This window comes from Gracilinanus agilis, chromosome 6 (assembly GCF_016433145.1).
Source record: "Gracilinanus agilis isolate LMUSP501 chromosome 6, AgileGrace, whole genome shotgun sequence".
Classification (NCBI taxonomy): domain Eukaryota; kingdom Metazoa; phylum Chordata; class Mammalia; order Didelphimorphia; family Didelphidae; genus Gracilinanus; species Gracilinanus agilis.
In genome coordinates, this window is record NC_058135.1 from 221,528,872 (window position 1) to 221,599,763 (window position 70,892).

A 70,892-nucleotide genomic window follows, 5' to 3' on the forward strand; every position below is an offset into this window, starting at 1 on the left:
GGGCATGTAATGTGTCCGCCACCCGCCTGGAGGCATTCTTCTGAGGGAGGGGCTCCTGAAGGCCCTCCAGAAACCAAAGCTGCGGTTGTTGATTCAGAAGGGGGCGGGCAGCCGGGGAGGCTGGACTCGAGTCATTTCTCAAGACCATTGAATGAGCCCAGATAAGCCGGGCCCTTCTGCAGCCCGGAGATAACTGAGGTGATCATCCTATTTCCGGACTGCGTCATGGTGACTTTGACCCTCCTCCCCCTGCTTTAGGTTTCTGTTTTCAGAAAAGGGGTGGAGGGAAGGCCCAGAGCAGGACAGCCCCAGGGCAGCCCCAGGGAGCGCCAGAAGGCAGATGCCCAGCCGGGGTGTGTGTGTGTGGGGGGGGGGGGGTGGCTGCGGCCTGGCCTGGACTCTTCATCCTCACCTCGATTGTTGTCGCGTTTCTGCAGTCTCAGCTACGTGCCGGACGCTGTGCTGAATGTTCGTTCCCTCACTCAGCCCTGGGAGAGGGGCTCTTGGCATCCCCATTTTATGATGGAGGAAACTGAGGCCAACAGAGGGTTAGTGGCTTCCCCAGAGCCTCAGCTAGGAAATATCAGGCTGAATTTGAAGCCTGACTCTGGGCCCAGTGCCCTAGCCACTGAGCCACCTTGCTGCCTCCCAGGATGTCCTCGCTAGAAGGGCCTTTACATATCCTCCGGTTCAGCCCCTGGTTATGGCCCAGGAAACTGAGGCTCTGAGAAAGAGGAGGGACTTTTCCAAGGTCTCGTGGATTCTACTTCCAAGCCTACGTGACTGAACCATTGCTTAGAGCCCCCGGCACCCCTTCAAGTATAAGAGAAAGGGCAGCAGCCTGCTGTGGAGGGCCCACAGCTTCGAGGCCCGGCCCGGCCCCTGTGCCAGAGGCCCTCGCCCTCAGCCCACCCTCATTTTAGGAGCAGACGGGAGCCCGGCTCCTCGGGTCCTGGTCGGTCCTGGGGCCAGAAGGGATCCCGGCAAGCTGCTCGCTCCAGCCAGCATCCTACAGAGGAGCGAGAAGCCTTTGTGGAGATGCGCCCACTGGGTGCTACGCCGGCCCCGGGAGCTCCGAGCCGGGGTCAGCCCTCTGTCCACGCTTGGCCCTAGGAATTGGGAGAGCCGCATGCCTGTCCCCCGAGCGGGCTCCAGGGGCCCTCTTTGGGCCTCAGTTTCCCTCTTGTGATCCATCCCTTCCAGCTCCTCCTTTAAACAGCGCTGCCTCCTTTTCCTCCGTACTTCTTCAGGAAGGAGAAACGAGGGTCTGGGCTATGAGTGGGCTTGGCCCAGGGAGGAGTCGAATTCCCGAGAAAATCGCCGCCATTGTCCCACAATGCCCCTCTCATTTCCTGTTGACCTCCTGAAATTCTTGGTCACCTTCAGCACCCAGCTCCAGCCTCACCTCCTCAGTGCAGGAGCGCTCAGAATGCTTTCTGTGTGGCCTGTTCATTGTGCGCGGCAGCCGGAGGATAGGCAGGGCCGGGATGGGCGAGGGCTCCTCTCCTGCGGCGCTTCTCCGGGACCCGGGAGCGAGGGAGCACGAGGCTCCGTGGGGCAGAGGAGACAGCGCTGGGCGGCAGAGTGGGACTCGCAACGGCTTTCTGCCTCCCGGCGTCTCTCGCGCCCACAAGTGCTCCATAAAGGCCGAGGGTTGGGTGTCTGAGGGGGAAGGAGGACGGCAAAGTGGACACGAGAGCAGGCCCCGTCTCCGCTCCTGTTCCTCCTAGTCTCCGCTCAGGCCTTCCTTGGCTCCCAGGAAAACAGAAAGGGGACATTCCTGCGGATTGGCTTCCTGGAGGAAGTAGGATCTGAGTGGGTCCCTGAAGGCCAGGACAACCTTGGAAAGGAGGCATGTCAGGCAGGAGAAGGGCAAAGGAAGCCAGTGGGATGGAGCCCGATGCTTGTAGGGCCAGAGGAGACCCCGCAGGGAGGTGTGGAGGGATGGCCGGAGTGTGTGCTCTACCACAGAACCCCAGGAGGAAAGCCAGGTGCAGAGGCGGGCCTCGTGAAGGGCCTCGCGTGTTAGGCCCCAGAGTTTGGGTTTTTGTGATTAGAAGCCATGATGGTAGCAAGCGTGGATGAGGTACCTGTTGTGTACGGAGGCCACTCCTGGCCTCAAGGAGGCCCTTTCATTGGAGGTTCAGACAGACACGTGCTCAGATCTTGTTCTTGTAAGGACTGTGAGAGAAGTGTGGCAGGAGGAGAAAACCAAGTGTTCGGTGAGGTCACTCGGGGCCAGGGCCAGGGAAGGGGGCGTCGTGGGAGACGGGCTGCCCACGTCCTGGCCGTCCCTTCCCCGTGCCCTGGAGGCCAAGTTAGCACTGCTCCAGGTCCCACAAGATGAGGGATGGCTACTCTCAATCCTAGTGTGATTCAGTCGTCTTTACGTCTCGGGGTGGCAGTACCATAGTGCTCGTGTTACTGCTAGAGCCCTTGAAAGTTTTTCAGTCAATGCCAGCAGTCTGATACGTGCTCTTCTCTCCGGAGCCCTGGGCTGGACTAGGGCAATATAAATACCCCGAGCAGATCAGTTGTCACTCGCAGAGAAGGCGCCTCCCTCGGCTCCTAGTCCTTAGAAGGGCCCTTTGAGGCCGTCGTTCTAACCCTGTCATTTTACAGATGAGGAAACTGAGGCCCTGTGTCTAAGGTCACACAGGGAGTAAGGAACAGATAGGATTTGAACTCACATCTTTTGACCCGGGTACTAATGTTCTTTTTACTCTCCTCTGACTGTGAGGGAGAAGAGTATAAGCATCACCACTGCCATTTGGTAGGTGGGGAGGCCATGTCCTGCCCCAAGAACAGTGCTGGGGGAAAGGGGGGCGCTGGGGCTCCAGGAGCTCGGCCACGTGACCCGTATGGGATTTTGAGCTGGGTTCAGGATCCCTTCCTGCCAGCATGAAAGCTGACTTCCACTGGGAGGCAGACGGGTGTGCAGCTGCTCCGCTCCCTCCCTCTGCCCCCTCTGGAGGGCACCCGGGCCTTCTCCCACCACCCCCACATGCTGAGACACACTGTGGGTTTGTTGACGGTTCTCCACCGAGCAGGGGACTCACTTCTCCCTTTTGTTTGTTTTTCTCTGGACAGGTCTTCACACAACGAGCTAGAAAAGCATAGGTAAGTGCCCCAAAGTTATTTTTTTTTTATTGTGCTCTAGAATGGCTTTCCTCTCCCCAGATTTCTCTGTCTGTGTGTCCTGATGTCAGGGGAGGGGAGGGGGAGTTGGCTCGGTGGGTCCGTCCCAATGCCTTCCATCCTGCCTCTGGGCCAGCCTGGCTCCGGAGGAGGCTGTCCTGTGATGTTTCTCCTTCCACCGAGCCTGGGCAGAGCCCTCTTTCCCATCTTGGCAACCCTCCCTCAATGGCTGCTGCTTTTTTTTAAGGCCGTGTCTGTATAAATGTTTGTAGGGAAGTCAGGCTTTTTTTGGAGGGGGGGGAGAGGCCGTGGGCAAGGGACCGCTTCCGCAGAGAGAACAGAGGTGCCTGGGGCTCTGTGCTGGGATGGGCTGATGGGTTACCCAGGGTTCGAGAGAGGAGAGGAGCCGGGCTGGATGGGCCTGAGGGTCCAGCTGGTCCAGGGGCACCCCCCAGGGGGACTTGGGCTCTGCCGGGTCCCTAGCAACCTGGAAAGGCTCCAGGCGGGCAGTTGCCAGAGACCTATGAAGCAGCAACTGTGAGTCAGGCGTGTGCTGAGAGCTGGGGTACCACGATAGAAATGCAGGGCCCCTAGAAGCTTCCATTCTTCTTGAGGAAGACAACATGGATCCGTCCAAGATGGGGTCTGTTACATTCGAGCATCTCAATGGCTTCATCAGCAGAGGGAGCCTTTCTAGGAGGGACTTCAGCCAAAGGAGAGCCCTTGGTGATTTAGAGGTCTAAAGAAGGGCCTGGGTGGGCTGAGGAGTTCTGGATTTGCATAGGTGGGACTTGAACTCATATCTTTCTGCCTCACCTGTAATTTCATACACCATGTAGGGTAAAGGACACGCACACCAGGCAGTTTTGGGAGGGAGACCCCTTCAGCCAGTGCCATCCAGAAGGGCCTTCCTAAGGAGGGATTCCAGGAGACAGCTGTGGCCACAGCTGTGGGGCTGCCACGAGACGTCTCACAGCAGCCCTACAAGGGAGGTTCCATGCAAGTTTTGTTATATCTCCATTTCAGATGAGGAGATGGAGTCCCAGAGAATTGAAATACCTTTCCCAGGATTACACAGCCAATGAGTACAGAGGCTGGGATTTGAACCCAGGGAGGCCTCCTGACTCCCAACCCTGAATGGTACTTCTTGTCTCCCATCTTAGGGTTTAGAGCTGGGTGGGAGCTTGGAGATCATTCGCTTCAGTCTTTTTCTCCCCGCCATCTTGGAGATGGGAAAATGGAGGTCCAGGCCCCCTAGGCTATAAAGGTGCCCAGATCTCGGTTATGCCACAGCCCCAGACTGTGCCAGGTACGCATTTATGCAAGGCGGACTTGTTTATTGGAATGGCAGTTCATGAAACCCTCTACTAAGGCTTGGAGGAGAAACTGTTCTATCTTTGACCCACTCAAGAAATTCATAATCTTTGAGGTTTCTTCTCCATAACCCCTGTGAGGTAGGACGAGTATTAACCCTCACCTTTAAATGAGGACATAGGCTCAGAAGTTAAATCAAAAAGTTAAATGACTTGTCCAAGGTCACATAGGAGGAGCCACAGAGCCAGGCCCCAAACCCAGTTTTTTTGGCCTCTAATCTAGGGCTTCTTCAGTTTCACATCGATTCCTGATTGGGGGTGCGTCGCTGCCCATCATTCGTTTGGTTAGCATCCGGAACAGAAAACCCTGCTAGGCATGTGGGCTGATCTGAGGGTGCTGACCACCTCCCTCATCTTGGACTCTGAGCCTCTCTTTTGCCCAAGACCGTTAGCCTTTTTGTCTGCCTCATCCCGTTGAACTCGAGATGCGCTCAAAAGCCCCGTCCTTGGAAAGCAAGTGGCTTGCTGGCCCTGCTCCCCCCGCCGTATTTATTCTCATAAAGCTGGGGTTTTTTAACCCATTTAAGACTTTGCATTGATTGCTGTTACTAGATTCTTAGTGGATTTAGCTCGGCCAGTCTTTTTGAATTCCTGGCTTTATTGCCTGGCCAGATTATAGCCCGTCCTCCGAGCTTGATGTCTTGTCTCTTCGTGTTGAGGAGCACAACAGCAGCCACAGATCTCTGGAGCTCGTCGCTAAACGCTTCCTTTGAGCCATGAATGATGACTCGGGAGACTGGCCATCGGGTCCTTGTGAGTCTGCCCAAACTCGCTGGCCCACCTCTCTCCACCTTCCTCCAGAAGGAAGGCTTTTGTCAAAAGCTTTGCTCAGGGGGTCCAGTCAAACATACCTGCAGCTCTTTTCCTCCACTGGGCTGGTGACTGGCAGAAAAAGGAAATGGGGTCTGCCTGGCATGGCTCGTGCTCCATGAAGCTGTACCAGTTCTTTTTTTTAATCACCACGTCCATTTCTAGATATTTACTCATTGCTCCTTTGCTAATAGGTTCTAGAATTTTACCAGAAGTCCAAAATCAAATTATGGACCTCTAGTTTGCAGAGTCTACACCCTCTTCCCTCTTTAGTCATCTTCTTTTTGAAACAAGAAGAAATCTCTTAATGGTCTCTGAGATTCCTTGTAGCTCCAAGATTCTTTTCTTTGTCCCTCTCCACCAACTCTGTTGAGAAATGATCTCCTCTTCCCTCCACGGGCTAATACACAATATTGTACTTTCTTGTATTCTTATTCCTCTTTTCCAGAGGGAGGGGTTACTGAGGACAGGTGCCATATCCTATTGATGTGACCCCAGGAACTAGAAGTGGAGGGACCTTAGAGACCATCTAGTTCCATCCTGTCGTTTTACAGATGAATAGACTGAGGCCCGGCGTCACGTAGGTAGAAGTAATAGCTGCAAACGCAGGTCTTTGGATGCCTCTCTGTGTTTCTAGCAGAAAACGGCGACCCTGGGTGAAGAAGATGGACGCCCAGTAAAAGAGAGTAGGGAAAGAGAGAGCCGTGCGTGACCTGCCGAGACGAGTTCTCTCGTGGCTGGGCAGAAAAGGGCAGAATGGGGCGTCATCATTGGAAGGATCCCAGGGTGGAATGAAGGGCTCTAGTCGTTCATGACTGTCCCATTGATGGAGGCATTGAAGTGGTGCCTCGACAGTGACTCGTAGAGGGTGCCTGCTCGGGGGGAGCGGGGGGACTCCATCCCTCCCAGGGGCCTTCCAGCTCTGAGAGTACGGCATTCTGGGATTTATTCCCTTGAAACTTCGGGTAGACTCCGACTCTCCCTCAATGCCTACGTTGGGAATGATTTGACTTTTAATAGTGAGCATCCCTCTTGGACATTTAAACCGAAATCCAGTGACTGACAGCTTGCCCAGAAACTTCCCTAATGGGAGTTTCCCCTTTTGGGGGGCTTCTTTAGTCCTGAAGTCTGGGGGGAGGGAGGGAGGATGGTGGAAATGAAAGATGGCTTGTCTCGGTGCTTGGGGGGTGCTGTTAGTGCAGCCCTGAAAGGGAGAAGCAGAGTGACGAGTACTCGTGCCCTGAGAGCTAGGAGGCCTCGCTTTGCCACTGACGGGCTCTGGGGCCTCAGGAACAGGACCGGCCCTTTCCTCATTGTCAGATTTCCTCAGCTCACCAATGGGCATTATCTCCGTATCTGTGGTAAGGGTCAAGGATTGAACCGACCGCTCTGGGACGGCCCTCCCTCCCTCCCTCGGAGCTGGGACGTTCTAGGCTTTCATGAAAGGGGAGTGCTTGAGGGGCTCTCCAGGGCATAAAGCAGGCTCCAACCTGCTTTGGGGAAGGCAAGCTATGTCCTGTAAGGGGAAGAGGAATGGTGGGCCTGGAATTGGCGCCTTCGGGGAGAGCCCCGGCTCTGCCCCTTCTTCCCGAGGGACCCTGGCCAAGCCACTGCCCATCCCGGAGCCTCAGAGTTCTCTTCTGTAAAGTGGAGAGAACAATCCTGGGATTGCTCCCTTCAGGGACTGTCAAGGAAACCAGAAAGCACCCCAGAGAGGTAAGTTCTATCATTTGTGTGTAGAAATGGGAAGATCACTGGCTCCCCTCCCAGCCCACTAGGTGGGACCCCGGGCCTCAGTCTCCTCCTCTTTAAATGAAGGATGAGAACGACATCAGGGGTTCTTCACCTTTTAGTGTGTGGTGAACCTTTCTGGCAGTTTGGCGAAGCCAGTGGAGCCTTCTTAGAACCATGTTGTATAAAACAAAATCCTTAGGATTAGAGTAGAAACCAGTTATATCAAAATAAGATTAAATTTAATTTAAAAAAGAGAGAGAGGTGGAAAGCCCCCACGTTAAGCACTTCTGGACGAGGTGCTCTCGGGGTCCCTTTCCCCTCCAAGTCCTGCGATAGGATGCTGATGGCGGTCAGCGATGATAAGAAAGCGCACCATTTCCCAGCCACCCCCTAAGGCCTGTCCATCCTAGAGCCGTGCTGTCCGTCCCGCTTCCTTGGGAGCCTCGCCCGGGGACGTGAAGCGGACCTCCTCCTCCCCACAGGTGTTTAGTAGCTGTCTGGGGTCAAAGGGACAGCCAGCTGCCGGCCGGCCCTGGCCATTGTAGGCCCTAGGTGGGGCCAGAACACACAGTTCTGGAACTCGTGCTTCCTGGAAGGGGAGGCTCCTGGGAGAGGACCTTGTAGGGAAGAGCGTGAGCCGGGACACAGGGTTCGGGACAGAGGGCCACCTGGGGCGGGGCTAGACGTGCGTGCAGGGCTCTGTGTCCCCCCACCCGTGCTTCTGCCAAGCTCACGCTTCCTCAGGGAGCGTTGTGTGTGCTGCCTCCTCTGACCGTGCCTGCAGCGGGGAGGCCGAGAGGGCAGCAAGGGAGCCCCTTGTTCCCCGGGGGGTCCTGAGCCCAGGGGGCCCAGTGGGACCTCGGGGGAGTGGCCAGCCCTGTCCACGGCCCCTTAGGCTAAATAAGCTTTTTCCTCAAAACAACGCTGAGAGAAGTTATGTAAATCCTATATTCCCATTTTAGGAGGAGGAAACTAAGGCGGGCTTAGCAGGCAAGCCTGGTCCCTGTGGGCCGGGCTCGGCACCGCTTTTGGGGACAGAGTTCCTAGGATGGGAACAGAGAGGGGGACCACCTCGGGGAGGCCTCGGGCTCAGTGATAGTTACGGGCAGTCCGGGGCAGCCCCTCCAGACGAGGGTCCAGGCGGGGGAGCTCAGGCAGGGGCAGAGCAGGGGGGGCATCTTCATGGAGGGGCTTCTGTGTCACGGCGCTCGCTCGAGCTATGGGGGTGACAATATTTCCAGGAGCTGAGGCTTGCCCCACCCCTGAGCGCCTAAGAAATGGCATTCGCGTGAATAAGCCTTTATTGAAACACCTGCTGCGTGCTAGGCACGAGGGACGGGACGGGAAAGGAGGCCGGCGGGTCCCCACGCTGGCGCCGGGGAGAGCAGGAGAAGGAGGTGCTGAGCCGGAGCCGGCTTCCTGCGCTCACTCCCAGCCCCCCAGGACGGCTCCACGACTCCGCAGGCAGTGCCAGCCTTCTCCCAGCCGGCTCGGGCTGGCTGCGGGGCCCCGGAGCCCAGGGCAGAGTGTCCCAGGAAACCTGGGCCTGCCCCCCGGAGAGTGGCAGGACGGCTCCCCTCCTCGCTCGGAGCCTTCTCGGGTCTCTCCCAGCCAGACGTGGCTTGGGGTTCTCCCTCCACCCCTGCATGGAGGGGCAGCTGGAAGCAGAGGATGGCGAGCTCCATCCCCACGGCGGACTCTGCTCTGGGCCCAGGGCTCCCCGGGGTTCTGGCTTCTCGAGCCCGCGGCCTGGGGCCCCAAGAAAGGCCCGCGTTTGCCCAGAGTTCCACAGAAGTCCAGCGTGGGAGGCGGAGTCTTTCCATGGCCTCAGCCCGTCGCCCCAAGGCAGGGGGCCCAGCCCCAAAGGACCTTCAGAATCGCAGGCATCCCAGAACCCCGCGTCAGACCTGGCAGGGAGCCCGAGGCCAGCCCGCCGGACCCCCTCGCTCTACCCCTCTCACAGTGCCGGTGCAGTGCCGGTGCGCCTGCCGTGTCCATCCCCAGAGCAGCGCCCTTGGTTCTCCCTGCTCTTGCCTCCCCCCTCCCTGGCTCCTGTGCACGGGAACGTCTGCCTTTCGAGGTATTTCCTTAGATTGTTGCTGTTCCGGGCCTGACCTCCACCCAGGCCTGGAGGATGGCCGGGGGAGGCTCTCCCTGAGGTCCCAGGCAGCCGGGCCTGGGCTGGGGCAGAGCAGGAAAAGGCCGGGTGCGAGGACGCCACCCTCCGCCCCAGGGAGCAGGGAGTTTGCGTGGCTTATTCTGGGCCAGGAGAGTCAGGAGGCGTGGAGGCCCCGTGGAGGCCCTGTGGAGGCCCCGGCTCTGTGCCTCCGTTTGCTCCTCAGCAGACAGGCACGAGGGCCCTGCTGGCTGCTTCACAGGAGGCTGCTAGGAAAAGTCTGTATCAACCTTCAGGCTAAAGAGAGAAAGGGGAGCCGCCAACCTTCCTAAGCTGCTCTGTGAGCCTGGGCAAGGCCTTCCCCTCTTGGGGCTTCTCTGTTCCCATCACTTACGGTTTCTGCTGTGTATTGTAAGCTTTTGGAAACCGTCCGGGTGCCCACAGGGCCTGGCGCCCTCTCTTCTGGAGGAAGCACTTTCCTTTATCTGCTTCCTAGGCCTGCTGAAGTCAAACCCTGCCTAGGATTTTCCTATGTAGATGACAAAGTGATCAGTCCTGTAACCCTTGATTATCAGGGTTGTGCAAAGGCCCTTGGAGAGGACCCAGTCTGGACTCTCCTTGTATAAGAATCTCTTATAACCTCCTTGACAGAAGCAAATCAAATCATTCAGCCTTCTACTTGAGCGCTTCCAGGGACAGGAGACTCGCCACCTCCACTTAGTCAGGACCAATATCCAGTTGATCAGTTAGTATTTATTAAGCCCCAGGTGTGTACCAGACACGGGCGTTCAGTGCCTCGGTAAAGCTCACCTTTTCCTCATTGAATAGCCCCCCTTTTTTCTGGCTTTTAAGATTTACAGAGTGCTTACAGTCCTGTGAGGAAAATGGTGCAAAGATTATTCTTCTCATTTAATAGATAAGGAGATGGGGACTCTCAGAGAAGCTTCTGAAGCATTTCTAAGCCCTCAGTGTAAGGCACCCTCCCACTCACCCACATTAAAAGAAAACCCAAAGTGCCCAGGCTGCTGCTTGTCCAGCCTCCTCAGCCAAGGAAAAATGCAAACCGTATCCCCAAGGTCACCGAGCCACAAATAAGTGCTTGAACAACCTGGGTCCCCCGACTCCACGCTCGTGGGCTCCTGTGGAGTGGAACCCTAGACCCTGTGGGGCGCCTGCCAATCTCTGCATTCCCTGGGAAGCTCCCCAGATCGGAGCCTATATTCTTTTTGTATTTTTGTACCCTGGTTTGTCCCTGTCCAAAGAAGGGCCCCAGGGAAGGTTGGGGGAGGCAGGACTCTCCTGGGGGTTAGCCTGGGCAACAGTGCCTGAGGGGAGTGGGGAATGCTTCTTTAGGGGCCAAAAGCCCCGATTCATGATTCATTAAAATGATTATAAATAGGAATAATTCAAATTTCTCTAACATTTTAAGGTTTTCAAAGCACTTCCCTCACCCATTTCATGCCCATTTTATAGATGAAGAAACTGAGGTTGAGAAAGGAGAGGTTATTTGCCCAATACTGAACACACTGTGCCTGCCTACCATCCCTCCTTCTGCTGTGGAATTCTGCCTCCTTTGGGGGTATTAAATCCTTCCTGGATTCCCCTTGGCTGGTATGACCTTCTGTTCAGCCCTTTTAGAGCCCTTGAATTGCTCATTTGTGCCGGCACCGTGATGCGGCTGGGAGCTGCTGGGAGACGGGCCTGGCTCTGGGTCTTGGCTTTGGCTTCTCTTCGGTGCCCAGAAGCGATTGTGAGGTTGCCCCTTTGGGAACACGAGCGGACCTGGGCTTGGCCCGACAGGTCATGGCAGCTTCCCCGGAACTCTAGGGAGGTAGTCCTGGGTCAGCACTCTCTTAGGTTTTGTAGATGTGCAAATGGAGGGTGGGGGAGAGGACTCCACTGAGTTTGGGCCGTTTCTGGCGCCGGCGCCTCCCCTGCCCTCCTGGGCGCCGACTCTCTCTGTGGCTCTCTGGGCTGAACGTCCGGGCACAGCTGGAAGAGTTCTTTGGCTCCGATGAGGCCCGTGAACGCTCCTCGGAGGAAGGGCCGTGGGGATGGAGCCGCAGGGCAGAGCGCAGGGCAGCGGGTCCAAGCGGCAGAGAGTTTGGGGGCACGAAGCCTCCTCCCCTTCAAGATGGCCAGAAGCCCCACAGGCTGCCTCATGGAGGAGGGAGGGAGTTCCCCATCCCTGGAGATGCTTGAGTGGAGGCAGGGAGATGCCCTGCAGACTTCCCCACGGATGGAAAGAAGGAAGGATTCCGAGGGCTGCCCCCGCTGTCCGAGTCCAGAAGATGGCGGCGATTCTGGAAGGGATCAGGAGTGACCAAAGGGTGAGCCCAGAGGGCCGCCCAGGTGGGACACTCAGAAGATGCAAAGCTTCCTTGCTCTGGAGGCCCGGCTTCTAGAAGGGAGGCCGGAGGCCACTGACGGAATCTCCTCCCTTGAGTGCCTCGCTGTTCTCTCTCCCCAAAGGAGTCCTTGCCCATCCTCGGCCCTGGACGCTGCCCATGCCCGGCCCCAGGAAGGAAACAGATGGGCCTGCGCTTCCTAAGCCCAGGACACAGTGTTACGTTCCTGGGGCCCACGTGGCTGAGACACAAGTGCTGGTCCTGGGGGCTGGACAGAGGGCTTCCAGAAGCACCGAGATAAGAACGGATTCGAGTTCACGCAGAAAGCCACGGGGAGCTGGGAGGAAGCACCCTGACCTTGCTCCGTTGTTCTGGGTGACGCCATGTGTTCCCTGAGGCCAGCAGGGTTTGGGGAAAGAGCCAACTTGGAAGTCAGAAGACTCCAATTTAAATTCTGGCTCTGCCACTTAACTGTGTGACCTGGAGGAAGCCCTAGCTCTCTACGTGCCTCAGTTTCCTGATCTGTAAAATGGGGAGAATGATCCTTAAACTCTGTCTCCCAGAGAGAGGAGAGAGGAGATTGCTCGTGGTCTTAAATAAGAACCCTAGAGGGGCAGCTGGGTGGCTCAGGGGATAGAGAGCCAGGCTCAGAGATGGGAGGTCCTGGGTTCAAATCTGGCCTCAGACACTTCCTAGCTGGGTGACCCTGGGCAAGTCACTTAACCCCCTTTGCCAACCCTTTGCCCAGCCCTTGTTGTTCTTCTGCCTTGGAACCAATACATGGTATCAGTTCTAAGACAGTAGCTGAAGAGCCACAGAAACTGGCTGCGGGAGGAGACTATGACCTCTAAGGAGGCAAACTAGAATAGAGTTGGGTCAAAGCGGCAGCTTCCGGGGTCTGTGCCGAGGCCCTCTCTGCCACCTTCTGCATCCCCATTTACAGGTTGGGGGTGAGAAGTCGCCCTCGGTGCAGTTCCTCCCACCGCCTGCCTTTTTTCTGAGAGCCCCAGATTTGCCGCCAGGCAGTCTGGATGTGAGCCCAGGCTCCCTATTTTACCGTCCAGGCCTCCCGTGTTCTCATCTGTAAAAGGAGGGCATTGGACTAGCTGCCTTCCAGGCTCGTCCTCCCTCGAGTTCTGAAGGCCCTGGCCCCGGGGGGATTGGGAAGGGGGAACCTGTGGCGGCCCAGGGATTTCCCGGGGATTTCGTGTCCCCGGCCCGATAATCGAGGGTGGTGGTCTGCCTCTCCTGGGTCTCCGAGGCCCCTTCTGTCTTGAACGCTCCACGATGCCAATAGGATGCTCAGGGTCCAGCCTGTGCCCTGCAGGGCCGCCGCGGAGTGCCTCAGAGCGGGGATCCTGGAGCAGAGGGAAGAGCTCTGGGTCAGTGATCCTTAGCCTGCCCCCCTCACAGGCTGGCGATGAAGACTTGTCTAGAATGCAAGACTAGCCATGCTGCTAGGTCCGGAGAAAGAGGAAAGATTCATGAGAAGAGATGATGGATGGGACGAGGGCCCTGTCGCTCCCTTATTCCTGTACTCCAGGCCCTACTCACCTGTCTAGTTTGCTCATACGTCACCATGCTTCCCTTTCTTGAGCTCCGTCATCAGCCAAACTAGCTTTCTCTCGGTTTCTCACATTTAGGGACCCCATTTCTTCTCCCACACTTTTGTGTACCTTGTGCCTGGAGTGTGTTCCCTCCCTCCTACTTCTTAGGATCCTTAGTTCTCAGGTAGCTCCAAAGCTTCCTCCTACACAAGGCCTTTGGGGATTTTCCTCGCAGGTGCTAGGGCCTCTGCCTACTCCAAATTATTCTGTGTTCGTTATAAAAATAGAAGGACATGTGTGCTCGTTATCTCCCCTCGGGAAAATGTAAGCCCTTTGAAGGAAGAGACTTGTTTAATGGTGCTTAATCCGAGCCTCTTGGCTGATTGGTTGGGCATTAGCTCTTTCATGGGCAAAGATCTCTTCATTTTTGTCTCGGCATCAGTGCTTGGTAAACAGTAAATGTTTAATATGTGTTTTAGTTGGATTGAGTTTTATTTAAATCCTTGAAGTGCTTTTTGTGGGATAAAAGGGACAAGTGGGAGGGAACAGGGTCATCACCATTGTGAGGCCACTAGGAAAGAAGGGAAGATGGGTGAGGCAGAGAGCTTCTGTAGCACGGAGGAAGATGAGAAAATTCACATTCGATGGCCTTAATCTTCTAACATCACAGAATGCCAGAGTTAGGACGATTTTAGAAGTCATTCCCTCTGCCCCATCTAAAATACCTCTTCATAATAAGAGAGGAAGTCATCCATCTGTTGAGAGAGATGGGGGAGGAGCTGGAGGATAGAGGTGGTCAAGAGGAATGTCTGTTTACAGATAAAAATTAAACTGTAGGGTGTATATCAAAAATAGATGAAAGGGTTTTCATGCAGACTCTAGCCTCCTGGATCTAGAGCTGGAAGGGACTTCTGGGTCATCTTGGGCCACCTTCCCGTGTTGCAGAGGAGACGGAGGTCCAGACTAGGAAAGGGACTTGATTGGGTTCATTCAGCCCATTAAATGATAAGGCTAGGATTTGAACTCAGGATCCCCGATTCCAGAGCTAGGTCTTTCCCACTGTACTATCAGGCTGTGTGAGTGGGTAGTAGGCCCGTTGAGGGTGACCGTGAGATCCAGGTTGTCCTGTGGCCACTGGCTTCGTCTGGCATCGTGTCCGTGGAGGCTAGAGGGAAGCATAGCTTCGTGTCCTGTTGCCACTGGCCAATCTTGGGTGGGGGCTCCCCGCAGGGACAGCCCAGGAGATAACCCAGAAACCTCTTCTGGGAGAAAGAAGCAAAACGAAGGGGAAAACCACTGGTGCCGGGTGAAGAAAGGGACAACGTCCTGGTGTGCTCGAAGATCCTGCACGTGTGCGTGCTGCTCTCCTTTATGCAAGGGGTGGGCTACCTAGAAAAGCTCCGTCCCCTTCGTTTTAGTGAGCTCACGAGGGGAGTCAATCCATGGGCACAGAACCCTCAGGCCGAGCACGTGGCTTTGAACCGAGGAGTCTCTGCTTGCAGAATGATGGTCCCTCCAGGGCTGGCTCTGGGCTTGGCACGTAGGAGCACCGGAGCCTTCTGCCGGCTGTCTCCTGGGAGCTTCCCGTCCTCTCCTCTACGGCCTCGGCATGTGGGGCAGCTGGCCCACTTTGTGGGCTTGGGGGTCGGGAAGACCCTGCCTTGGTCACCACATGTATGGCTCTGGGCCAGTCATTAGCGGTGGGTTTCTGCTTCTCGTTCCCACTCCACCCGTCCCAATAGGTTTTGTTTCATACTTACTTGAGTAAGTACAGTGGGTGGTCCTTGCGCCCAGAGTACTGATTATGTAGTTTAAAACCCGTGGATGGAGCTCTAGCACAGGGAGGCTCTTAAGTGTTTGTGGAATGGATGAATGAATGAATGAATGAATGAATGAACAAAGGGGAGTGGAGATGGTGAGGAGACTGGCCTGAGAACATTCTTTGTCCACTTTCAGAGCGTCCGCCTCTCCTTGGAGAAGTGAGAGCCCTTAGGAAGGCTTTGGCTGGTCCAGCCGCCATGTGTTAGAGGTGGCTGGGGCCACCAGGGCTTCCAGGCTCTCTGTGAGGTCACTGCTCGGCCCCTTGGCCACTCTTGCCCTCCAGAATCCCAGCCTGAGGGCAGGCAGACCCTGTCCTTAAGGAGGGAAGGAAAGATCTCAATTGGATTCTGTTTTAGGATTGAATTTACAACGAAGCACCCACTTTCCAGCTCCCCAATCCAGAAGCCTTGAGGATGGGTGGCATTAGCCCTCATGGGAGCTGCCATTTCTATGGAACTTCTGGGTTTGTTAGCTTGCTTCATCCTCACAGCACCCTTGGGAGATGGACATTCCAAGTGTTATTGGCATCCCCATTTTCAGAAGAAGAGAAAACTAAGCGCAGAGGAAGCCAGGGAACTCGTCGGAGAAGGCCCAGCCGTTAAGTAGGGAGCAGAGCCAGAACGTGGACCAGTACAACCAGTGCACAGCCGTGTGCAGGGAGCACGGGGTGCTCTGTGCGTGAGTGCCTAGAGCAGGGGCTCACTGGACATGTCTGTGGGGTGGCCAGAGGGGCAGAGACCAGGAGGTGATGGGAGCAAGAGAAGATAATGCTGAAAAAGATTGTGGAGGGCAAAGGCCTGTGTGAGCATGGCACAGCGGATAGGACACCGGCTTGGCATCTCTGGCCTTCTCCTTTTGCTTTCTTCCCCTTTCCCTGCCTGTGTGGCCAGAGAGAATCTCTGTAGCCTTCTCTTGCCAAGCTAGAGACCCGGCGATCCAGAGTATCCTTTATATATATCCTGATGAGGGAGGGCGGAATGCTTGGTTCATCGCCCACCTGACCCATGGTCTGGGCAGTACCACAGTGTGGGGGACCCTCAGCGGCACAGACCCAAGAGGGATTGATGTCGCCCAAGAGGCCAGGAGAGTCTCTGACGTGACTGGTCGGCTGACCGATGAAGGGCAGAACCACAGCCCGAGTGGCAGAATGAAATGGTGGGCATCCGGCTTCTCTGTCCAGTCTGGTAGGACGCACTGTACTTGGCCTTCGCCAAGCTTTAAATTTAGGACTCTGGGCAGAAATTTCTGGCAGACTGTGAGGGAGGACTGTGCCCCTACCTTCCAGTGGCCTTTTCCCCTTCCTTTTCCACCCCACTCTGGTCCAATTTAGGCCCTAATGAAGTGTTAATAACTACAGCCTGATTGCTGCCCGTGATGATCCTTCCAGAGTTAGCATTCTCCTAGGAGAGCCTGACAGACAGAAAAAGCCTCCAGAGCCCTGGAGCATAGCCATTGGGCCATGTGGTCAGAGGAAGCCTCTGTGGGGCCCCTCGGACCCCACACACAGATGCCTGAAGATTCTGCCTGTTGATAGGCCACTCCTGGGCATAGGAACCCCTGACTCCAGAAACAACATACCTTGCAGGGTCAGAAGGGCTTCCTCCTTACTGGATAGGCTTGGATACTTCTGACTTGACTGTCTCCTTCAGATTCCTTTTGCCCCTCTTGTACCTCTTAGGGCTGAGATCCATCAAATGTAAGAATAATAGAAGCTTTAAAATGATAGACTCTGAACATCCCCGAGTCTGGAGTCACAGACCTTTCTTAGAATCATAGAACGTAGGGGCAGCTGGGTAGCTCAGTGGATTGAGAGGCCTAGAGATGGGAGGTCCTGGGTTCAAATCCAGCCTCAGATACTTCCCAGCTGTGTGACCCTGGGCAAGTCACTTGACCCCCATTGCCTACCCTTACCACTCTTCCACCAAGGAGCCAATACACAGAAGTTAAGGGTAAAAAAAAAAAAAAGAATCATAGAACGTAGACCTTCCGAGCAGGAAGGAGCGCCTCACCGAAGACCATTGCAGCCCGCCAGTGGAGCCCAACGTGCTTCTTGTTCTCTTCCTTCGTGCTGCCTTGGGACGGTGGGGAAGGATGGCAGTGGTGACTCCCTCCAGACCTGGGGGCCCCAGCATCTGGCACAGGGCACTGCCCGTGGCAGGTGCTTGGTGAGAGCCGCCCAGTGGAATGGAAACGGGAGGCTCGGTGAAGGCCTTTCTTCAGCATTCTGCCCCCATGATCCCCCTACCCTGGGGGAGACAGCATTTTGAACAGACTGTGTATGTGTGCCTGCCTTGGTGGCCTTTACAGTCTAACCAGGGGAAGAGAGAAGCCTCCCGTTTCCTTCTAGTCGGATGTGGGCTGGTAAATGAGCTCGTTGTTGCCTTTCTGCTCTCAGCCTGGTCCACAGTGTACCCTTAAACCCTTGTTAAATTGGATTGCCGGCATCAGAGAGGTGAGGCACCGGCCTCCTGGAGGTCTGAGGGTCAGAGGCATGCCTGGGAATGGACATGGAGAGAGAATGGAAGGGGAAGTTCTTCCAACTGGGAAGGACCCAGAGTCTGATGGGCTTGCACCATCTCTGGAGGGTCAGGGAGCCCTTCCAAGTGGGTGTTTGCCTCCTTCCCGCAAAGTTTAATGATTCTTTTGGGTGGCTCACTGGGGATGGTGGAAAGAAGGCTCCCTCCGGGACTGACAGCGAAGCTTGACGTTATTGGAAAGAATATTGTTCCGAGTCTTGGGTTAGAATCCTGGACTTTGTCTGTTATCACTAGTGCAGCATTAGGTAGAACATGTCCCATCTTTGGACTTTAGTCTCCTTTTTTGTCCTATTCCTGCTGCCTCAGGGCTTCCATCTTGCCATATTGATACTGCTACCGCCTGGTGGACCGTGTCCAGGTCAGAAGGAAGGGTGGAAGCCTTCCCTGTCACCGCCGGACTGTTGCTTCCTTGGATCAAAGTTCAGGCTGCAGCCACGGCTCTCCCTGCCCCAACCTCCCTTCTACCTTTGCTAAGACGTGCCCATCGTACCCAAGGCCCTGGCCCCCTTCTCTCCCTGCCGCTGCCAGCCCCGCTGCAAGCCCTGGTGCCTTCGGGCCTGCCGATAGGGCTGCCCGCCTCCAGGCTCTCCCCATCCCACCCTGGCCTCCAGTCAGCTGCCAGTGGTCCTCCCCTGCAGGTCCAGCCTCCATGCAGGAAGGCCCTGTTATTTCCAGGATCAAATAGGATCTTTTCTACTGGACTTGATGACCTCGTCCCTCCTCCTTTTCCAGTCATCCCAGATCTTACTCGCACATAGTCTAAGATCCCGTGGCCTGGGCCTCCCCTCTGTTTCTCCCAAAGCAGCCCATCTCCCAGCCTGCATTGGCCCCGGGCAGCCCCCTGGCCTGAATTCTCTCCCTCCTCATTCCTGGGTTCCTTCGAGTCTCAGCCAAAATCTCACCTTCTTCAGGAAGCTTTTCCCGTTCCTCTGGAACACTATGGCCTTCCCTCTGGTGGTTATTTCTGATTTTCCCCATCTATAACATGCTTCTACATAGCTGTTCACCTGTTGTCTTTGTATGTCCACAGCATGGAGAGCTTAGCCCAGTGCTTGGCACGTGGTAGGCTCTAATTAAATGTTTGTTCACTGTCCTGGCAAATTCCAGATGAGCTTAGATCTTATTCTCCAGCGTCTTTGTTCAACTTCTCAAGCTCCATCCTAGCTTTGAACATCCTGTGTCCTCTGTCCTTAAGGCCTTCCCAGCTCTAGTATTCTCTAATTCTTTGTTGCTTCCCAGAGAACTTGGAAGGATTGATAGGAAGACCATCTAGTCCTGAGGACCCTGGAAATCACCAAAACCCAATCTGAAGCCCTCCTTTTCTTCCCTCCTTGAACTAGTTGCTGTTAATCTCTACAGTTTTGCTCTTTGCCCAGCTATTCTTTAGGCATTATCTGGCCCAGCCTCCTGCCTTCAGACAGGTTAAATAGCATCATCCCCATTTTGCAGATGAGCCCAGAAAAGTTAAGTCCCTTGCCCAAAGTAGAAGAGATTCATGTTACTGGAGTTCTAGTTGCTACTTAATTACCTTTGATATTTTCTGCTTCGGGTGGTGTTTTTCTGTTTTTTTCTGCACAGAAGGCGTTTCATAGGTGGGTAGGTGGTGGTGGTTTGGGTCTCATTTGGCCCACATATCCCACTGGCACTTGACCTTTCCAGAGGTGGTGTGATATAGCAGAAAAGAGTTGAGTGGAATCCCCACATTTGAATTTTGATCGGGACCAAGTTTCTGTGCCTCTGTTTCCCACTCTGTAAGATGAGGGGGGTGGGAGTGGCTGTTCTTTGAACTCTCTTCTGGCTCCAAATCCTACAATTCTGAGGGTGGGAATGGATCCTGTAGCTCTTGGAGGTGGGGCAGGATCCAGTCAAACAAGGCTTATATAACCATTTATGTAACCAGCACCAGATGTCAGCCCAGAGGGCTCCTGGGGACTCTGGAAGTGTTCTCCAAGGGGTCTTGTCAGAGGAGAGGAAATATTCGGGAGAGAGTCTCCACCCTCCCTCTCGACTAGGGGGAAGAGAATGGATCTGGCTAGATTTCCCTTGTCTAATGGGATTCAGAAAATGCATTTCAAATGTGTTCTAGAGAAATGAAAGTATTTTCTAAAAGGAAGCTATTTCGGACTCCTTTCTGCCTGGGGGTGGGGCTCCAGTCCTCTGGGGTTTCATTCTGCTTGACTGCCTCCGAGAGCCTGGGACAAGTTTTGGAAAGTTGTTTCCCAAAGGAGAGTCCAGGAATAAGGACAAAAGGTCACCTCCATAGCCAAAGGAGCCCAGGGGTTTTCTCTTTGCTCCCTAAATTCTTCCTTCATCATAAACCCTTGATTCGTGGTTTTCAGGGAAATGGGCTCACGTACCTTCTGGGAGTCAGAGACTTGGTTCCTATCTCAGCTCTGGCCCTTGTGAGCCATGTAATTTTAGGTAGTCTCTACCTTGGTTTCCCCAACAATACAATGAGAAACCTGGATTAGAACTCTTGGGACCTTTTGCTTGACGTTCCTCGCTTTTAATCTGAAACCCAAGGAGAGAATGGGGGTGAGGACTGGCTTGGGGAGGTGATGAGGTCCTTGTCTCTGGATATCTTCAAGTGGAAGTTGGACAACAATGAGCAAGAACTGTTCCTGCTTCTGTTCCTCACAAGTATTACCTTCATTTTATAGAGGTATAAACTAAGGCTTAGAAAGGAGGCCAGAGTCGCGTGGTTAGTGAACGTGGGAATTGGGGCTCAAGTAGTTTTGGGGCTTTGAAAGGGCCTGGAGTGGTTGTCTAGCCAAGCCCAGGCCTTCCCATCCTGGGCCCAGGCTCCTTCCCTGAGTCTCCTCTCCAGAGGGCTTCCAGCAAGGGATGACCACGTCCCTCTGCTTCTCCGGGAGCGTTTGGAGGCGACTCCTGCTAGGAGCAGAAGACATAAAAGCTTACCCCGATGGGCCGGCCCTGTCCTCTAGGGGGGTGCCAGGAGCCTGCCTTGTTTACGGAGAAGCAATGGAGACTTGGCGAAATCCTGACTCGCTTCGTTCAGTCTCAGAGCCAGTCGCCAACCCCAGGCCTTCTGACTCCAGAACGGCAACGCCGACCTCCAAAGTCCCTCCGGTTCTGTGGTCTCGGAGGCTAAGGAGGGCAGCCCAGTGTGGCGGGGTGGGGGCCGGGGCCGAGGGCAGGGAGCAGACGCCCCCCTGGTGTGGCGGGACGAGCGCATGAATCGCTTGTTTCTTGGGCGGCGAGCTGGCCAAAATGGTGTGAGCTGATTTCTTCTTCCTCTGTCCGGTTTGTTTCAGACGAGCCAAACTGCGGTTGTATTTGGAACAGCTCAAGCAGCTGGTGCCCCTGGGGCCGGACAGCACCCGCCACACGACCCTCAGCCTTTTGAAAAGAGCCAGGATGCACATCAAGGTACGGAAGCACTTCCGCAGGGGGAGGCAGCGGCCTCTCGCTCTCCGGGGGGCTCTCTGCTTCGCCCTGTCACGTGGACGTCGTTGTCTCTCTTAGGGGGCCTTTGCGGCAGCCAAATGGAAGGTTTTGGGCTCAGCCAGGCGGATCTGCCTGAGCCTGTGTCCTTCAGTGAAAGCCTGACTAGCACCTCCACCTGCAGGCAGCCTCCCCGAGCGCCCGAGCCGAGCTCCCCTTTCCCAGAGCTCCTATTGCACCTCGTTCCAGGCGATGAAAAACGCAACAAAAGCCTACTGCGTGTAGACGTGGGCCTGGGGGCCGGCGGTGTGCTTGTGGCGCACGATAGCAGCAAGAGGGCACTCCGTGGGAAGCCGGGGTTCTCGGCTCCTTTGTGATCGCACACACAGTGTTTCCTGGGCCCTTAGAAAGGTCTCCAGCTCTTTCCTGTGGTTATTTAAGGCCTCGTCACCAGAGGGCTCAGTGCCCAAAGGGAGGATTTGGATACCAGTTGAACCCCAGGAGGGAAGTTTGTATATATTCCAGCTCATTAGGAGCTCCCTTACCAGGGCTTCCTTGTCATTTGAAATGGGCCTTTTCCCTTCCTGCAAGCCCCAACTCAGCTCCATGAGCCTGTCCCAGAGGGCCCAACGCCGCTCTTTCCTCTGGTAGGAATCCTTGCTGGCCTCCCTAGACAGGCTCTCCTTTTTCAAAACACATATTGCATGGATAGTCATTCAGAGTACTGCTCCGAGGATTTTCCCTCGAGGCCTCCCATTCCCCCACCAATGCTTCCTTTTGGGGTGGTGGTGATTCTTCCTTCCCAGAGGCTCCGCTAGGCCCTGCCAAGCTGGAGGGCTTTGCCTACGGGCCCAGCAGTGGCCTTGGACATCTGCCATCCAGGCAAGGACTGGCCTCTAGAAGTGTGGAGAGTCCCATTACCAGAAGGGGGCCCAGCAAGGGATGACCTATTTTTTCCCCCTCTTAATAAAACAAAGACCCAGGCAAGAAGACTACATTGGTAAAGGCAGCCTCCCCACCATCCAGTCACATCGCTTTGAAGTATGGAAATGTGACTTGGGCCCTGGGCTCGGCCCTCTGCCCTCAGGGGGCTCCCAGTGCCCTGCTTAGGTGGAACACAGGCCTGTATTGGTCATCAAGTGGGCAGTCCATAGGAGAAAGCCCACAGGATAGCCCAAGAGGCCTGGGGAGGGAGGACGCCCTCCAGGGCCCCGAGGAAAGGCTGAGCACGGAGATGGCGCCAGACCTGGGCCCTGGGGGAATGAAGGGACAGATTTCAGCCCAGAGAATTGGGAAAGGCCCGGGCAAAGGCAAGAGGGGGCCGGAGGAGGTCAGACAACCCTAAGTAGCCAATGCCATGGACCGAAGCATAGATTGACAGCAAAGAGAGTATCGTGAACTTGGGCTGGCAAGGTTCATCGGAACGAGGCTGTGCAGGGCCTTCGATGCCAGGCCAAACATTTTCTTTGAGAGGCCCCATGGAGGAGGGAGATTTGGGGTAGAGGTGTGACATGATCAGGCTTGTACATGAGGGAGATCCTCTTATTTTAAGGATGAAGGATAGATTAGAGAGGCTGGAAACAAGGAGGCCCGGTGAGAGGGGATGATGGTCATCCTGACAAAGAATGAGCCTGGAGCCCGGGCGGGGGGTCCCTGGGAGAGATACTGAAATGGGAGAAATGACAGGCTGTGGCGACCGAGGGAACCTGGAGATGAGTCATGGGGCAGGCCCTGAGAGACTGTGACGTCATTAGGGATGAGAAACTCGAGGAGCCGGGCAGGTTTAGGCAGAGGTGGGCAGGGGAGGCCGGAGGGAGATGGGGAGTTGCTGGTTACACAACGAGGCGGGGATGTCCAGCAGGCAGCTGCGGTCAGGGTAAATGGGAAATCTGACCCTGGCCTCAAGGAGTAGTTGTCGTGGTTGAATTGTTTCAGCTGTGTCCGATTCTTGGTGACCCCAGTTGGAGTTTTCTTGGCAAAGATACTGGAATGGTTTGCCATTTCCTTCCCCAGATCATTTTGCAGATGAGGAAACTAAGTGACTTGCCCAGGGTTCCACAGCTAGGGAGTGTCTGGATCTGAATTTGAACTCGGGTCTTCCTCATTCCAGGCCACCTAGCTGCCCCCAAAATATTCCCTGGCACAAATACCAGCATAGCCCAAGAATGGTGCGTGGGGATTTTATGTGACTCATTGAGTCTGAATAGAAGCCATAGAAGCCAAGGTGGCCTGTGGCTCCATGGAGAAAACGAGGCCGGGACAAGGGAAGAGAGGGGCCCCCTTCAGGTGGCCCTTCCAGCCTGCCTTTGTACTACGAGGTGCCCTATTTCGGCAGAGATAGTGATCCTTTGGAGAATGCCCAGAGAAAGGAGTGAGCTCGCAGGGCAGAGAGCCTGGAGACCAGGGTACCAGGTGCAGATTTGACCACAGCCCCATGTGAGGGGTGCAAAGGCCCTTGCCTAGATTCGTGCCTGGCCGAGCCTCCCAGAAGCCCATTTAATAGATGAGGAAACAGCGGTGCCAAGGAGGGCAGTGGCTTGTTCAGGTCCCCTGGCTGGCGAGTGCTGGCCGTTCCGAGGCTGCCGGCTCTTCCTGCCACCTGGCCCCAAAGAGAACTCGAAGGGTCATTTTTTGATCTTGGCAAGTGAAAACTCAGGGGAGAGACGCGATAGCTGGTCTGCCGGGATTTGAGTCTGGGACGGAAGGGGGGAGATGAGCGCCGGGGAGTGCCGGCTGGAAATGCAGAATTTATTTCAAGTAAAAACTTCCCAAAAGTTAGAGCTGTTCGAGCGTGGGAACGTGCTGCCTTGGGAGGTAGCAGGGGCTCATCCCGTCCTGGAGTTTGTCCTGGCCTCGGGATGCCCATCCGTTTGGTTCTCCGTCCCTCAGCACGGAGGGGCTGGGATGGGGCAGTAGCAGAGGCCTTCGCCCTTGTTGGCGTCTGAATCTCGTCTCGTCGGGGGCCCTTGCCCGGGTGCGCTTGGGAGGCTGTGGAGAGGAATGAGGGGAGCTTTAGGGCTTACAAAGGGCTCTGAGAGAGGAGCTCGTCTGATACGTGCCGGGTCGGGATGCTGTTATCGTGGCCCCCGTCACCGCTCCTCCCTGCCGCTCCTCGGGGGTTCTGTGGCATCTGGGGGCCGAAGGACTTCGGCTTTGCCTTTCCTGGCAGGATGCTGGCCTGACAGGAACCCCTGGGCCTTGCTGCTCTCCAGCATCTTAATTGCTGTGTGGTTGGTGGGGGAGGTCAGGGAGAGGAGTAGAAAAGCTGACAAGCATCTCTTTGCTTCTCAGAATGGTGGGCTCCGTCCCAAGACTTTGTTTGTCTCTTCAGGGCCTTTGATGCCCTGGCCCGAGTCAGCTGAGGGGCCCCCGGGGTGGGGCGGGAAAGAGAAGAAGAATGGCTCCGGAGGGCAGAGGGTGAGGGCCAGGTCACTGCTTCCCTGCCAATGGGCAGGGCCATGGAGCTCCACTCAGAAGAGCTGCCCCTCTTCCCCTGCCCCAGGGAGCCCAGGGGGAGAACTCAGCAGCTCAGATGTCATGGATCAGAGGTGGCCTCTCCCTGACCCCGCCACCCCGTCCCAAGGAAAGAAGGCGCTCTTTGTACCTGGCAGGTGGGGGGAGGCAGAGAAGAGAGAAAGAGGAAAGAATCTCTGCTTTGGAAGGGACCTTCGAGGCCAGCAGGCCTCCTCCTCTCGTCTCCCCAGGGAGAGGGAATGACCTTTTTCCTGGCCACGGCCAGCTCCCTCATCCGGGCCTTCTGTCCCAACAAGTGGCCATCCTGCCCTCCCTTGACCTCTAGTAGGGGGAACCCCCTACCTACTGAGGCCGCTCACCCCACTTCTGGAGAGCTTTAATCACGGGAATCGGCCGATGGTCACCAAAGCAAAGGCTGGCTAGCGTCTCCGGGTGAGAGATTCTGCTGCGGAGCCCTCGCTACCTGGGTTGGACCTCCGGAGGCCTGGCCAAAGCCCATTCTGACTTCAATCCTGGGACTTAGGATGGCAGGGAAGGCAGAAGGAAGGGGAGAGGGCGGCATGGAGGAGAAAGGCTGATGGGTCCGGGAATGGACTCCTCAGAGGTCTTCCCGCTGAGTTCTCTTTTTACAGAAATGAGGTTCAGGGAGAAGGGATTTTCCCCAGGCCTCCGAGGTCATATGCAGTAGAGCCGGGTTCTTAGGGCTTTCTAATGGTGCCATTCCAGGCAGATAGGAGAAAGAGGAAGGAATGGAGGCAGAGGAGTAAGAGGGAAGGTGAGTCTGGGGGCGCTGGGGGGTGACTGCTCCTTACCCTGGGGAGCTAGCCCTGAATACTCCCAGACGCTGGAGAATCTCATTTTCAGATGAGCGACTGTGCATCAGAACAAATGGATCCACAGTGTGTCTTGGGCACTGCCAGCACTCCATGTTGTGGGATTTGGAATGGCAACTCCAAAATCCTGCTGCTCTAAGGAAGCATCAGAGGGCTGCCCGTACCCAATCTGGGGCCAGAGCTCGAGGCTGACTGGGGTACGGGAGGCCCAGCGCCCTTCACCCTTCTAGCTCTTCTTGGTGGCATTTCAGGCCAAATAGGGACACTCCAGAGCAGAGGACTCAACCCCAGTCCAGCCTCAGGGAAGAAATACCTAGAGCCAAGTATACAGCTTTTATTGGTTAGCTTGAACTTTGGGATTATTTGCACCATGGTTTTCCTTTACCTCATTTGTTTTTTGTTTGTTTGTTTGTTTTTTTAATTTTAAACCCTTAACTTCTGTGTATTGACTTATAGGTGGAAGAATGGTAAGGGTAGGCAATGGGGGTCAAGTGACTTGTCCAGGGTCACATAGCTGCGAAGTATCTGCGGCTGGATTTGAACCCAGGACCTCCTGTCTCTAGGCCTGGTTCTCAATCCACTGAGCTACCCAGTTGCCCCCTCTCATTTGGTTTTACAAAGTAACAGTTATCTTTTACAACCATAGGGCATAGACTATCTGAGTTTATTGGGAATTTATTGTGGTTGTTGTTCAGTTATTTCTGTCATGTCCAATTCTTTGTCACCCCATTTGGGAGGCTCTTGGCAGAGATACTGGAGTGCTTTGCCATTTCCTTTTCCAACTCTTTTACAGATGAGGAAACTGAGTAAAATAGGATTAAATGACTCCTCAGTGTCTGTGGCTAGAGTGGGAATTTAGAGATCACCACTGTCCTGAGAGGAGAGTGTCTTATCCAAACTCTTGTAGCAAGCTAGGGGACTGGAACCCAGATTGCCTGATTTTCAACCCACAGTTTATCTGTTGTGGAATTGAACCAAGGTACTATTCTGGTTCAGATTAGCTTGTGTTGGGTTGCAAGGTTTAGCAGCTAGAAAGGCTTCCCCAATCCAATGGTCTCCATTAGAGATGAGCCCCAGAGAGATCTGAGTGACTTGCCCAAGATCATGCAGAAAGTGATTAGATGAGCATTTGAACCAGTCCTTTGACTCCAAATCTAAGGCATTTTCCATTGCCCGGGGCTGCCCTTGTCTTTAACAAACACCTTGGAGACCCCTCAGGAACCTTGCCCCAGGGATGCTCATAGGCTCTGTGCCCTCGAGGACCAGGCTGGATTCTGATTTGTCCCTTGCCAGTGGTCACAGGCAAAGACACTCAGCAGACCTTTAATATGCACTTAAAAAACAACTCTGGAGCTCTTGTAAGAAGAAGCTGCCTCTTGGGGCTTCCGTCCTCTGCTTCTGCCCCCACCCACTGACCAACATCTTCCTTTCCCCCAAGCCCTTCTGAGGCCTCTGTTTTCTCCTCTGTAAAAGGCATGAGGTAACCTCTTAGGTCCCTTTGAATTCATGCAAGGTCTTAATTATACCAATTTTAAAAGAAATGTAACTGTTGTAAGTAAGTTTGTACAGTAACCAAGTTAAGCTAAAACTGTTGCTTAGTGGAGGTTTTTAGGGGTGGTACCATAATGAGTATGTTGGGAAAGTTTGAGATGAATAGTAGATACATCTGTGCTGGACCAAATGGTAAGAACCCTGGAGAGAAAGAGGACCTGGGTCTGAATCCCAGTCTATTTCTTACCTGTTAGCTATATAACTTTGAACATGCCACTTAATCATTCTAGGCCTCAGTTTCCTGGTCCATGAAATGAGATAGTTAGACCTCTAGATGACACTAATCATCCTCAATCCTGTGATTCCATGAGACTTATCCTGGAGTGCCCATCTAGCCCTGAATCCTTCTCTTAAGTAGGCATTTCTTCTGAAGTCTTCTTTTTACTATTAATTCCTCCTGTGGAATTTAATTTTGTAATAACAACAAATTAACTCATTTCTATAATGCTTGATGGCTTCCAAAATGCTTTCCTCCCAACAGCCCTGGATGTTAAAGAGCTCAAGGATATTTTTCTTTTTAAATCATTTTGATATTTTTTTCTAAAATTAAAAATATAAGTGCGTGTCTAAAAGTATTTATATTTTACATGCATTTTTTAAATTAGTGAAAAGAAATGAAGGTGACATAAAAACAAAAGATAACAGTCAGGTTTTTGAAAGAAAAATATATTTTATTTTTACATGCATTTACAGTCTCACTCCCAGTCCCCTTTTTGGACAACAAATGGAAGGAAGGAAAGGAGGAAGGAATTGTCATCATAAACATGCATAGTCCAGAAAAACAAATTCTCCCTTTGACTCAGCTTGAAAATGTGTCTTACTCTGCATTTTAAGCTTATCATCTCTCTGGCAGGAGGCAAATGGCATGTTTCATCTCAGTCTTCTTTTTTTTTTTTAATTATTTCTTTTACAATTTTAAACCCTTAACTTCTGTGTATTGGCTCCTAGGCGAAGAGTGGTAAGGGTAGGCAATGGGGGTCAAGTGACTTGCCCAGGGTCACACAGCCGGGAAGTGTCTGAGGTCAGATTTGAACCCAGGACCTCCTGTCTCTAGGCCTGACTCTCAATCCACTGAGCTACTCAGCTGCCCCCCTCATCTCAGTCTTCTGAGTTTATTTATTGTTCCATTGATTGAAGTCCAAAGTTCTTTCAAAGTGGTTTTTTTTATACTATTGCTGTCCTCATAGAAAGAGCTCTTCTGGTTCTGCTCACATCACCCTGCGTCAGTTCACAGAGTTCTTCCCACTTTCCCTATGAAATTGGCCATTTTGTCATTTCTTAGGGCACAGTTATATTCCATTATATGCATATACTAAAATTAGGTCAACATTCCATGAGCCTCTACTTTTCGCTACTACAAAAACATGGCTCAAGAGTTATAGCCTCAGGGAGGGCATTAGGATGTAGCAGAAAGAACACCAGATGCCAAATCAGAAGATATGGATTCAGATCCCAGCTCCATACTGTGACCCATGTGACCATCCCTGGCGAAGTCAATTCTCTGGTCCTGGGTTTTCTCACTTCTAAAAGGGAGAATTGGACCCAAGATCCCTTCTAGCCCTAAACCAGTGATCTGAAAGTAAAATAACTTGCTTAGGTCTTATACCAGTAAGTGTCAGAATCTCTTCTCTTGGCCTCATTTCCTAAAGTCTGTCAAATGGGAGTGAATAAACTCTTCCCTTAGTAGCTCTGAGAACTAGTGTGAGGAGTACATCAGAGTGGGCAGAAAAGTACTTTGGTCAGTGCTGTCTATGGCCACGTTAGGGATGGGTCCGTTACAAGGTCGTCTAGGAATCCCAGAACAGCTCTTCCAATAAGGGCCCATCCTCAGACCCAGCCTCCCAAGGAAAGGACGGCAGGACTGATAGGGATGACAGCAGACTGCCTGTCCACTCTCTGTTGGGCCCAAAGTAACTTTAATGTTTGTGAGCTCCCTGTGGGGGCAGGATCACGCCTTATTTTCTCCCTTGGCAGGGGTGAACTTCACACAAGATGCATGAAACAGAAAGCACTTCATGTTTATTAGATTAATTGGGCAGTGTGGTTTAGGGGTGTTCAGAGAAGCCTGGGTTCAAATCAGACTTGATATACTTAAGTCACCCACTGCGTGACCCTGGGCGAGTCACTTAGCTTCTCTAAGACTCAGTTTCCCAAATGAAGGGGTTAGACTAGATGACTGTGATCCTCTAAGCCCACATTACAAAGTCGGGGTCATGCTTACTCAGCAGGCACTTTGCAATAAACAGTAATGAATTTCTTGATTAGGTTTGTGCCTTGAAGCGATTAATCATAGCTCCCATTTCTGTATTAAAGTTTAACCTCACGACAACCCTAGGAGATAGAAGAAGCATCATTATTCCTTTTTTAGAGAGGAGGAAATGGGTTCAGAGAGAGGGGACAGGATCTCGTCTAGAGTTACAGGCAGTAAATAGCAGAACTGGGGAGAGGGAAGAGAGGGCAGAAGAGGGACGCAGGGACAGAGAGATTGACTGGAGAGGAAGGGGAAAGAGAGAGGAGGATGGGGGGGTGCTAGTGAATAGAGGGTTGGCCTCAGAGTCGGTAAGAGCTGGGTTCAGGTTTCACCTCTCTTTGACCCTTGGATATGCATTTGGCTTTTGATTGCCCCTCGAAATCATCTAAGACTTAAATTAGAGGAAGTGCCGTCCTGCTCTGATTGAGGGAGCTGCCTCAGCCTCAACCCAATGCCAGTGAAATCACTCATCTGAGCCCAATAGAACTAGGTCTCTGGACATGTGCATAGAGACAGGTCAATGGAAGAGATGCATCAGGCCTGTACTTGGAATCAGAGTTGCAGATTTAGAACTGGAAAGAACCTCAGAGACCGTGAGTTTGGAGCTGGAAAGGAACATCTTTCAAAAAATGTTGAACAACATTGTCTTGTGATCTTTGAAGGGCTCCACCTGGCCCATGGAAGAGGGGTTCTGCTTATTCTGCTTGGCCTCACAGGCTGGATTCAGAACAATACAAATTGTAAAACAGAAAGGCATATTGTATTAGGTTCAAGGTAAGAAAAAAGTCTCTTAAGAATGAGATGTATACAAAAATGAAATGAGCTTTTCTGGGAAGTAATGAGATCCCTGTCCCTGGAGGTCTTCAAGTGGAGTTTAAAAGGCCACTCATTAAAGCTTTCAGAATGAGAATTTCTGGTCATGTATGGGTTGGCCTGATCTCTAGGGTCCGCCCAAACCCTGAGCTTCTATGAGGAACCCAGGCCCCTGAAAAGACTTTTTGTAGTCCCTGTAAAACTGGGTGTGTGGACAGGAGGGGTAGAACAAGAGGGCCCAGGGAGCCCTCCTTGTGGAAGACCACTGCTGCTCTGGAAGTTCTGCTTTTGTTGGTGGCTCTCCCTCCAGAGCCATATTTGTGTTCTCCTGTGTTATGGAAAGTTTTCTATTTTGGGCTGTGCTGTGTGTGAGCTGTCTGAGTTCTTGGACACCAAAGGTTGAGCCATGATTAATATACATCACAAAATCAGCAGTAGCCATGCCTTTTGACAGTGCCCTCAGAGCCACCCCCATTCTCCTGGCCATGCTTGTGTCGGAAAGTATAACATTAGGCAGCCCCGGATGCCGGGGTTTGGAGTCAGGGCTCCAGACTTGGAGAGGACTGTTGAAAACTGGCAAGGCCCCAGATGAAGAGGAACCAGGCTATGAGGCAAGGCCCCAGGCAGGAACTTGGGTCCAAAGCAGCAAGCCAGGGCCTCCCAGGGCTCAGGCTACCCAAAGTAAGGTGGTAGTTTGGCCAGAAGGAACAGAGCAATGCCTAGTTATTCAGAAGAGGCGCAAAGTCAGGGCTGGGCAGGCTGCCCCAGTGCAACACCCTTGTGCCTTGCTCCAGTCAACATTTTTAGTGACTAGAAAAAGGTTTGCAAATGACTTGAAGCAGAGAGAAAAAGTGAGAGAACGTTCAGCGTGTGACCTTTGGCAAGTCACTTCCTCTGTATCTGTGTTCTCGTTTCCCTATTTGTAAGATATGGTACGAGTGGGGCTATTTTAAATAGTCTCTAAAACATGCAATATTCTATCACGACAGTGTCAAGATGTAAGAAATCTTGACAGGATGGAGCAGTGGCCTGACGCAACTTGATTAGGAATTTGGATTGAGAACTGGTGTTGGGGCTTCTTGTGGCACCAATCACTTGGCCCAGTGGCCTTCCTGATACGTGTGGTACACTCGATTAAACCTCAGCTCCCTGTGGTGCTGGGTGAACATGGGAGATAAGGAGATGGGGCCAACTATGAATTGTTCTTGCTTTTGCTCGTGGGTGGGGAAAGATGGGATCTTGGTGCCAAGCACACTGTGGCAAGGTGTTCTAGATAGTTTTCATCTGAGGAAACCATTAGTTCTCTGTGGAATTTGCCCTGTTCCCCGATTCTGAATTAGCCAGTAGGCTCTCTGTTGTCCTTATAGAAGTCCTGCTTCATTGCTGAACAACCCTAGGCCCACTAGGAAACCCACGTGAGGTGGACGGGGATGTCATGGCCCGGCCTCTGCTTTCAGCTGACCTTTATCCTTCCATTTCTTCCCTCTCCCCACTGCCCCTCACCTCAGAAATTAGAAGAACAGGACCGGAAAGCCCTGAACGTGAAGGAACAGCTGCAGCGTGAGCATCGCTACCTCAAACGCCGCCTGGAGCAGCTCTCAGTGCAGGGCATGGAACGTGTGCGCACGGACAGCACCGGCTCAACCATCTCCACAGACTCAGAGCAAGGTCAGTGTGAGTGTGTGTCTGGGCACACAGTTTAGACTGCAGGCAGAGCCCAGGACCTCGCCTGGCCCAGAGGCCTGTCTTAGGAGAAAAGGCCCATTGCTGAGCTGGACAGGAGGTTCATCTCTGTTATCACTGTTGGGTTTTTCTTCTTCCTCTATCTGATTTCATGAATGTAGTCAGCTAGAGTCCTCTTGGGAGACTTCCTGTACTGCAATAATATTACTAAAAATAAAGGTTTCTAAAATGCTTTGGTTCTAATACAGATCCTATCCCTATTTGGCAGATGAAGGAACTGAGTGTCTCAGAGATAAAGGAATTTGACAAAGGTTATGCAGCCAGTAAGTGGTGGAGCCATAGTTGGAACTTCCCGTGTTTTCTGGTGGATCTTCTCCAATGTACTCCTTTTGGGCCAGCATACTTTCCACCAAGTCCTGGTTCTTACATTTTTTTGGTCTCAGAACCCTTTTATACTCTTAAAAACTATTTAAGACTCCCCCTCCCCCTTTAAGAACTTATGTGTTGTTTTTTTGAATGTAGATTATGTCTGTGGGTATCATCATTATGGAAATTGTTTTGACCTAGCAGACTCCCTGAAAGAGTGTGACCACCCTTTGAGAGCCCTGCTCTAAGCAGTGCCTTCTCTTATGGTGTGGAGAGCCTCAGCCAAGTAAGACAGGGAAAGAGGTATGATGTGGAATGACTCTTGCCTCCACGCTGTCAGGCCTAGCCTAGCCTCTGCCATGTGTATAGAAAGGTCCCTGGGCATAAGGCTGAAGTTGAGGTGAGGATGTGTCAGGGAGGGGAGAAACATCAAACAGGCTTTTCAGTTAGAAATGCCCATTCTTTGGATTGGGGCCTGGACGAGGCAGTGGAAAGAGCTCTGGATTTAGAGTCAGGAGAGCCGAGTCCATCTCAGTGTGGCTTCTTAACTACTTGTTTGACAAGTCACCTCTCCCTTCTTGATCCCAGAGGTCTTCCTCATCTGTAAATCTGGGACTTTTAGATGAGAGGGAGCTCAAAAGTCACTTGTGCTTAGTTCTAAATACTATAATCCAGATGAGCCCAGTGACCTTAGGCCAGTCACTTAACCTTTGATAGAACTTATTTTCCTCATCTGCAAAATAAGAAAATCAGTTGAAATGATCTTGGCAGTTTTTGCATTAAAGCTGGGATTCTATGACTTCTGAGGCCTTCTTTCTGCTTTTTTAAGCCTATGAACATGTGACTCTCGTTCCACTCCCTGACCTTCTTTGTTATTTCCTCCCCACATAGAAGTGGACATTGAAGGAATGGAGTTCACCCCAGGGGAAATGGACAGTGTTGGGAGTGCCAGTGATGCCGATGACCACTACAGTTTGGGCAGCGGCTCCAGCGACAGCAGCTACTCCCACTCCCGCAGACTGTCGGGCCGGCTCTCGTAGGGCCCGAGCGAGCACCCCCGACCCCGTCCACCTCCGGAGCATCCAACTGAAGCACTTAGACCGACGACTGATTCCACCCGTGTCCACTGCGGCTCTCCCAGGAAACTCCAACCACTGGCCTCTGCTGAAGAAGCGGGGGCTTTGAACCCCTGGTTCCCTGCCCTGGGACCACACCAAGTAGCTCTTGTCAACCCCGGTTTTTACTGCAGAGATCCGTGGTTAGGTACAGTTGTGACTTAAAGTTAGCTTGATGTAGCTGTAACTATAATTTTTTTTTAAAGTCATAATCATTCCATTGAAGAAGTATTAAATGTAATTGCTGGAAACACGCATGACGGTGTAAGAAGTTTAATAAGAAACCAAAAGCAAACCAAAAATCAGGAGAATGAAAGAAACCAAGAGAGACCCCTTGGAAATCTTGAAAAGTGACTGGACTTGTTGATGCTGGATTGTGGGCCAGCTCCTCCCTGGGGGAGGAGAAGGTGCCCCGACAGTACCTCCTAGTGTATTAGTATTCTGGAAACTTTGTTTGCCCTTGAGAAATGTTGAATGGGTCATGGCCAATTTAAGACTATGTAGTAGAAACTCTTCCCACAGTTTGAAAGAGGCAGAGCCCCTTCTCCCAAATCCCACCCTACTTAATTCACTCTCCAAAACTAGGTTTGCTCTGAGATCTCTCCCTAATTAACCAATTACCACTGTGCTTCAGACTGGGTGGATGGAAAGCCAAGTTAAAGAATGACTTCATGAGGAATGTTGAGTTGCCTTTGGCTTTGCATGTTCAGCATCTTAATGGCAGCAAAGCTCTTTTTTCGACTGGTCGGCGGGGCAGGGTGGCCTCGTGAGTGAGCTCCCAAGGAGATAGCCAGGGAGCAGCCCCACTTCTTTCTTTCATGGCTCTCGGCTAATCCTCCAGAGCCCAACTACTCCATATTAGTGCCAGCTCTTGGAGACAGGCCATGGGAAGGTGGGTAGGCCCCCTTCTCTTTTCCTTTTTTGCAGCAGCCACTACCTTTGGTGGGAAAGGCCCAGATCCTATTTCCAGTATTCTTTTAGAGGACGAGTAAGTCAGTTTTCTCCTTTTGCACACCATGTAACAGCATTTTTCTCCTCTTAAAAAAAATGCAAAAAAAAAGTTATGCTTTAAAACAACCCAACTTATATAGCATTTGTCCAGCTTTTCTGAACATATTTACCCAAGTCGTAGCAATACTATGAAGATGTATTTTTTAATACAAATTCTGCTTAGTGAAGTCATTAGGGCTTGGCTTGCTGGGTAAGAAAAAATGGACCAGTCTTTGCATTAGTATTAGAGAAGGTCTTTTCAAAAAAAAAAAACACAAAAAAACAAAAACAAAAAAAGAAAGAAAATGGCTATAAACACTTTTAGATAAGTGGTTTTAGCAAGTGTAGTCTATATTTCCTGTAAGAGATTTTGTATTATATTTTCCTAAATGTTCTCATTTCCTTGCATTGGGAGGGAGTGGTACAGACCCAGAGTCCCAGGGACTCTTCACCGTTGTCATATCGTGCCTTGGTGACTGTGTGTGTCCCTCTCTTTGCACTGTTCAAAAGACAGTGAAGCCTGGCCAAGTGAGTAAGTGGTTTCCTCTGTGGTTCTCCATGTGAGGGGTCAGGTCTCCCTCAATCTCTCCCCTTCCAGAAACTAGCCAGAGCTGGGGACTTCTTCCTCTCCTGTGTCCCTTTGGATGGGATTGTGGAACAGCAAGGAGATGAGAGTTCCCTTTCTAGCTCCTTAAGCGCACACACAGCCCTGTTATTGGAGTGGCTTATAAAGCTGGGATCTCTGTGAGACAGAAACTTATTGGCTTCTGAAACAAGAGCACATTACTGTACTGTATCACATCCTAGAACTTGTTACGGTGCTGCCATCTTGGATTTATTTTTTGGTAGTGTTTGAGCAGTCCTCACAATACTGACCCTCAGTCCTCAAACAAAGACCCAGCTGTTCAGTCAGCACCTGATGTACGTGTGCCCCCACTGCTCTTACAGTACAGGATGTAGAAACCTGAAGACGTTTATTTTATGGCAGCTTTTTTTTGGGGGGGGGGGTGCCTTATTGTGCTCTTACTTAACCACAGAGGGGAATCTTGTTAAAAAGGAAAAACATCCCCTTTGAGTTATGTAACCTGACTCACAGGCACCCCTTCCACCAGCTGGGGGAAGGGCTCTGGGTCATCAACTTTGGCAGCTGATTCTGAAAACCATTAACCTTTTCTGTGATGCAGGTTTTGGTATTATGTTCAATATACCTTGCAGATGACTAAAATCCTCATTGTTGGGGAAAAATACACAGCAATAGACTTATATTGTGGGTAGCTGAGAAACAGCAAAACTTTACTAGCTCCTTTGGTGCCTCTATAACTAATTTCCAAATCATGGAAACAAAATCATGAGTTTACTTCAAATAACACACAAGACTGTTAGCAGGCAGGTCATCCACCATGAGGCTTGGATCCACTGTAGCTGTTCATTCGTTCTATAATGAGCATGCTCCTGAATTGTAAAGTGTTTCCTTTCCTGAGCCCTCTTGCACAGAACCTGCTAATAAATGAAAATTTTAAATTAACAGAGGGATGGGTGAGATTTTAAAAAAAATGAATGTGATTGTCACTGAATGCTAATTTGAAATAGTCCCTTCTCTTTGTCCCTTCCACACACATTCCCCCACCTCCCCCAACAGGAGTGTGTAGAGGCTGAATTGGGGAAATCTTGCAAATCTAATTGTCCCAGCTTTATCAGTACTTTCACAAATACTGCCAAGTCCAGAAGACACAGGTGTGTGGGTGTCTCTCCTACTACTACTCGTTGCTTTCTTAATGCCCAACTGGTTCCCAAAGAGAGAGAATTCCAAAGCTATGCAACCCACATCCCAACCTGGAGCCAGCAGGGCACAGCAATGTGGGGCATTCCCTCTTTGGAAGTTGCTTATTGATTTAGGCAACCCCCACCTGATAGTTTGACAACTGGGACTCCACCATTTTCTTTGCTTTTTGAATTTCTAACATCTTTGCTTAGCAGTAGTTTGGGGATGGTAGATCCAGTAATCAGACAATTCAGGAGTAACTAACTCTTCCTTGTGGAGCTTGGGATTTCTACGAATAATTTGAATTGTAAAGGAATACATCAGCCTGGCATTTGGAAATTGAATGTAAACTGGTCACACACCCTCTCCCTTTTCCCTTCCCCATATTTGCAAGTGTTTCCTACCACATGTTATTTGTGTGACTTTAGGAAACTCATTCTGTTTCTAGGATTTAACTGTCTCATCTGTAAGACTGAGGACTTCATGACCTTCAAGGTCCCTCCCAGTTTGAAAACCCTGTGACCCTTTGGCTTGGTGTTGCCTATGGGAAGGGTAGCTTGGCTTCAAATAAAGCAGTTTAATTCCGCCAGGACACTTTCATACCATAGGGTCTATCACTAGCTGGGTTAACCAGTCCAGGAGAGGACACCCTGTTGGCTATAGGGCCTTGGGGTTACACAGTCCAAACCATCACTCAACACTCTGGAAACGAGTGGACTTTTAAAGTTGCCGTTTGCACATATATTAGGAATACATATGGTGGACAGGTGATTATCAGTATAGCCCCAACTTCTCTGAATGATTTTATGTGGCGTGGCTATAAGCTTACTTCAGTGAAATATACAGGTGCTCAGGACACAGAATTTTCAGATTTGATCATGAATCATGACTACATTAAATTTTTTTTTCTTTCTGTTCAGTTTTCACCAAACCCATTTATCTTAAAGAACCAAAATACAAAGCCATGTGTAAGGACACAGAGAGGTTAAGACTCTCCCATGCTCACCTCTCTTACCCACGTAAAAGGAGGCCTGGGTTCACAGTGAACCAGGAGACTGAGCAGACAGCACCCCAGGGCAAGTCTCACTGCCCTCCTCGGCATGGTCTGTGCTTACTCAGAGTGTTCCATTTTCTGGTTTCCTTCATCACCACCTACTGTCATCTTCTTCCAAAATATTTTCTCTGGATAAAACAGAAATTCCTCCAGTCACCCAAGCTGCAATCCAGAGAGCAATTGCCACTGCATGGCCATCTAGATTTCAAACATCAGTGAAGTAAGGGCCTCATAGAGTCTTCTTTAGGGAATCTCTTTCCAAGGTGGATTTTGGTGTTTATCAAGTGTGATAATGTAGGACTTAACCGTTTCTATCTTGTAAGAGCAGGATGAGAAAGAAGAAAGTGAGTTTCACTTAGAACAATGTCTCACTTTTGTGGTTTAAAAGTGGTCCCTTTTGGAAGGAAGTTCATGGTCAGTAAAAATTCTAGTTACACATTATCCTCCTCTCTGGGATTCTTTTCTTGCCACTCTTCTTAAGAAGGGAGCACAGTCCAGGGTCAAAGAAAGTTGGTGGCTGGTGTGGCCCCATCCAGGGTGGATTAGATTAACTCTGAGGGCTCTTCTAGCTCCAAAATCTTGAGTTTCTATGTGAGAGATAAAGAAAATCACCCTCCCAGTCAGGTGCCTAAAAAAAAATGCCAATGGAGACAAGAGGTCTGGGAATAGAAACTCAAGAGAACTCCATTTAACTAGCTTGGTGAGTGGTTTAGCTTTCCCTAAAGGACACCTTGTTGACCCCCCCACCCCATCCCTATGTGAAGGGTTCTGGACTTACATTCCTTCATCCTCCAAAGCTGCACCATCTAATAGGTATAAAGGAGGGCCCAAGAACTCGTCATTGAGGCTTCTGTGAACAGAAGGGTTGTGTTGATCAAGGAGCCACACCAGAGGGGCTGAGTAGAGTGGGAGGAGGGGGAAGGAGATCACCTGACTGGTGATTTCTTCAGGTGCCTGGGCAGGTTCTGTGCCAGAGATATTTTGAATATGTACCTGAAAAGGAACGCTTTGTAGGTGGCAAGATGTATTATATTGTAAAAATTCATTTGTACACACGTTCCTGGTGCTTGCTGCTGCCTGCGGCTCCCACTGAAGGTATTGTGTTGTATCTGTCTTTCATTGTAATATAAATACAAATTTTTATACCTCATACATCTGTGCTGGTTTCCAGTATTTATTTACTCCCTTTGTTTCATTCATTTTATTTCTTCCTAGGTTCATATCTACCTTACCCTGTCTCCCCAGCCATCTTATGCCCAACCTTACTTACATCAAGACCTGCCAGAGATAGTCTAATACTCAAGGGTTCTTCACTATTTTTATATCATGGATACCATTGGCAATTTAGTAAAGCTTTTCTTCTCCAAATAATGTTTTCAAATGCATAAAAAACAGGGTTGTAGAGAAAATCAATTAAATGCAAATATAGTTAACAAATTATTAAAAAAAAAACATTCACAGACTCCCCTAGGTGAAGAGCCCTTTTTCTAGTGGCATTTGGGATGTTCCAGGGTCCTGGGCCTCAAAGGTTGGTCCTCATTATGCTCTAAGACTTTGACAAAAAAATGTAATCCCACTTTCATGTCAAATCAAGTTCCTTAAGAAAACTAGTGGGCAATATCATTTACCTAATTCTAGTTATTCCATTCAACAAATCATTAAGTAGCCAGGACTCTCTGCAAGGTACAGTGTGTTTAGCAATGAGGATACAAAACCAAGAATGAAAAAGTCCTTGTCTAAAGAGAACTTGGAGTCTATACCTAGAACTACTGAGACAGTGATTAGATATGAAGCACATTCAAATTCTGGCTGCTTCTAGAAGTTGGCTCACTCCATAAAATGTTTAAGAGCAGGTGGACTTGGAAATAAATAGACATCCGCCTCACTGTTAAGAACCACACTTAATGTGTGATCCTCCAGATCCCTAGGGTGATGCTATTTATTAATAGTAACAGACACGAGCTTATTTGATTTTCACAGTAACCCTCTACTATACAGAGCAGATATAACTGTGGCATAGTGGATTTTGGAGTCAGTGTAAAATATGTGAACCCTTGTGAAGCTAAAAGTCCAGAACAAAGAGAACTATAATACAGCTGCTTGGAATGCCAGCTATAACCTTGGCCTAAATGGTTTCTAAGGGTCCTACCAGCTTCAAATTCTATGTGGTTCTAGTTTTTGGGTTTTTTAAAACACCTTCTATTTTAGAATCAATACTCTTGTGTTGATTCCAAGGCAGAAGAGTGGTAAGGGCTAAGCAATGGGGGTTAAGTGACTTGCCTAGGATCACACAGCTAGGACATATCTGAGGTTAGATTTGAATCCAGGACCTCCCATCTCCAGTCTGACTCTCAATCCACTGAACCACCTAGCTGCCCCTGTGGTTCCAGTTTTGCAGAGGATGTATACTCAGAAAGGCTGTCCTGATGGCACTTTGATGCAACTTGTCTAAAGAGGCATACAATGAGTCAACTAGAGTCAGGGCTTAGATTTAGTGTATTGCTTCACAACCTCAATTTCTTCCTACCACACACAGCTGCCTCTGTTATCCCTCCTGGTAGGAAAGAAATGGAATTACTTGCCACTTAAAGTGAAAACTGACAATTTCTACCCTTTGAATGAAGCAGTGATGGATGGATGTTTACAGGGAAAGAGAATGGAGTTTGCAAACTTTTAAGTTTAATGACCTTTGATTCCTGGCAAAATTCTACAACTTGTTATTAAAGGGAGGGGCAACTAGGTGGTTCCATGGATAAAGTGCAAGGCCTGGAGATGAGGTCCTGGGTTCAAATCTTAGAATCTACACTTAGTATTGATTCTAAAACAGAAGGCAAAGAATTTTTAAAATAAAAACAAAAAACTTCATTAAAGGGATAAGTGAACATTTAGAAACAGAAGCAATGATTGCAAAGATCCTCTATGAAGAGAGGTCATGCCCCACTACATTTTTTTTCTTTTGCCAGAGATGTTAGACTATATATAGAGGCCACCTAGATTTTGACGAAGCATTTGTCAAAAGCTCTCATATTTATCTTGTGGAAAATACAGAGATGTGGGCTTCAAAGGAAATAACAATTTAATAGCTTTATAATGGTCAAATGGCTAGACCAAAAGAGTAGTATTTGTTCTATATCATCTTAGAAAGTGGTCTCCAATGGAGTGCCCCAGGGATTTGTGCTACTTACATTATTACCAATGACTTGGATGAAGGCATAGATGGGATGCATGCTTGCTAAATTTACATATAATGCATATATTAAGATATAGCCAACACTGAATGAGCAGTCTAAAAAGTCCAGACTGACTGGGATTCATCTAAAAAAAAAGTTAGCTTTATAGTGAAGTTCATTGTGATATGGCAGCCAAAAAGTCAGTGTGATTCTTAGACTGAATTAAGAAGATAGTGCCCAGGACTAGCAGAGCTAGAAGTAAACACAAGGGAGAGGGAGTTTTGCTCCAGATCTGGATTTTCAAGGAAGCTCACTTGTTCACCCAGGTGTGACATTTCTTGCCCTCAGAATTCTGCTAGAGGATTAACTGAATAATTTATTTATCAAATTTGTTTAGTGAATTTTAAATATATAAATAATAAATAGTATAATTTAACTTAAGTAACAAAATATTAATTTAAGATAATGAATATTTAATTTGATAAATTGTACTAATACAATTCATTAAATAAGCATTTATTTCATTTACTAAATGGTAATAAAAATAAATACATTAAATAGCTAAACAGATTAAAATTAGATATTAAATAAAATCATAGCACCTTTTTACTGCCATCATTCAATTAGCAAACATTTACTAAGCACCTTCTATTTGCTAGGCACTGTACTGACATTGGGGTACAAAGGTACTAGGTATTCGGTAGAGAGAAAAAAATAAAGTTGTTTCTACTTTTTAGAAGTTTCCCTTTCCCAGACTTCTCTACTCACTGTAGAGGCTTGCCCTCAATATGCCATCTGGCCTAGAATCCACAGATCTTCAGAGGACTCAGAGACATCAAGTGGCTTGCTTCTGATCATAGGATTTTCCTGAGATCTTCTGACTTTAATTCTGGTGCTCTTTCAGCTACATATTCCAATATGATATATGCCAAAGTGCTGGACCCAGAGCCAAGAAGACTGAAGTTTGAATCCTTACCTCAGTCACTTATTAGCTGTGTGACCCCAAGCAAGCCACTTAACTTTTTTCAGCCTCAGTTTCCTCATCTCTAAAATGGAGACAATAATAATAGCACTTACCTCACAAATTTGTTGTTGGGATCAGATTAGATTTGCAAAGCTTAAAGTGTTATATAAATACTAGCTATTATTATTTCAGGACCCCTAGGGAATAGCTTTTCCCTCTGAAATGTACCTGTGCCACCCTAATTCAGGTCTTCTCTCCACTTCTCCTCACTCAAGAAAAACATATTCTTAATGTAACCTTGCCTGGAATCCTTTTTCAGAGGGAAAGAGCAGCTCTCCCTTTGGAGAGAACTCAAGTTGGAATCATAGTCCTAGGCATAGGGCATAAAAGTAAATAGTTCCAAGTCCTTTCTGATTATAGTTTTGGGGGTCAGGGAAGTGGAAGTCCTAAAGACCCAGAGAGGGGAGGAGAGGATGTGAAAATGAGGGGCCCTGGGGGACTGAGGCTAGAGGAAGGATGAATGGAGAGGCTGACAGGCCCCCCCAAGACAAGTATTACTGACTATGCAATATTATTGAGGATGAGGCTTTAGGCCCTCAGCTGTTCATAGTGCTTTTCCCAGGAGGATTACAAGCTAGTGCAGGCATCATGGTGAATGAAAGAGAACAAGCCTTTCAGCACTCTCTAGGTTCTGACGCCCCAGACCAAGGTACGTACAACAGAGGATCTGAGGTAGAACTAGGAAAAGGTAACTTGGGCTTTTCCCTAGGGTGTGAAATTTAGAGAGCCAGGACTTAGTTGTAGTGCTCAAAGGAAGAAGGTAGGGGTGGAGGCCAGTACTAGCAGGACAGAACTGGGTGGAAGGGCAGAACTGTGTCTGGTCTGAGCTAGTACCAGGATGGCCTGAAACCAGCTCTGGCAAGGAAGTAGCTCAACTACAGCTCTGGCTCTGACATTTATTCCTCTGAGAAGAGGGGAGAGAGGTGCACAGGCCATGGCTGAAGTGAAATGAGTTCTGGCAGTCTTGAGTGCTGGGGAAGCTTCAGCTCTGGCCCTAATTAGCTGGTCCCTTCAGTGCAGGCAGCAGCAGCCATAGATGGGGAAGGAAGGAAAGTGTGATCATCTCAAACAGGAGCTGGCCAAGTTCTCATTCCTCCTAAAAGAGGCTGTTCTTGGAGTGGGTGAAACTGGGGCCAAAGAGCAGCTAAGAATGACTACCACTTAGCTGCTACTGCTGAATCATGAGACCAGAGGCTAGTGCTCTGAAAGCCACATTTTAGCAATCTGGCTGAAAGAATGCTGACCTGGGTTCTAGTCCCTACTTGAGTCAGTACTCTAGCCTTCTGACGCCTCCTCTGTAAAATGGGGTTGGACAAAGTAGGCTCCAAGGTCCATTTCAACTTTAACAATCTATGGGTCTCTGAGATTTGGGATCCACCTTGACATTAACCTCAGCTCAGCCACAGTTTCAGTAAGAATCCAATAAACTTTCTTGTGTGACCTAGGGTAAGTTGCTTCTCATTTCTGGGTCCTTAGGCCTTTTCCTTCCTAAAAAGGATTTTAAAGGTTCCTCCCAGCTTTAATTATTGTACTTGAATGATAGTTGTTGGATTTTTGGGGTGGAAAGGAGGTATTTCTAAGACTTTTATCAGTCCCTTTTCTCTAAAACATTTTGTTTGTCCTGTAGTTTTTTATTCTATTTCCCTACAATGTAAACAGGCCTCTTAGATGCAGAATGTGAAGACATGACTGACTTTAGCACCTACTAATAATAATTAGTAAAAAGGGGAAGCTATCAGATGGCCTACTTCCTCTCCCTGAGGTGGCCTCTCTAGCAGTATCCCAGGATTTCTGGTCAAAAAGTCCACGGCCACAGCTTTTCTACCTCCCCTCCAAAGGTAGTGTCTTCTTTCTTCATTTCCTCTTTCCCCAACTCTATAAGGGTACCTTTTGTGTCAACTGCCCTGTTGTTTTTTTTATTTGGTTTTTTTTTTTTTTTAACCCTTACCTGGTTGGTTCTAAGGCAGAGGAACTGTAAGGGCTAGGCAATATGGGTTAAGTTATTTGCCCAGGGTCACACTAGGAAGTATCTGAGGCCAAATTTGAACCCTCTCATCTCTAAGCCTGGCTTTCTAGAGCTACCAATTCCCTCCCTCCCCCATTTAAATCCTTACCCCAGGCATAAATATTCCTAGTTTTGTCTGCACAATGTAAAGGGGGGATGTGTACACTCAAACTCCTGTTACCAGAACATATTCAAAAATATATATACAGGTATATGCATACATATACAATGGCCAAAGAAACACTTATACAATCAATAAACTTTTATTCAGCACCTACTATGTGCCAGACACTGTACTAAGAGCTGGGAATTTAAAAAGAGGCAAAAGGCAATCACTATACTCAAGGAGCTCACAGTCTAATAGGGAAAACCAATACATAAAAAGAAGTAGAAACCAGAGCGAAGCAGAGGGTACTTGGCACAGGGGCCATCGTGGAGCCTAAAGAAATGCAACTTAGTGGGAAATGAAGAGATAGCACACAGGCACACAAGCACATAAATTCTCACACATTTATGATGGTTTTGGTGCCTGGACAGTAACTGAGAACTCAGAACTTTCTCCCTCCTAATTAATCACCACAGCTTCCCTCTGATGTTCTGCCTGGGCTGAGATTCAGGAAGAGGAGCAGACCTCCTCCTTCTCAGATAGTTCAAAGTCTGGTAAAATCAGAGGAGAAGCAGACCACTCCCTGTCCTCAGGATATTCACTAGCTGTCTAGGGAGTTCAAACTCACATACACAGAACATTCACAGAACAAGACCATGGTGGGAGTGTCAAGTACAGGTAATTGTCTTGTCCAGGTAAAGGCTAAGGGACAGCTCTTGGGCCCTGGAGTGACTGGGAACAAGTGAGGCCTGTGAGTCTGCTGCTAGAGAGGAGAAAAGTGTATGAGGTTACAAGAACAAGGGGTTCTTGTAACTGTGACAAAAACTTTCTATATTCAGTTTTGTGATACCCTATATCTGTCCTTAATATTTTATATTAACAAACAGTGTAATAACACTAGATCTGCACAATGTCACCTTATTTTTGGTGTAAATCAAGTGATATGTTCTATGTGCTAATAATAACTGTGGTTATTATTATTAGCAATAACAGCATGATGCATTTATAGCATGCCCTTCTTACAAAGGGCTTGGTGGAGAAGGCTTCCTAGAGCCATCTTGGCTGGACTATTTCTCTTTTCTTCTTCTTCCCTTATCAGTCCCTTTCTAGCAATTTCCAAACCATGCCACATATACTCTAGCCATTCCCTTCATCCACTTCCTACTGAAACTTGAACTCTGCCCTGGGACCCTGAGACTTGATGGGTGAGATTTTGCTTTGTCTTGCATGTTTCATTTTTGTATTTGTATCCTCATCATCCCACACAGTGCCTGGCATCTATTAGGCACTTAATAAAAGTGTGTGGAATTGAATTCATTTGGCCCCAGATTCTAGAGTTATAATCTTCCTGATTCACTTGTAGCACCCTAACATAGCTCCCTGTTTGCTACTTCCAAATCAAGAACACTCAAGGAGTAATTTTCTATCTCAACACCCTGCTTACCACCCTCTATCGACTGACTCTACCTGAATAAGCTAGATAAGTCATGAGATATATGTAATAATATAATATATGTATAATATCTATGTATTAAATAGCAGATATTTGAAATCTTAAGAGTACAATTCTTTCATGCTTCAAGGTAAAAACCACTTTCCTTGGTCACTCTGAATTGCTTTCTCATGCCTATCTCTTCAGGCAAGGCACATAGGGAAAAGAGTTTACACCAGTCTTGGAGGATAACAGTTTAATATCAACCAGCTTATCTTCTCCTGCCATATGCATATTATATAAAATACAATCACAAAATACAACTCACAAAATATGTGAGTAAGCATATTTGTCAAAGCAAGCAAGTCAGTGGTCAGAAAAAACCATACATATTAGTTTAGGTGATAGAATACACAAGAGTTAAGGAGCTCTGTGACCCAGAAGACAGATGGATTCTTAGCTATTTCACCCAAAGGGTTTACTCTTAGTAGTCCCTGGAAGTAAAGATGCTGAGAATCAAGATACATGTTAGCCACAACTTTTTCCTCATATGCTTGTGGTTTCAAGGGCTTTCTCATTCACCATTCAAAGTCCATCTCTCCCTTCTTTCCTCATTTCTCTCCTGCTCTCTCACACACACACTTCTGTTCCATTTCTGTCTCCTTTTCTTTTTCTGTCTGTCCCTGTCTCTGTTTGTCTCTCTCTGTGTCCCTCCCACACCCTCCCACTTCCCCCACTCCCATCTCTCTCTTGGGGCTTTTTGCTCTCTCATCTTTCTGCTTATCTTTCTCACTTGTGATCTGGGCAAGGCTAATTGGAGTCTTGTTCAAGGAATTGACTGATGGCTCAAACTGACTCCAAGGAAAAAAGCTTTATTATAAGAAAATATAGTAACTGTGTAGGTAGTGTAGTAAGTAATTAATATAAGGAGGTATGGTAAGTAAAGGCAACTAAAAGAGAGAAAAGAGTAAGAGAGAGCAAAAGAGTAGGTAGAGGTTCTCAGGGTTGCTTTTTATCTTCATTAGTTATTAAGGAAGGGATCATTTGTTTGGGCATTTGTTGCCCTGTGTTTCTAAAGACCTGGAGTCACTGTTACTCATGGTTCACTCTGTTTGCCCATGGGGGTGTGGGTTGGGGGGTGGGAGCAAACTGCAATGTAAATAGGATGCTAATGATGTGTTAAATCTCTGGGGCAACCTTGTGGTCAAGTTTTGCTCTTTTCTGTGCAGACGCTAAAAAAGGCAGTGAGTGTAGAAACTGAGCATTGTTTGAGCCTAGTTCTGTGTGACTCAGAGACTGAACCACCTGTACTTGCTGTTCAGACATCCCCAATCAAGGACCTAGGTTATGTCTAAAGATTGATGTGAGTTTTCTCATAATTGTAAAACTAAGCAACCCATATGTCTTACTGAAAGGTGGCCCCATATCAACCAACTAGTTATTGTTTCTATGTTCTTATGATTTTGTGTACAGCTACTTGCGGGGCTTGGGGGACATTTCAGTCCACATCATTTCTCTCAGGCAGCCAAATCTCATCTCCCTCCATGTATTCAATATCAAAGGACTGTCCTTTAGGGGATAATTAAGCTGACAAGGGATTGGGGCTGGGACAGAGGGGAGGAGTTACCCAATACTAAACGAAACCACAATCATTCACACCATCTCCCAATGTTACACATTTCTCACATGTGGTTTCTATAGGACCACCGGTGTTGGCTCTTAGCCGACTTGTTTGGCCTCATGCTGCCATTTTGTACCAGGGAGCTACAGTAGCTTCCATTAGTTCATGAGCAGCAGGGTATTACATGACTTAGTGTTCACAGCGGTAGCCAAAGCATTAAGTGTCTTGGGTTTCTTGGCACAGTTCCACAGACTAAGGGCCAATGGCATGAACTAGGAGAAGGTAATAGGTTGCACTGGTTTTTCCCTCAGGCAGCTAATGGACAAAAAGGCTGTGAGAGTCCATTCTTTCCTCATTTCTCTGGCCTCGTTCAATCAATCAATAAAATCAATCAATCTGCAAACATTAGTTAAATTTTGCATTGAGTTAGGGCAGTGCTAAGCACTGGGGATAGAAATACAAAAGTGAAACATTCTCTCTCTCTTTTTAAACCCTTATCTTTCATCTTAGAACCAATACTTATATTGATTCCAAGGCAGAAGAGTGGTGAGTGATAGGAAATAGGGGTTAAGAGATTTGCCTGGGATCACACAGAGGGGAAGTATCTGAGGCCAAATATGAACCCAGGACCTCCTGTTTCTAGGCCTAGCTCTCAATTCACTGAATTACCTAGTTGCTCCCACAACAATGTCAACCTTTTTCTCAAGCTTATCTTACTTAATGAAGGTAACAACATGTATGTATAAAAGCATCTACACTATAGATAAAAGACAATCTGAAGTGAGCCAGAGGGGAAGACATTATCATCATGGGGGACTAGGAAAGGCCTCATGTAGAAAGTTGAATTTGATCTAAGTATTAAAAGGAATTAGGGATTCCATGAGGCAGAGGTAAGGAGGGAGTGCATTTCAGGCATGGAGAAACAGCCACTGCAAAGGTACAGAGTTTGGGAGATGGAGATCATGTATGTGTCAAGAACAATAAAAAGGGGGGCAGCTGGGTGGCTCAGTGGATTGAGAGCCAGGTCTAGAGATGGGAGGTCCTGGGTTTAAATCTGGCCGCAGGCACTTCCCAGCTGTGTGATCCTGGGCAATTCACTTAACCCCCATTGCCTAGCCCTTACCACTCTTCTGCCTTGGAACCAATATACAGTATTGACTCCAAGATGGAAGGTAAGGGTTTAAAAAAAAAAAAAAGGCTGATTTATTTGTGCTATAGAGAATTTGGAGGGTAGTTTGTGGATAAGGCCAGAATATGAAGAGCTTTAAATACCAAGTAGAGGAATTTTTGGTCAGGTCCTGATGAGTATGAATAATGAACCTCTGAAGTGGCCATATTATTCAAAATTATACTGAATATTTATTTCCATTGGGCTAGAACCAATGACCACATTTTATATTATTATAACTTCAAATGCTGCAAATTCAAATATATGCAACCACTTTGGGATATTCTTTATTTTTCACAAATTGAGACCTTGATATTTTGATCTTAGAGGTAATGGTGAACCATTGGAATTTATTCAGCAAAGGAATGATATGATCAGGCCTCTGTTTTAGGATTAACACTTTGGCAGCTCTATGGGTATGGATTGGAATGGTGGAAAGCATATTTGTTGAACTGAATCTGTACATTTGAATCTGTACAATCAAATAACATACAAATATGGTACATAGTGATTTGCATGTAATAATATTTCACTTGTCATGACCACATGATTCCAGGAGATGGTGCAAAGACATCTTGTATTTTAAGTGAAAATTACAGGAAATAGTGGTATTTCAGAGCTGTGCTTATTGAAAGCCATTGTGCTGAAATGAAATATTTACTTTTTCCTTCTTTTAAAGAACCTTAAAGAAGTATCTGAGTTTATCTGTAAATATATAACTTTGGATTAGGCACTGAGGGGGACAGAGAAAAGATGACAGCCTTCTTGCTCTTTTTTCTATTCACTCCCATTTTATTCCACATACATTTACTGGGATGCTCCTGTATACCTAGTCCTGTGATATCCACAGTGGGGGATAAAAGATATAGCTTACATAGTTGTTGCTCTTGTGTGGTTCACAGATTGTGTAAAAGAGCTGAGATACAGCTAAGATACAGAAATAACTCTAGGTAAGCAGTACAGTAGCTAGAGTGATGAATTTGGAGCCAGAACATCAGTCAATAAGCATTTCTTAACTCCCTTCTAACTGTGAGGCACCGTGCTAAGCACTGGTGATATAAAAAGAGGCAAAAGACAATTCCTGTTCTCAATGAGCTTACAGTCTAATAAGGCAGACAACATGAAATTATGTACAAACAAGCTACCTACAGAATAAATTAACAGAAGAATTATGCGCTGCCTGACTACACAGGATTATAGATTAGAGCTGGAAGGGATTTTAGGGGTGTTCTGGTCCAAATTGAGGAAGAAAACTAGAAGGGAAATGACTTTCCTAGCCTCACAGAAGTAGTAAACATAAAGGCAGGCTCTGAACCAGGTATTATGGGTTTAAATCCAACTCTCTGTGCACATATCAGGGTACCTCAATTCCATAAAAGAGAGCTTTGGGGAGCAGTTCAGTGGATAGAATCAGGTCTGGAGACATAAAATCCTGGGTTCGAATCTGCTCTCAGACATTTCCTAATTGTGACCTTTGCCCCCCAATTGTCTAACCCTAATTCTTACTGCTCTTCTTCCTTAGATTCAATATAGAAGGTAACGGGTTTTTGTTGTTGTTGTTGTTTTTTTTTTTTTTTTAAGCGATAGCTTTCTGAGTATGGCTTTGAAAGAAAGGAAAGCTTTCTAGAGGAAGAGATAAGGTGATAGAGTTCTGGGAGTCCCTAAGTGGGACATTCCAATGATAAAGAACCAAAGGTACAGAGAAACAAAACAGGTAATGTCCCGGGGACATAAAGTTGTTTTTGATGAGCATAGAGAACGATACGGTGCAGAAGGAAAAGTAGTTCGGGAGACAAACGGTGGAGAATCCGCAGTCTTTCGACTCCAGCAAGGTTTTGTCTCGAGAACCCTAGCGACTGTGCAGAAGTCAGTCTCTACAATAGCTGGACCCCGCCCCCCACCTCAAGCTTCGCCCTTCCCACCTTTACTCCTTAGAACGACTACGCGGTTAGTCTCCGCCCCTCCCCCACCTTCGCTCTACCTCGCCCTTCCCACTTTTTGGCCTTAGTACAACTGCACCGTTAGACCCCTCCCTCTCCCCTCCTATTCGCTCTTCCTCAGCCTCCATCTCTTTTCCTCGATATGGCAGTGCGCATAGGATCCGCCCCCTCCTCCTACCTTCTCGGCCCTCCGGAGGCGCGTCGTGCGTGAGTACGTCTTGCGTGCGTTCCTCGGAACGGGCTCTGGAGCCTGCGCCTGCGCATATCGGTCGGTGTCGCCGCGTTCCCGTGAGGCTTTGCGGGTCGGAGGAGCGACAGTTGGAGAACGCGGGCGCGGTGAGAGAGTGAGAGGGTGAGAGGGTGAGTGGCTGAGGCCGGGAATGTGGTGTCTCGCGCGGGGCTGAGGGTGGCGTTCTCCGGGCGGCATTCTCCGGGCTTTTCTCTTCAAGGGAACGGTGAGCGCTTTCCTTCCCTTCAGGCAGGGTTGGAGTCGGAGGGACCTCGTTACTAGAAACCTCAGTGTGTTAGTCACGGACGCCCCGACCACCAGAGAGAGACTCGTAAGGTGCTTTGAGATCTACCATCCAGTCAGTAAACATTTATTAAGCACTTACTATGTTCCGGCACGGTACTAAGTGCCGCTATACATCTAAGCTCTTTCTGTGTGCCGAAATTGGAGATTAAAAAAGACAGAAATAAAACAATTCTGCTCTCAAGTAGTTTATATTCTACCAAATGTCTTTTTGTCACTGTGCTGTGTAACATTTTTACCTACGTCTTGGATAAAGGCATAGACTACGGGCTGATCAAATTGGAAGGGTCATCTAACACTCTGGGTGACAGCATGCAGAATTCTTGACTGGGTGGAACGGTGGAATCGAATGTTTAAAGCCTTCCACAATCTGGCTCCCACCTCCTCTGTCACCCCACCTTTACTTGTCCGATATCTTACTCCTCTCCTCCCTTCAGTCTCTATTCTAGCTAGCAGCCCTGGTTGGCTGCAGCAGTGATCATATTTATAACAGGATTACCACAACATGGGGCATGTTGTGGCTACTATATAAACGCTTACTTATTCTCATCTCCTGTGCCAGATGCTGGAGATACACATAGAAAAGCAAACCAGTCCCTGCTCTCAAGGAGCTCACATAATGTTGGGGGAAGAGAACACTATATAAAAGGTTTCACCTGCAGGTTTGTTGGAAAGCCCCAAGGACTTTAGGATTCAGTGACATAGATAGTAATGCTTCTTTTTAAAAAATTTTAAACCCTTAACTTCTGTGTATTGACTTATAGGTGGAAGAGTGGTAAGGGTAGGCAATGGGGGTCAAGTGACTTGCCCAGGGTCACACAGCTGAGAAGTGTCTGAGGCATTTGAACCTAGGACCTCCCTTCTCTAGGCCTGGCTCTCAATCCACTGAGCTACCCAGCTGCCCCCATAACGCATAAAAATTCTTTTAATACTACTTCCACTGATACCAGTTTATGATGTGGAACTATTTGATAGTGCCAAACACTTTGTTGGTAAGAAGTTCCTTTCTGGGCCTTCAGTATACTAGTTGAAGGAGCAATTGTCAGGTTGCCTCACCACCAGGATTGCTTCCCAACAGACACTGGACAGAGGGTGGTCAGTCCCTTCTGGAGTTGTCACCGGCTTTAATAAGTCCCTTTCAGGCCTCCCTTACTTAGTGTTAAGTAGGGGTGTATAGGCTTCTGGTTGATTAAATTTAAAAGTAGTCAAGGGGAGAGTCAATCTCACCTCCACACTTCCTAAGCAAGACCTGCCTTCTTTCACGCTCAAGACCTTACTGATCACATTCCATTCATTAAAAAAAAATGGTTTGGAGGTTTCAAAGGAGTTTCAAGTTGCTCTAGGTATCACTCTAGGACAGTGATGGCAAACCTAAGACAAGAATGCCTTAGATAGAGCACCAGGCCTGATGTCAGGAAGACCTGGGTCTAAATCTGGCCCTAGACACTTCTATCTGTTTGATCCTGGTCAGATCACTTAAACCCAATTGCCTAGCCCCCTTATCACTTTTCTGCCTTAGAACTGATAACGATTATAAGACAAAAGGTAAGGCATTTTTTTAAAGAAGGTTTATGTTTGGTCAACTAGTTAAGTTTATGTCTGCACCGTGCTAAATAGAAGCGATAGATAGTTTGTCTCTAAAGTTATAGACCTGATTTTTATAAACTATACACACCATTTAACAATATTTAAAAAAAATTTTTTTTAAACCCTTAACTTCTGTGTATTGGCTCATAGGTGGAAGAGTGGTAAGGGTGGGCAATGGGGGTCAAGTGACTTGCCCAGGGTCACACAGCTGGGAAGTGTCTGAGGCCGGATTTGAACCTAGGACCTCCCGTCTCTAGGCCTGGCTCTCAATCCACTGAGCTACCCAGCTGCCCCCCATTTAACAATATTTTAAAGTTTCCTAAGGACTTTTAAATTTTATCAATTGTTCCTAACAACAACTCTGATGTGGGCTGGGAAGAAATTATTTTGTAGATGAGGAAGCTGAGTCTCAGAAAGGTTACCTGAGTAGCATGAGATCACAACTAGTAAGTAGTAAAAATCAGGACTTGAATTACAGATCTTCTGATTGAAGTCAAATGAGCTGTCCATTACAAAATTTTTTTTTGTTACTTTGTACTGTATTACATTCCCTCTCCAAAAAATTTATAATCAAGTGGGAGGGATAGAACATATATTTGTTAAACATTTAAATTCTAAATTATGTAATATTGACTATAGTTACCATAAGAGTTCACAAAAGGGAAAGTTGTGTTGAGAAATACTGTAGGTAAGGTTGAGAAGTATGTTGACACAGATTGGTGATTATTTGGAAATGGGTGCCTAAAGAAAAGTTACTACAAGTTTTGAGCCATTGTTGTAGAATGTAATAGGAGCAAATTAGATATTATATAGATATATATTTTAAGATGTGGTCACCAGGAATCAATAATTCAGATTGATTCCATAATTAAAATAGACCCAAGTCAGGATCGGTTTTATGGTAGTTTATTTACAATTAGGATGGTAGAAGGTAGGGCAATGGAGAGAGGGTTAAAAGGCTAATTAAACTAGGCTACAAGCCACAAGGCCTTAGCCATCAGAGAGGCAAGAAATCTACTTGAGGTAGAGAGTCTGGAAACGCTAAGGTAGGCCCAAGGAAGTCAGCCTAACTTACCCACGTGACATTTCAGAGGGGAAGCTGCCTGAGGTCTCAGCTGAGATCCTTCAGCACCAAGTTCAAAGTGGGAACTGCCTCCACAGGAGGTTACCAACATACTTGAAGAGATAGCATCTTTCGTCACTTCCTGGGGGTCTACCTCTAATTCAAGTGGACAAATGGCAGCCACTGTTTTGGACTGCCCAAAGGACAGCTACTGTTTTGGACTGCCCAAAGGGCAGTCCCTTGTTCTTGATTTGTTTCTTATTGTCTCGAGTGGGTAACTCATCTCCCCTCCCCACAAAGGGAGGTGGTGATGAAATTATCTCTGGTGGCTAGAGTTTTAACTATGAATGGGCTTGAGCTAATTCCATTTACACAGAGATAATGAAAAGTGTAAAAGTAGGGATTCTGCAGAAGTTTTTTTAAAAAACTGAAGTGATGGTAAGGAGACATCATAAGGAAATCTCCAGCTACATGCTTAAATACATAAATTAACAGACCTCAAAGGAAAGGTCAATAGATTGGGGAATCATCTTTCTAAGATTGATGATAGTTAAAGGAAATGAGTTGACAGCACAGTGCCTTGAACATAATAGACTTTTAAGTATTTTGTTCAGTGATTGAACAAATAGTAGAGTATCCAGGTAGTGTCTGAGTTCTATTTTGAATTCTGTCATTAACTAATTATGCGACATGGGAAAACCATTTTACTTGCAGTTTCCACATAGAGTGGAGGGCTTAGACTAGTGATCTTTCTCCAGCATCCTTTTAGCTATGATGTTCATTGTCTGTACTCTGGTCATAAAACTACAACCCAGAGAATCAATCCATTAATCCACAGACATTTGTTAAGGGTCTACTATGTGTCTGTCAGATGTAAGAGATGTGGTCATGGCCTAGTGGATACAGAGAGAGCTTGGAAGTCAAGAAGACCTAGGTTCAAGTAGTGTCTTGTAAGGGTGAAAAAGGGGTTTTATGGGTTCAATATATTAAAGATGGTTGCCAGAGGATTGAACTATTATCAGTCCTCAATTAAGAATAATCTCAAATCAAAATTGACTTTTATGGAAGTTTATTTACATGAGAGAAGAGAGAGAGGAAGAAAATAAGAATCTGTCTCACTAATTAATCCAAGTAGATCTTAACCCTCAGCAGAGGGTTAAAAGGCCTGAGGCCCAGAGGTGAATGGAGCAAACTTCATTCACAGAGTCTATAAAAGGAAGTTTCTTAATAGAAGTTCAGGAAGATTCAGTCTTTAAACTCACCACTTGGAACAGTTTTGGTCACGAACCATCAAAGCTCCCTTAGGTCCCCTTCACCAAACCAGAAGCAGCCTCACTCACTCAACTCCTTCTTTTAAAGGCTCCACATATGGGTCATTTTCAGTGCCTTCCCCTAGCCTGTGTGTCCAATCACAATAGACGCTTTCTCATAGAAAGCGTAGGGGGCAGTTGGTTGATTCTGATTCGTTACTCACTCTAGCACACATGGGTTAGGACCTCCCAGAATTGGAAGGTGCTCTCACCTTTGGTGATTAAATCTAAAGATGGGCAGTGTAGACTTAATCTTTATCACAGTCTGTATCATATATTGGCTCTGTACCCTGGCTATTTCACTTACCTCAAAGTGCCCCTGACAACTCTGATGCTTTAAGTTGGAGATCATTGTTCATCTCCCTTGGAAAGTTTCCTCTTCTAGGAGTTCTCCACACCAAGCATCTGGCCCAAAAAATAAAATGAGCTTGGCATTCTGGGAGACTGTGGGGATACATATGAAAAAGTGATATGGTTTCTTCTTTCAAGGAACTTAACAGTAAGACTGTAACATGCTCATAGATAAATAAATTCTACATATATGGAAGACTATATATATATATATATATATATATATATATATATATTCAGTTGGTATGGTTTGGCCCTTCAAGATATTCTTAACTTATAATCCTTTCTTAAAAGGAGATAGAGGGATAGGAGTCAGGAAATAGACAACAGGTCTAATTGGGTGAAGAAAAGAAGAAAACTCTGAAGATTAGCATTAGATCCAACTTTGGATTACTATTATTGGTTTCATTCCCTTTCTTTATCATTATTTTTACAAAGAACAGGAGAAGACAGAAAAAGAAACATTATAATAGGATGTGGTGGAGGTCAAAACTATAACAATCAAACCTATATATGCTAATGGAATAAAGACTAGCAGAATCATGATCTCAGAGAAGGCAGACTTCAAAATAGAAACAGTTTAGATATAAGGAAGGAAACTACATTTTGCCTAAAGGCACCATAGATAATGAAACTATATAAATAATAAATATTTGTTACACCTAATGGTATAGCATCCAATTATATAAAGAAAAAACTAATGGTAGTAAGTAGCAGTCTGGGCCTTTTCACATTAATTCTAGTGTTCCATGATAAGAGGTTTAGTTACTAAAATATTAAAAGGAGTTAATTATAAAGTATTTTCATCTGTTGGTTAAAAACATTAGTAATATTTATAATGACCTTTTAAAAGAGAGAGCTGCAAAAAATGAAAACAAATTGATATATGGAACCATCTTTATATATATAACAGTTCTGTGAAACTATTTTCAAACAAATGCCATTTTGGAGGAAAAATATGTGTAGCACAGATTACTTTCCAGTGACTGGAAATTCTTGGCCAAAAAATTGCTCCTGGCAGTATGTTGTTCCATTTTGTCCATGGATCTGAGTTGCAGATCTTAAAGATACATCCATATAATTTGCCAAGGATTTTGAGTGCATGAAGGGCAAAAAATGACAATGAAATTTTAATTTAGTAATTACAATTGTTTCAGCCTAGACAGGTTTAAAAGAGTCCAAAACATATGTCCTACCAACTTTTTAGGCCTCTCAGCAGACCAAGACTGCGAATTTGCTTTTTCCTTTGAAAAAACTCTCTAAGAAACATCTTCACATTCCAGGTTATATTTGGAAACAGTCTTTTTACAGTCTTGTGCCTTTTGGGGAGGACGATTCAGATTTTTTTAAAGTCAATTTCCCCACTCAATTACATGTAAAAACAATGTTAAACATTCATTTTTAAACATTTCAACTTTTTCTAAGATAGAGTTTTTCAAGTATTCTGTTTCTTTTGTTAATCTGGGTAATTTATATTTTTGTGGATCATCCATTTTAGATTGTCAGATTTATTGACATATGATTAGGTAGCTCCTAATAATTACTTTAATTTCATCTTCATTGGTGGTGAATTCACCCTTTTCATTTTTGATAATGGTAATTTGGTTTTCTAATTTTTTAAATAAAATTAACCAGTAGCTTATTTTATTAGATTCAAGGTTTTAAAAAAAATTAGGTCTTGAATCAAGGCTCTTTGTAAGTTTAAGGAGTTATAAAAGATGAGGAAACTTAGTTTCTCCTACTATTTCATTTCTTTTATTTGATGGCAAGAGACTCTCCAAGTGAACTTTTAGTAACTCATTCTTCACTAGATAAAGGAAGCAGAAAATTCATGCACAAGATTTATATCCAAATGAGATTTATTACAGAATATTTTTTGTAACTGGTTGGAGATGGGAGGTAGAGATATTGCTGTCTTACCTGTCTGCTTCCAGATTAGGTGGTGGGTGATGTGACAGCTTCTGAACAACCTTTCATGATTGTTTTTTTGTATGGAGTGACATGAGTTAAGGATGACCTTTGGGGGTTTTCCAGAATGATGGTTGGTAGTAGGGAAGCAAGGCATTCATCGAAATATGTGTGCTATTTTTATTTTCATATCTACTTGAGGGATATTTAAGCAGAAATATTAGTTGAAGAAGATAAGAATATAGGATTTAGAATATTTTCCAATTTATTCAAGGTTGATAGAAAACGTCACTGTGGGATGGTTTAGTTTCAGAATGACACTTCTCTGTGAAGCTATAATTGGAGAAACCTAATACTTGGGGGATAATGGGAGCAAAATGAAAGTGAGATGCAATTAAAATTACAGTGGTAACTTGGTACTCATCATTAATTTCTTCCAGAAGGCAAGTCAAGTACCCAAAAGGTTGAGTACCAAATTATTTTTCCCCATAAGATATAATATAAATTGAATTAATCCTTAAGATGCCCAGAAAACCCAAATTTTATAATGCGATTTTTGCATTAATGGAGTTGCATTTTATTAAATAAACATCAGTAATATATAGACATAAATAGAAAACAATAATTAGATTAAATAAAATAATTTTAATTTAATGTTACCAGCATTGAGATGAGTTCATGACCTACAGGTGGAGAGGAGAAATGTTATTGTCCAGAAAAGGATTCCCCTTCCGTAATATCTGAAGGCAACTGTCCTTCTTAGAGTTCTTTCTCTTCCTTTTTTCCATCCCTTATCACTACTGAACCCTGCTTGAGATTCACCAGGTTTAAGTTTCACAAGAAACCTATTCAGAGATTTTTGTTCTTGTCTGTTTCTGCACTATGAGAGCTATGTCAAGACTTACATGAGATCCTTTGTTTCAGTTGGAGGGAGCAAATGCTTCTAGAAATTATGATACAACTAAGTTCTAGTAAGTGCATTGAATACCAAGCAAACATTGAATACTGCATCAATTTTTTCTTATCAAAATGTGTCAAATACCAAATTCAGGTTTTGAAACCGTCATGTACCAAGGTTTTACTGTATAAATATATTATACAGGATAGCAGCACTTAATATGGGCACTAGTTTTCCCAAAGAATTCTGCTTTTACATTGCCTGACCAGTATTAGGATGACCCTACACTCTTTCTTTTTAAAAAAAAAATACATTTTTATTCATTTCTTTTGATTTTTATATCGTCATAATTTCCTCTGGTAACCTTCCCTTTCCCCCTTCTAGGGCACCATCCTTGTTCAGTTATTCCTTGTTCATTTAAAAATACATTTCCTACCTATAGGTGGGAGAGGTATAAATTCTGTTTTTCTTCTGATTTTTAAAAATATTATGATCTTTATGCTATATTTATTTAGAATGTATTATGGAACATGGGATAAAAATATTAGTCTAGTAAGCTTAATTTCTGTCAGACTTCTTTCCGATGTTCCCGACAGTTTTTATCAAATAGTTTTTTCTTAAATTTATGTTTTCCATTTATTAAACATTGAGTTGAGATCCATTATTTCTAATTTTTCCTTGTCTAGTCTGTCCTTTTGATCTCTATTTTTTAAACCTGTGCTATATAGTTTTGATATTCTGCTTCTTTATGATCTAGTTTGAGGTCTGAAACTATCGTTTCCCTACCTTTTCCCATCATTTTCCTGGATATTCTAGTTCTTTTGTTTTTTTTCCAAATGAATTTTGTTACTATTTTACCAAGTTCTGTTAAATATCCTTTTGATAATTTGACCGATTAAGTATTATAATCTAATTTAAACTTGTTACTATTGTCATTCTTATTATTTTGGCTCAGCCCAGCCATGAGCACTGAATATTCTTCTAGCTATTTAGGTTGCAAGGAGCAAAGCATGTCTGATTAAGATATTTATAACTTTTTCTCTAGAGCTTCTAGGTCTAAATGTAGCCCAGTTCAGTAAGCAAAGGAGAATACACTTTTAATATATGTAGTTCAGAATGGGTTGGGGTGGAGGAAGAAGACTTTTAAAAATGTATCTCTTTCTCTTGCTCTCTGGATATGTGCATGTAATATATTTTCTATCCAGTGATACCAATTAATTACATTTCCCAGAGGAATGATTACACTTGAAGTTACAACATTCTAAGAAGCAAATATAGTGGGGCAGCTAGGTAGCATAGTGAATAGAATGCAAGGCCTGTAGTCAAGAAAACCTGGGTTCTGACCTCAGAAACTTCCTAGCCCTGTGACCCTGCTAAATTACTTAATCTCAGTTGTCTAGCCCTTGCTTGATACTGAGGCAGAAAGTAAGGGTTAAAAAAAAAAGCAGCAAGCATAGCACTTGAAACAAAATAAGAAAGGCTATATATATTTCAAAAAAGATATTATATAGTGAGTTGGCAGTAATAGTTTAAGGGTCCCTGCAAGAGGTCTTTGTGGCAAGAACATTTCATAGGAGACCAAAAAACTTAAGTGAGAAAACCTTCTAGAATAAGTAGATTAAAACCCTTTGAGTTTCTTAAAAAACAAAGAAGACACTAAACCAATTTTTTTTCTTTCTACAGGGATTGTTTTTTCTCTCTTGATGATATCTACATTTTGGGAAGACACATTCCTAAAGTATACATTAAAATTTAAGAGTGACAGTTAAAGGTAACAGGTAATCAATTTTGGAATATAATTTCTGAGCTAAAATATGCATAAATTTCACATTTTGTTTTAGCTTTAAGAATGACCTAGCTGTTTTACAGTATTACAAATTTATAATTTACAATTACAAGTTTACCTTTTTGGTTTATGTTTTTGCCATGATCTCTAAAGACTTGAGGGAGTTGGAAAGAACTACTCAAGAACCTAGTAAATGTTTGTTGAATCTACTTTAACTGTACTTCACATATATTGATGAAGATGTCTAGTTTTTTGGGGGGTGGGAATACTTAGCTAGCTCATCTTTCAGAATGTAGACCTTATTATGAAAACTGAATTACTTGAGCCACTTCTGAACATTAAATAATGCATTTGTTGAAATTAATATACTTTATTTTAATTTTTTTTCACAATAACCCTTACCTTCCATCTTAGAATCAATACTCTGTATTGGTTTTAAGGCAGAAGAGCAGTAAGGGCTAGGCAATGGGGGTTAAGTGACTTGCCCAGGGTCATATAGCTAGGAAGTGTCTGAGGCTAGATTTGTACATAGGACCTCCTGTCTCTAGGCCTGACTCAGTCTACTGAGCCATCTAGCTGCTCTTGAAAGTAATATACTTTAAAGAAAAATGATTTCATTTCCTGGGTGGTCCCTATTTTAAGAATTTAAAAGTTGAAGGAAAATTTCAAATTATCAGTCTGCTTTCTTTATGAATACTAAGCACACAGTATTTTAAGGATACTGATCTGGAAATATGTGGTTTATAGATTATTAATATATTGAATGATAAGTATCTAGGCTTTCCAATGCCTATTGTAACTTTTAATCCAAATTTTCTTTTAGGGAAGGAGTGGTGAGAAGGATACAGTCTCTAAAATTTGAAGTGGTATTGGACCAGACTGTGACAGACACATACTATAAATTTAAGATAACTTTCAGGGGTCAATTGAGAATTTGGACTATTTATTTCAAGTTCAAAACTATAATAATGTTGTACTAGAAATTGCAGGAAATTTTTCAGCTATTTTTTTTCCCTGAATAAAGTAAGTTTTTTAGTTTGATAAATAAGTCTCTCCTTGGTTGTAAATTCAATTGAGATGTTAAGCTTTTCACAACTGTCTAGGTGCTGAGAATATAAAGACACAGGAGAGGCCTTCTCTTTCCCAAGGTGCTTATATTCTACCAGGGAGATAAAATTATATTCACAGGTAAAATATAAGGTGTAATTTGTGGATAGGGTACTAACCATTGGGGGAATCAGGATGAGGTTTGCAGAAGGAGTGATATGAAACTAAAAAAATTTTTGCTTTATATTTCTTCTATCATACATGCAGATTGTCTTAAAAAATATGCTTTCCACCAGGGTCTTAAATTTTGACGGACAAGTAATGTAGGTATTGGGGAGCTAAAATGGTTTGTGTCATTGTCATACCCTCTAAAATCAATATTACTTTTTACTGTGTAAATCAGTTACTTGATTTTCATCAAATACTTGAGTTATCCACTTTGTAGATAGGTAGTGATGTAAAAATAATATGCTATTATTACACATACTTATTTTGGTTATACAACCTATTCATTTGTGATCTAATACTTGTTTTTTTCCATAGGAAATATTATAGTTTTTAAGGAAAAAACTTTTTTTTTGCCTATGGATTTTAAGTGAAATAAGTATCCTGTGTACTTGTTGCTTGGATTCTTAAAAAATATAAACCCAAATAATAATCTGTTCATAACAAAAGAGTTTTGGCAGTTAAGACATGAGTTGTGGAGATGAGTTTGTGGATACTTTAAAAAAAATTGGTTATCCAAAGAGTGATAATCTTAATGGAGAAGATTTTGACTGGTTATTTGAAACTGTTGAAAATAAACCTTTTTTGGAGTGGTTCTGTAAAAATGTGAATGAACAGCATGTATTGACTGAAAAAGAACTGCAAGCTTTTAGCACCCTTCAAAAATCTGGCAAGCCCATCCTAGAAGAACAAGCATTGGATGAAGTTCTTAAAACTCGGAAAACTTCTGATCTGAAAACATCTAGTTTGGAAGGAGTTGAACTAGAAAAATTAGAGACTGAACTCCAAGCTCTTCAGAAGTTAAAAAATCTAAAAATTCAGCGACGTAGTAAATTCCAGTTGATAACTTCAGCAAACAGTCATAGCTCACTCCAGTTAAGTGCTAAAGAAGAAGAAGTTGCTAAAAATTTAAAGGAGAGTCAAGGATTTCTAAATGCTGTAAATTCCAAGATAACTAATGAACTTCAAGATCTTATTGATGGAGTTGAGAAATTGACATCATTCTTTGGTTGTTTAGAGAGAAAACAAGGAACAGCACCAGTATTTTTATCTCAGCTTGCCTTGGAAAAATATTTAAGCCAAGAAGGACAAAGCACAGTAGCATTAACTTCATACACCAAAAAACATTTCTTTCAGGGTATACAGGATCTAGTTGAAAGTTCAAATGAAGAAAATTTTCAGCTTTTTGATATACAAACATCATCTGTTTATGATGATAACGATAATGAAGCTCATGAGGAGAGACGCCTTGAGATGGCTAGGATGCAGCTGGCTTATGTTTGTGTACAACATCAATTAATTCAATTGGAAGCAAACAAATGTAGCCTTCAATCACGTATAAAATGTGCAGAGGAGACTCTTCAAACCCTGTCTGGCAAGGTAAGATAAAAAATTAATTGTGTCATTTAAAGAAAAAATTGTAGTAAACACTATCAAATTACTTAAAAAGGAGATAGTAGAGAACTGTATTTATTGCCAATTTGTCTAATGAATAGGTGTTATATGTTAGTGTTTGAAAATTTTAAAGTGGTCATGTAACTTTAAACAACCTTAAGACCAAATAAATAATTCTGTATGTGTTAATAAAAGCACGTATATTACTGCTTATCTCCTATTTTGTTAGCTAATTTCTACATTTTTATATGGTCAGATTGTATATATTATTCTTCTGGTTCTCTTTTGTTTGCTTCACATTCTGGTATATCTTTCCCAATTTTTTTAGGTTCCTCAAATTTATCATTTTTATTGGCATTGTAGTATATTCCTTTATATAGTGATATGCTGTAGCTTATACAACCTTTAACAAACATTTAAGCAGTTTCCAGTTCTTTGAATTCAGAAATGACTATATATGTTTGTGTGTGTGTATACTCATATTTGTATATATACACAGATACACATTTCCCCTTTTTCTTAATGAGAATCCTTTTATGGTATATTCTCAATAGAGATTATTGACCAAAGAGCATGAATATTTCTGTGACCTTTGTTGTTTACCACTAGTTTGTTCTCTAAGGATATTTTATTAATATTCAATTCACCAGAAATGTGTAAGAATACCTACCTCTCTGCAGTCCCTTGAGTATTCAGTTTTTCACTTTATCTTAAACAAAGTGATCAATAATTGATTACCTTACATAAATTAAAGCCAGAAATATTGAAAATAACTCAAGGCTCAAGGCTTTCATCTCTTTGAATTTTACTGATTTAATTTGTAAACATTCAGATAGGGACAGAATTATAATTTACTTTTAAAAAAGAGTGTTGGTAGTAGTGTTTTTTTTTTTTTAAACCCTTACCTTTTGTCTTATACTGTGTATTGGTTTTAAGGCAGAAGAGTAGCAAGGGCTAGGCAATGGGGGTTAAATGATTTGCCCAGGGTCACACAACAAGGAAGTATCTAATACCACATTTGAATCCAGGACTTCTTGTATCTATGTTAAGTTTTCAATCCACTGAGCCACCTACCTGCCCTGTGTTATAAAAGTAAAGGAGAGGATAATCTCTGATTTTTTTTATTATACATTAAGACTTCAACTTCTGTAGTGACCTTTGTTACACATTGCTGGGGTAGTTATATTTAATAGAAGTTTTGTGTCACTGTTTTAAGATAGTGACTCTATCAAAAACATTTATAAAAGATTCTAATAATATTAGTCAAAAAAGTATTATAATCAACTAATTGACTCTAGGAGATAGGGTCTTCAGGGAGAATTCTTTTCTCACCTAAGAAAGCAAAATATTTTGGAATGTTTAGCCAGTCATCATTTGTATATGATTAATGTACTGATTACAAAGGATCATGCCTCTTAATTGAAACTGGTCTTGGCAGACCTTGTGATTATAGTTTGTATCACTGTATGCATTTAATAAAAATGATTTTTAAAAAACTCTTACCTTCCACCTTAGACTCAATACTGTGTATTGAATGTTCCAAGGCAAAAGAATGGTAAGGGTTAGGCAATGGGGGTCAAGTGACTTGCCCAGGGTCACACAGCTGGGAAGTGTCTGAGGCCAGATTTGAACCTAGGACCTCCTGTCTCTAGGCCTGGTTCTCAATCCACTGAGTCACCCAGCTGCTCCCATTAAAAATGATTTAAAAAGCAAACATTCAGCAAACTAGCCTTTTCTCCAATTCCATTTATTTTTTCTTTTCCAACTAATTTTTCACATGCATGACTTTTTTTTGGCAGTATATTTGCCTTTATAATTACATTTGCTTTAGTTTAATATTAAAATTGATTTTCATTTTCCTGAACACACACATCAACTGATAGCATAGGTTGGAAGATGAGAAATTTGAAAAGTGTTTGTTTTTGAAGTTCCTAAGTTTTGTAAGTTTGGTGTTTTTGTTTGTGTAGGCTCTTGACAAAGAAAACTTAGAGGCTGAAATTTCTAACTTCAGCAGTGAGATTCTTAAACTTGAAGAACAAATCACCCAACTGAATAATAAAACATTGCCTGCTGTGGTGAAAGAAAATGCTCAATTACTGAATATGCCTGTTGTGAAGGGAGATTTTGATCTGCAACTTGCTAGACAAGACTATTACACTTCAAGACAAGAATTAGTTCTTAATCAGCTGATAAAACAGAAGGCATCTTTCGAACTTCTGCAGCTAGCATATGAGATTGAACTGAGGAAGCATCGGGATACTCACCGGCAACTTGAAAGCTTGACTCAGGAACTTAGTCAAAGTAATACTATATTGCATCGACGATTAGAAATGTTAGCTGACCCATCTATATCTCTGCAGACTCATCCAAGGAATACTATTGATGCCAAGGATTGTTCTACTCATAGGTATGTGTCATCATTATGCTGTCACATTGATGTTTTAAGGGAACTTTTATATACAACAAACAATGGGATCTTACATTTTCTATACCTTTTAGTTAATTGTCTTAACTATAAAGATTTCTTTTATAAAATATAAAAAACTATGCTTTCTCTTGAGAGGTAGCGTGATGTAGTATTAGAGAACTGGGCTTGAAACCAGTTAACTGATTTTAAGCCTTACTTCTTTGTGACTATGGGTAAGTTAAAAACTCATGGCTTATGGGCCAGTGCAGTTAGAAGTAGATTAATACATAATTGAAAAAGGGCAGCTGGGTGGCTCAGGGGATGAGAGCTAAGTCTAGAAATGGGAGGTCCTGAGGTCAAATCTGACCTCAGACACTTCTGGCTATGTGACTCAGGGCAAGTCATTTAATCCCAATTGCCTAACTCTCACTGTTCTTTTGCCATGGAACCAATATGCAGTATTGATTCTAAGACAGATTGTAAAGGTTTAAAAAAATAAAACAATTGAGAAATGTTTAACAAAATATATAAAAATATTATACAACATAAATAATGTTAACTTGAGGTTTTCTAAATTATTGTTCATCAGGAGGGATCCAGGGACCCTTTTCTGTTTGAGTTTGACAGTACTGATCTATGCTGCCTCTCTTAAGTGGTTTGAAAGAAGTGGTAACTCTCATTGGTAGAAGGAGTTTACTTACCTGAGAGTTGCTTATACCATTGAAATTGGAACAAGTATCTCTGTGTTATCTTAGGCCCAAATAAAAGATGCTTCTAATGTTTATATAGTTTGTTCTCTTATAATATTTTGAAGAGAGAGAAAAGTAGGCATATAAGTTGGTAGTTATTCATATTCTCTCATTTATCTTTTTTGGTTAATAATGTCAGATTTTTTTCCCAAGGCTTTAATATCCTGCCCTCTCTCCTGGGCCGTAACAATCAGTTTCTCAATGCCCTCAAAATTGTCACTTCTAGCATGGGAAGAATGTATTTTTGTCCTAGTCCAGCTGTTCATCCTTTCTTGATTTTCTTTAGCTCTGTGTCTACTTTTAAAAAAAAAAACCTTACCTTTTGTCTTAAAATACATACAAAGTATAGATTCCAAGGCAGAACAGTGGTGATGGCTAAGAAAAATGGGGTTAAGTGACTATCTACTTCTTCATGTTGCAAAGTGATTAGAGTTCAAATGAGACTCCACTGTAATCAAGGATAAAGAGTGTGTTATAAAAATTTTGCTAAATCTTTTGTTTCATGCAAACTGGAGACAAATTGAATTGTTTAAAGCAAAGCTTTAATTTCTACTCTAACTTTGATCCTTCTGTTAAATAACTAGGTGACCTTTTGAACAAGCTACCTCTATTTTCTGTGCTTCATCTGCCTCCTTTGACATGATCTCGAAAGTCTTTACTAAGCTCTTCAAAAAAAATTCAAAACTTATAACAAATTCTTTTTTTTGAAAAAGGATAGGACAATTGTTATATACCTGGAAATTTATTGCCTTTTTTTTCTCTATCTTCCACATTAAAAGAAGTACACTACCTTTTTTCTTGTTGAAGTCTGAGAATGGACTTTGTGCTTAATATCTTCGCTATAGGATTGTATTTAGTAGGAATTAGCCAGATTTTACTTGTGAAAGGACATTTCACTTTACTATATCTCAAAAGCTGATTTGTTTGAGATGAGATTAATAATAATAACACACATTTATATAGCACTTGGAAGTTTTGCAAAGTGCTTTCCTCATTGTCCATCATGATATTTTCTTAACCCCATTTTATAAAAGATGAAACTGAGGCCAAGGTTAAGTGATTAGCCTGCCAGCTAGTGTTTGAAGGGGGATCCAGTTATATCTAAGATTTGATAGAAAATGGAAACTAGGTATTTATTTACTGCAATTACTTAGAATAATGTAATTGAGCAGTTTAATAGTCATATTAAATTATGTTTTAACTTAGCTTGTCTTGTCTGATTTAGTCTGATTCAATAACAGATGAATTAATTTTAAAGCTATATCCAAAAGAATCCCTAATAGAATGTTTTACCTTTAAAAAATAGTTGACTTTATAATTTTGTTCTATTAATCTGATAATTTTTTGAAAATACTGGTTTAGGCTTTATCAGCTTTTAGAAGGGGAAAATAAGAAACAAGAATTGTTCAGAACATATGAAGGTCTGGAAAAAGTGGCTCAGAAACTGAAGGAAGATGTTTCATCTGCACGAGATCAACTGGTGATAGTTGCTCAAGAACATTCTCTCTTTCTGTCCAAACTGAATAATGGTGTGGATATGCTTTGTGATACGTTGTATTGTGGAGGAAACCAGCTTTATCTTAGTGATCAGGTTTGTATTGGCTTTGAACTGGGCTCTGCATGTAGGAGGCTTTTTTTTTTTTTTAGGTTTTTTTTTTTTAGTCATTATGATATGTTTGTCTAGTAAATTGCTTGAGATTCTCAGCTGTTTCAAAAAACAAGTGAAATTCCAACTTAAATTTTATATATTCTCTGTATTCAAGTTTGTTAAAGTTATTCTCAAAGGGGACTTTTTAGTATAGATTATCTTTAAAATATAGATTTAGTATATAAGGTACTTTATCATTTATTTATTTTTTATTTACTCACTTATTTATTTATTTGCTTATTTGTTTGTTTGTTTGTTTATTTATTTATTTGTTTGTTTGTTTGTTTTAAGACCTTACCTTCTTTCTTGGAGTCAATACTGTGTATTGGCTCCAAGGCAGAAGAGTGGTAAGGGCTAGGTAATGGGTGTTAAAGTGACTTCCCGGGCTAGGTAATGGGGGTTAAAGTGACTTGACAAGAGTCACACAGCTGGGAAGTGCCTGGGGCCAGATTTGAACCTAGGACCTCCTATCTGTAGGTCTGGCTCTCAATCCACTGAGCTACCCAGCTGCCCCCATAAGGTTACTTTAGAAACCATCTAGCCCAACTCTTTCATTTTGCTTTTAGGAAAATAGGCCACAAGAAGTAACTTCCCTCAGGTCACACAGTTAAGTCAGAAACTGAGCTGAAATTCAAATCTAAGTCCTCTGGCTTCAACTCTAGAGCTATTTACACTGTATTATCCTACCAGCTGGAGTTCGAGTGATACTCTATGGTTTTATTTTCTCACACAAAAGGTCATATGGTAGTTTCTGAGGAGTTATAGAGACCTTGCCTGTATACATCCTGGGTAACTGTTAGGCATTGGTGAAGGGGTAAGTCAGAGTCAAAGGCGGTAGAATCACAGAATTATCAACTTGAGAGTCACAGTTTTTTGAGGTTAGTCATTGCATCAGAAAACTAGTTTATATTTTAAGTTGAAAAGTTGTTATGGAATTTCCTGCTTTGTAGAAAGGAAACTTTATAGAAACTTCTTGTAGTTTCCCTAAATTCCATACTCATTAATTGGAGTGGGTAAAAGAAACCAAAATCTTGGATGCTATCCATAAAGTTTATATTATGATTAGGAGAATGAAGCATGTGTACAAGAGCATGAGATCATAATTTGCTCACATTTGTATTACAATCAATTTTTAGGGAGTACTGAGGAGGGGTCAAAATATATGACAAAATCATATTACAAAGCATCATATGTATTCCAATATGATATGTTGTAGTGCAAATTTAATATATAAATACTGAGGAAATATAGGATAAAAGATCATCACAGTGCAAAGGCAGTCAATAAACAAATCTTCAAGAAGTGAATTGAATTGAGTATAAAAAATGTTGGTGAGAATGAATTGAAAAGGTAACAAGGACTTCTAAAATATAAAATGTAATAAATTAGAGATATATATTAGATGGGAATAAATAAGTTTAGTGGTGGGGAGGTTGGTGAATAAGATGTAAAGGCAGGAGAGATAAGGACTAGTCAGCAGGAGACTCATTCTGCATGTTTAAGCTGAGAGCAATTTGTATTTGATGCACATAAGCCTCTCCTGTTAAATTATTGGGCATAGGTAGTTAGAGCTGTGTAAAAATGGAATGAAATGCTTTGAAAGATGTCAGGCCATTGGTCATCTTCAGGCATGTATTAGATTACTACTTGTAAGGTTGTTGTAGAAAGAACTGTCCTGAGAAGGATATAGAACTTCAAAGGGCCTCTAAAGCCTTTTCCATAAGGTTCTCTGTAATTATGTTAAAATCAGTTAAGAACTGAATTAAGTGCAATAGATTACAATTTGAAATTCTATTAATAAGTATTTGAAAAGAGGATTTGCTTTAGATAACTCATCAAGGAACAAGGTTCTGCAGAGCAAAGACCATTGAACTATGGGTTAGAAAACTTGATCCTAAGCCTGGCTTTCCCACTAACTAGCTGTGTGATTTTGAGCAAATCATTTAACCTTTGTGAGCCTTGATCTCTTTATTTTTATTTTTTTTAACTCTTACCTTCTGTCTTAGAAGTATCTGTTCTAAGGTAGAAGAAGTTAGAGGTAGGCAATTGGAGTTAAGTGACTTACTTGCTCAGGATCTCATAGCTAGAAAGTCTTCTTATCTTTTAAATGAGGAGTTTGACAATAGGTGATCTCTAGCTCAATGTTTCTAGGCTGTGGGCCTTAAAAGTTGACTAATCCAATTCAGAACTACTAAGTATTTGTAATTGAAAATAGTTTACATTGAAGAATTGTGGAACTGGCAGTTAAGTCTTTGAAATTATTTCTCCTGTAAATTGTTTTGTAATACTAAGCATTATGTCTAAGCTTTATGTAATTGAAGTGTATGTATATTTTTCTTTTAGGAATTAAAGGAACAGTTTCATCAAGTTGACTCTCATTTGAAAAAGCTAAATCATCTGCTTATGGACATTCTTGCTAATGTAAAGGCAAAGAGAAGAATTTTGGCAACCGATAAACTATATCAAATGGAACGAGAATTATATGTATATTTTTTCAAAGATAAAGAATATTTACGGGATATTGTGGAGAATTTAGAGAATCAGTTAAAGATTACAACTATTGGTCTTGAAAATCAAGAATGAAATTACTGAAAACCAGATATTCAGTATCATATTCATGATATGAAATTTGTATTATTCTGACATAGGAGGGGGCGATTTTTGTGTTTCTTCTTATGCAATATAATGGTCCAAAGTATCAGCAGCTTTTAGGAAAAGAGCTTTTGCTTTGTGAAAGCAATACCAGGTGGCCTTTCTCTGTTATCCCTCAAGGGGTAAAAAAAGTATTCAGTTGCATTGTAATGAAAATATTATATTATTCATTTAGATTTCTTTAGTCTTCTCTCATTTTGTCTTTTTTTTTAATGAAAAAGTTAAGCATTTAAAGTAATCAAAAGATTATTCAAGTCAACATTACAGATTTATTACTTGGTATATACTATTAAATCATTTCTTCAGGTGGCAATGAAACATTTTTCATTTATCAAAGCCACTATAAACATTCACTCTAAGTATAATGATTATAGTTCCCATTTATTTAGCACTTTCTGGTTTACAAAGTGATTTAACTACATTATCTTTTTTGAACATTATATCACCACTAAGATATGTAATGCATAGCATTATTATTATCATTCCTGTTTTATAGATGAAAAAATTGAGGCCTTGAGAAGATGTGACTTGGGCAAAGGTTATAGTTAGTAGGTGACTATGCTAGGCATTGAAGCCTGGCCTTCTGACACAAAATCCACTGATTTTTATATTCCATTGTAACTGCTTCTCATTGTAGAATTTAGGAATGATGCTTAGGTTGAAAAGGAGACTACCCTATTAGCACTGGTGGTGATAAAGTAATCCTTTCATTGTGTTTTATAGCCTTGGGGAGTAGTGACTCTACATAACAGCTGTTCATTCTACATCATAGGGAAAAGGACTTTGGAGCTCACACTTTTTGGCTTCTTAATTGTGACAGGCATTGTGGAAACTGGTGGAATAGTACAGATATTGACAGTACTGTTGTGGCTTACAATAGGGTCCTGAGAAAAATCTCAAAAATCCATATAAGAAGTTCTTTAGAGAATTGAAATCAAATTGTTCTCTCTCCTTTTATCCATTCTGTTAAAGTGAAATTCCAGATATAGGGTTGCAGTATATTAAGGTATATCAGTATAGCATTTTAAATAATTAAAACAATATAGAAGGCATTTACATTTTACATTAAGTTCCTTTAAACAGTTCAAAGAAAATTACTCATCATCACAGATGCTGTATGCTTTATATATATATATATATATGTATATATATATATATAGGTTTCTTTGTGGTTTTATAGATTTTGGAGTAGAGAGTTACAGTATTCAAGAACTTACTTTATCTGCTTTCATAATCTTTAAGAATATTCCTTACCTGTTTTTTAATCTGGAATAACAGCTTTATTAATGCTTTTTTCCTAGTCTTTACAGAGCAATTGATTTCTGAGTTATAATCATGAGAAAATAGGGTTAAAATCAAGTGTGAGATAGACTCTGTAGATACATGTAACCTTTTTAACCTACATTTTTTTTGTTATTATACTTGCTCATTATTAAAAAGAAAAAATTGTTATGAATATTTTTATTAAAATTAAATAAGTAGATTTGTGATTCTAATATCTTCTGAACAATTTACAACAATAAATCTTGTATATCAAATTAANCATATATATGTATATATGTATATATATATATATAGGTTTCTTTGTGGTTTTATAGATTTTGGAGTAGAGAGTTACAGTATTCAAGAACTTACTTTATCTGCTTTCATAATCTTTAAGAATATTCCTTACCTGTTTTTTAATCTGGAATAACAGCTTTATTAATGCTTTTTTCCTAGTCTTTACAGAGCAATTGATTTCTGAGTTATAATCATGAGAAAATAGGGTTAAAATCAAGTGTGAGATAGACTCTGTAGATACATGTAACCTTTTTAACCTACATTTTTTTTGTTATTATACTTGCTCATTATTAAAAAGAAAAAATTGTTATGAATATTTTTATTAAAATTAAATAAGTAGATTTGTGATTCTAATATCTTCTGAACAATTTACAACAATAAATCTTGTATATCAAATTAATAAATGTTAACTTTATTTCCAGTCCTGTTCCACCACCAAGATATTAAGTGTATACACATACATGTGCTCTCTCTCTCCCTCTCCCCCTCTCCCCTTCTTCTCCTCTTCCTTTCTCCTCTCCTCTCCCCATCTCTCTCTCTCTCTCTCTCTCTCCCCCCCCCCATATTAACAATGTGAAATATTAGAG

At 44.9% G+C, this 70,892-nt stretch overlaps 2 protein-coding genes across 2 annotated transcripts; both read left to right on the forward strand.

Moving 5' to 3' along the window:
- Nucleotides 1–2,880: 2,880 nt before the first annotated feature.
- On the forward strand, nucleotides 2,881–37,871 carry MXD4 (MAX dimerization protein 4). Its single transcript, XM_044682193.1, has 4 exons — nucleotides 2,881–3,120; nucleotides 20,700–20,814; nucleotides 31,260–31,419; nucleotides 32,692–37,871. Exons 1-4 carry the CDS (start codon nucleotides 3,005–3,007, stop codon nucleotides 32,838–32,840), a joined length of 540 nt encoding a protein of 179 aa, XP_044538128.1. The 5' UTR covers nucleotides 2,881–3,004; the 3' UTR covers nucleotides 32,841–37,871.
- Nucleotides 37,872–60,362: 22,491 nt separating this feature from the next.
- On the forward strand, nucleotides 60,363–68,906 carry HAUS3 (HAUS augmin like complex subunit 3). The gene is made up of 4 exons (XM_044681477.1): nucleotides 60,363–61,274; nucleotides 63,257–63,696; nucleotides 65,808–66,036; nucleotides 68,437–68,906. The coding sequence occupies exons 1-4, from the start codon at nucleotides 60,363–60,365 to the stop codon at nucleotides 68,674–68,676; spliced, it is 1,821 nt and encodes a 606-aa protein (XP_044537412.1). The 3' UTR covers nucleotides 68,677–68,906.
- Nucleotides 68,907–70,892: the final 1,986 nt, after the last annotated feature.

Bases quoted from the DNA above. Each gene is read 5' to 3' on its own strand.
- HAUS3 (XM_044681477.1), top strand. From the start codon at position 60,363: ATGAGTTGTGGAGATGAGTTTGTGGATACTTTAAAAAAAATTGGTTAT. The intron at 61,275-63,256 runs GTAAGATAAAAA...TTGTTTGTGTAG, and splicing joins TTCAAACCCTGTCTGGCAAG to GCTCTTGACAAAGAAAACTT. The intron at 66,037-68,436 runs GTTTGTATTGGC...TTTTTCTTTTAG, and splicing joins AGCTTTATCTTAGTGATCAG to GAATTAAAGGAACAGTTTCA.
- MXD4 (XM_044682193.1), top strand. From the start codon at position 3,005: ATGCTGAGACACACTGTGGGTTTGTTGACGGTTCTCCACCGAGCAGGG. The intron at 3,121-20,699 runs GTAAGTGCCCCA...GGTTTGTTTCAG, and splicing joins AACGAGCTAGAAAAGCATAG to ACGAGCCAAACTGCGGTTGT. The intron at 20,815-31,259 runs GTACGGAAGCAC...CCCTCACCTCAG, and splicing joins GAGCCAGGATGCACATCAAG to AAATTAGAAGAACAGGACCG.